The sequence below is a fragment of the Salvelinus sp. IW2-2015 genome, linkage group LG4q.2, assembly GCF_002910315.2.
Source record: "Salvelinus sp. IW2-2015 linkage group LG4q.2, ASM291031v2, whole genome shotgun sequence".
NCBI lineage: Eukaryota > Metazoa > Chordata > Actinopteri > Salmoniformes > Salmonidae > Salvelinus > Salvelinus sp. IW2-2015.
In genome coordinates this window covers 13,906,610-13,978,698 of record NC_036843.1, presented here as the reverse complement: position 1 = coordinate 13,978,698, position 72,089 = coordinate 13,906,610, and the positions used below count along the sequence as shown (strand labels likewise).

Genomic DNA, 72,089 nt, shown 5'->3' with positions numbered 1-72,089 from the left:
GCCTTTCCATGTTTCCTTTTACACTGTAGTCCCGCCCCCCTTCAGTGGACGTCAGCCCTCCTCCAAGCAAAACAGACACGTTTATCAGCGGTCAGCGAAGGGGGATAGCCATAACGAAAAAAGACACGTCCTTTGAACGAAACATTTGTACGATCTTGCCTTCCTCACATTTCAATAAGATGCAGTGAAAACTCAATTGTGTAAATGACGGTCTTCTGAGAGAGCAACGACTCATCGACAATGCGCAGGATATTTTATAAACCGAGGAGTTGGAATCAAATGAAGTAGCTCCATAATACAGGTAGAGTAGCCTATGTGATTTGTATTGGTAGTATTACGAGCATGTTGTGTTTGCGTTTTCTAGATAGTCGTGTCTCAACAGCACTTCATAAATTGTAAATATTATAATGGTAAAAAAATTCGGGATGCATTATTCATCCTGAACTCAAGCTCATATTTATTGCTTTCTTACACATGAAAATATGCATAAATACAGTAGTTAATTCGAGCACTGTCAACAGCGAGTCAGAAGTTGCACTAGCCTAGGCAGCCGATATTGGGCGCTAGAGCTGCATTGTCGTCCAGGATTGATGTGCCCAGCCGGTAATACACTCAAGTGTCCCCATTGGACCGGCTTGTACATAAAGCATCATTCATTAGCGCCCACTATCTGCTGTCTAGGCTAATGTTGCACATGTAGACCTGGCCAATACAGTAACAGCAAGTACACAAGTTGCACATGTAGGCCAATACAGTAGCCTATCAACTCACTGAACAAGAGCCTTACATTACAAACTAGATTTAAAACTATATGAAGACAAGACTCAAATGATGTGTATATTTCACACTCAAATGTTGATCAGTGAAAGTGATCAATGTCTTTCCTGTCTAGATCTATGTTGGGTCGTGGCATGAAGTGGAAACAGTTGTAATGAGGCAGAGGGGCTCAATATCTATTTGCCAGAGAAGGCTGAGGTCCAGGCTCAGGGTGGGTCTTCTTACCTGCCTCATCTGCAGCAGCTGGTGCTCAGCCTATGCCTGGACAAGCTACAGCGCAGTCGAACAGGAGCAGAACTAAGCCTGCACCGCTCAGTGCTGCTGGTGAATACCCTGAGGCAGATTCAACAGGACATGCAGAGGGATTTGCCAGGTAGTCTTGACCTGTCAGCCCACTCACTCTCCCCTCACCCTGATGCACCTACCCACACAACTGACCTCTCAGACTTGCCTTTAAATGCTGTCCACCATGACTCTCTCAGAGATGGTATTTGGGAGGAGGATGGCCCACTCACCTGCCCAGGGTGTGCTGAAGGAAACACACTGGGTGTCTCCTCGCCGCCCCACCCTTTGTTGCCTACATCTTCCTCACAGGACAGCTCCTCTGGGCACCCCAGAGCACAAAGCCCTTCCGCACACCTTCGCTCTTTTGAGGGCGAGATGACAAACTCCCTGGGCTACCTCATGGACCTTGCCCTGGATGACATCTTTGAGGACATTGACACCTCCATGTACGACTCTGATATCCCCTCGGCCTTGGCCGGCTACCCATCCTGGGTGTGCGGGGTGTCGTCCTGGGGGGACAAGGGACTAAAGATGTGCTCTAGTTATACCTCAGCCAGCACGTTACAGCAGTGTCTGACCGACCTCAATAATCTGGACCACATTATGGAGATCCTAGTCAACTCGTGAAACATGTTGTTCACATCAAGGGGTCATGACCTGGTTGTTAAGGATTTGGACATCATCAGTATTTTTGTCATACGATAACAGTTTTATTAAGGTGACAGAGACTTGACGGTGTATCTACTGAGAACACAATGTTCAGTTTTTGAGGGAGTCAGCAGAATGCGAGAAAAAATACTTGTACCTTTAGTGCTTGTGCTATTATATAATGCCTCTTCTTGAAATTGTACATTATCTTTGCATTTAATCAAATTACAGCAGCCACTTTTCCCTTTAAAAAACAGTGCCTTAAAGACTTAAAATAATTCTGTAGAAATGTAGTATTTGAGTTTCAATGAGGAAAGTTAAGAATATATCCAGTGGAGAGCTGAGCAGTGAGTGCCTTCCTCCACATGTGAGTGTCATGTAAAGGCTCAATACAACCCAGGATCATCCTCCCTTCCTCCATGTCCCTTTGTCTCTCTTCAGCCCCTGCACTGCAATGGGATGTAATCTTAATTCACTCTGACATCCCACCAGTGCACTAGCTGGGAGGAGATGAGAGAGATATGGAAATAAGAGGGGGGAGGAAAATGTAGGACTACATATCTTGTCATGTAGGACGGGCCTACTTGTGAAAAGGTGATTGTTTTGCTCTCAGTATTACATTTCTATTCATAGACTCAACCCGCCAGCCAATCAAATGACATGTGGGAGGAGTGTTCTCAATCACCAACCCCTTATTTTCTCTGTCTGGAAAAGCAAATCCTGGTGGTTGAAATGGAAGAGAACTGGCTCAGATGGAGTTGTACACATGTAATAACCTCTCTGTTACGCTGCTTTGTGCTGATTAGCTCCATCATACCCCATTGACCAATCACATGAAAAAATGTCTGTGGTTTAGAGTATTTAGGCAGTTTAACAAAACACAGAGGAACACAATGGGGGAAAGATAGAGATGGAAGACACCAATAATGTGATTCCATAATTAGTTAAAGCACAAACAATCCAGTTTTCCACAACACCTATCCACAGTAAGAAGACACACCCAATCATTACTTATTTTTCTATTTGGACCATGCACTCTAGATGTCAAGCCAGGTTTCTACAGTGAGACTAAGGCTGCGTTTACACAGGCAGCCCAATTCTGATATTTTTTTCACTAACTGGTCTTTTGACTATTCAGATCAAATCTCAGAAAAATATCTGATGTGATTGGTTAAAAGACCAATTAGTGGAAAATAGATTCAAATTGGGCTGCGTGTGTAAACGCAGTCTTAGAGATGGGTATTTTACAAAATATATGGACAAATGGGACAGTCATACATTTTTGTAAGCTTTTATGTTTCTCGAGATCATAATTGTTTTGAGGTGTAGCAAAAATAGAACAATTGGTCATGAGAATGACTCCTCTTATTAGCAAGTTACAGGTCTTCCTCCAGCTCATTCATGTTTTGTTAGGAGGCTGATAGTAACTTTGGCTTGTACATCTGCTGTATCAAATACTACTAGTCAATGTGTTCACTGGCTTTTAAGTGCAATATCAACTTTTTAGATTTGTAAATAATGATGATATGGAATGAATCAACTTGGAAAAGATTCTGCCATTATCCTGGTTCATGTAGTCAGATGTCAGTATTTGTTTTATACGTACATTGAAATTAAATTATGTTTAATAACATTTTAAACTATACAATGCTTTGCGTCAGTGGATGTCTTCCCATTGCAATTTCTGTGTTTAATTCTGTTTTAACATAATCACCTGACCCACAAATAATGAGTAAAAGTAATACAGAGATTTGCCTCTTGTTAATGAATATTAACCCTTGTGTGGTTTTCATGTTTTTGTTATTAACCCAATGTTTGCAAGTCTGATGGACCCACAACATGATTGGGTTTTTAAAACAATACAGCCATAACAATTTACGTAAAAAATACTTAATACTTAGATGTTGACTTATATCAGTTACAATAAATATAGACAGCATACATGGTTAATATTAGCCATTTACCTCTGCTAGATCACATTTATCAATAAAAGCACCATTTGTTTTTTGATAATGTGATTTTTGTAAACAAAAATCAATTACAATCAAGACATGGGTGGAATAAATCAGGTTTATCTTGAAGCTATACAAATGAAACAGGGTTTTCATCACTATTGATGTTTATTTCTTTGAACTGAACAAATTGGAAGGACAAATTGTGTTGCAAATGTATTTCTTGCACTTGATGTGTACTGTGTCTTCCTGTCCTTGGGTCCACACACATTGCAGCATTTCTTCTTGTTGCTACCGGCTGCAATCTAGAATGATGAAAACACTTAGTTCAGGTATTTTTCTAACATCTCATTCACATATATAGTTACAGCAGGCCAAGGTCAGACAAACACATGCAACAACATCACTCACACTTACTTTCAGTATTGGAGTTGGTTCTGTGGGTCAGGCGGATGGGGCAGCAGCATCCTCCTCCTGAATCCTCCTCACGATGGCTGCAGAAGCTGGGGTCCTTGACATATGTTGCCTCCTCTGGATTTGAGGTCTTACTAATGCTTTGACCAGCTCCTCGAGAAATAGCCGTCTCCTCTGGAGCTTCGCTCTGTTCCAATCTGGGTTCAACGCCATCCAGATGACAAACGCGTTGTACGCCGAGATGTCCAAGATGTTGAAGAATATCAGAAGTGGCCAGCATAGGGTTCTTCTTTTGCAGCTGTAGCCAGTCACCAGCTTGTCTAAATTGTCCACCCCTCCTTTTGTGGCATTGTTATCCATTAAGGTTTCTGGTTTTTGATGTTCCTGGCCGCAGATTCTCCCATCCCTATGCAGCATACTCATGAGTACCACATTTTTGCCTTTGGCACATAGGACACGGGACGTGTCGGCCCGTGAACACAAACTTAGAGGAATTGATAGGCCTGTTCCATCTATTCAACAGCTGAGGTGGGAGCTCTTTTTTTATTGAATTTTTTTACCCCTTTTTCGTGGTATTCAATTGGTAGTTAGTCTTGTCCCATCGCTGCAACTCCCGTACGGACTCGGGAGAGGAGAAGGTCGAGAGCCGTGCGTCCTCCGAAACACAACCCAGCCAAGCCACACTGCTTCTTGACAGTGCTTAACTCCAATTCCAGCTGCACCAGGAATCTTAACCTGGAATCCAGCCGCACCAATGTGTCAGAGGAAACACCGTACACCTGGCGACCGTGTCAGCGTGCATTGCTCCCGAACATCCCTGCCGGCCAAACTCTCCCCTAACCTGGACAACACTGGGCCAATTGTGCGCGGCCCCATGGGTCTCCCGGTCGCGGCCAGCTGCGACAGAGCCTGGACTCGAACCAGGATCTCTAGTGACACAGCTAGCACTGTGATGCAGTGCCTTAGACCACCACGCCACTCGGGAGGCCCTGAGTTGGGAGCTCTTGCTTGTTTTTTTAGTACTGTTCCTACAACCGTCAGCTTCGTCTTAAGGAGCTCCTGTCCCAGCTTTTGCGAAGTAAAAGTTATTGCATGTGATGTTGTAGCCACGGAGTCCCTGTGTCACGTCCAGGACAACCCACATCCCTTGGTTCTTCTCAGGGGCTCCTCCATCTGGCTTCCCCATATACACTTGCAAGTTCCACACATATGATGAAACAGCATCACAGGCAGCCCAGATCTTGATTCCATATTTAGCGGGTTTAGAATGTATGTACGAGAGGTTTACCGATTATGATTTTTCGATACAGATACCGATTATTGGAGGACCAAAAAAAGCCGATTAAAAATGTGTAATAATGACAATTACAACAATACTGAATGAACACTTATTTTAACTTAATATAATACATCAATAAAATCAATTTGGCCTCAAATAAATAATGAAACATGTTAAATTTGGTTTAAATAATGCAAAAACAAATTGTTGGAGAAGAAAGTAAAAGTGCAATATGTGCCATGTAAAAAAGCTAACGTTTAAGTTCCTTGGTCAGAACATGAGAACATATGAAAGCTGGTGGTTCCTTTTAACATGAGTCTTCAATATTCCCAGGTAAGAAGTTTTAGGTTGTAGTTATTATAGGACAATTTCTCTCTATACGATTTGTATTTCATATACCTTTGACTATTGGATGTTCTTATAGGCACTTTAGTATTGCCAGTGTAACAGTATAGCTTCCATCCCTCTCCTCGCCGCTACCTGGGCTCGAACCAGAAACACATCGACAACAGCCACCCTCGAAGCAGCGTTACCCATGCAGAGCAAGGGGAACAACTACTCCAAGTCTCAGAGCGAGTGACGTTTGAAACGCTATTAGCGCATACCCCGCTAACTAGCTAGCCATTTCACATCGGTTACACCAGCCTAATCTCAGGAGTTGATAGGCTTGAAATCATAAACAGCGCAATGCTTGAAGCATTGCGAAGAGCTGCTGGCAAAACGCAGGAAAGTGCTCTTTGAATGAATGCTTACGAGCCTGCTGGTGCCTACCATCGCTCAGTCAGACTGCTCTATCAAATCATAACTTAATTATAACATAATAACACAGAGAAATACGACCCTTAGGTCATTAATATGGACGAATCCGGAAACTATCATCTCAAAAACAAAACGTTTATTCTTTCAGTGAAATACGGAACCGTTACGTATTTTATCTAACGGGTGGCATCCATAAGTCTAAATATTCCTGTTACATTGCACAACCTTCAATGTTATGTCATAATTACGTAAAATTCTGGCAAATTAGTTCGCAACGAGCCAGGCGGCCCAAACTGTTGCATATACCCTGACTCTGCGTGCAATGAATGCAAGAGAAGTGACACAATTTCACCTGGTTAATATTGCCTGCTAACCTGGATTTCTTTTAGCTAAATATGCAGGTTTAAAAATATATACTTCTGTGTATTGATTGTAAGAAAGGCATTGATGTTTATGGTTAGGTACACATTGGAGCAACGACAGTCCTTTTTCGCAAATGCGCACCGCATCGATTATATGCAACGCAGGACACGCTAGATAAACTAGTAATATCATCAACCATGTGTAGTTAACTAGTGATTATGATTGATTGATTGTTTTTTATAAGATAGGTTTAATGCTAGCTAGCAACTTACCTTGGCTTCTTACTGCATTTGTGTAACAGGCGGGTTCCTTGTGAGGCAGGTGGTTAGAGCGTTGGACTAGTTAACCGTAAGGTTGCAAGATTGAATCCCTGAGCTGACAAGGTAAAAATCTGTCGTTCAGGGGCAGAACAAGGCAGTTAACCCACCGTTCCTAGGCCGTCACTGAAAATAAGAATGTGTTCTTAACTGACTTGCCTAGTTAAATATAGGTGTAAAAAAAATAACAATCGGAAATCGTTTATTTATTTATGAAAACTTGAAATCGGCCCTAATTAATCGGCCATTCCGATTAATCGGTCGACCTCTAGTATGTACTGCCTGAAGGTGCAGCGGCCCCTAAATGGCATAAGCTGCTCATCAACAGTAACGTTGGGCCCAGGGTTGTAAAACAGGGGAAGGCGGTCCACCCACTTGTCCCACATTGACCTGAATGCAGCTAGCTTGTCTCTCTGCCGCCAAGCTGGTCTGGTGTCTCGGTTATCGAAGCAGATAATCCTGGAAATAATGTGGAAGTTTTCCATAGACATCCCTCCAAATTAGTGCAGTCCAGAATTATTTTCTATATGGTGTCTGGGATGAACGTGAGTTACCGCCATCCGCCCTGGTTGCATCCTTATCACATTGGCAGCCATGCGGGGGTGCCTCATTCCTTGGGCAAGAAGACCCTTCAATTACACCATTTTTTGACATCCATATTTCTCCCCCTGCAGGCTGCTGATGAGCTGGTTGCTGACGGCTGGTCCTGGGGCTGGCTGAGGGTCAATCTCATCCTCCTCCAACTCACTGTCAGACTCTGAATTGACAGAGACACGATCCTCATTTTTGGAAAATTGTTCATCTTCCAAAGTGGAAGACGCTCCTTCCACACTAGCTTCTCTCTCTGCAAAAATGATTTCTAAGGCCCTCATACAGCAGCGATTATTTTTGCCAAACTAATTGATTTTGGTAAGAAGCCACACATGCAAAGTTATTTATTTGTTGGGTCCCTTCCCCAATTTGAACCTGGGTGGAGTAGAGCGTGGGAAAATACTTAATTTTTTACAATGTGTCAAAATAATGTATTGTAATAACATTGTGCAGGTTCCCGCAAGACATTGTGTAGTTTCACACACTCCAAAGGGTAAAGAGTGCAAGAAAAGTAGGAGACAGGCAGGCAGACAGAGAGGTTCTTGGTGCTGTGTTGAAACAACAGGCCCAGGGAGGAGGAAGACAGAGTGAAGGCACACAGCAAACCTTTTGTTTATTTTTTACTTGTTTTCACCTACACACACACTTTTATTACCCTTGGGTACAGTGGACCCGAACACAGCATATGTAATATAAATGTGTAGGGGGGTGCACAGTGTGCACTCAATGAAAATGTGTTATTTTACATGTTTTTCACAGCAAATGGGCCAAGGCCAATGAGTCTCAGGTTGAAAAAGTTATTAATAGTATAATTTTTATTTTAGTAAACATTGAAAATGAGTCCCAAGGACCCACAACACCACACAAAGGTTAAATATCTTCAATAAAATATTGGTTAATGTCAATTTTATGTCTAGCTCACACAGGGCTGACTGTTTGTGAATATTGCCAGCAGACAGTTTTGTTTGTCTGCAAAATGGGGTTCAGGACTTGAGGCCAGTCTGCCCTCTAGTGGAGTGCTGTGACTGACTTCCAAAGTCTTAACCACGGAGTTGCATCATCTCAAGAGGAGCATTGTTCCCTGTGCTCTTGACAATAGTTAAACAGAATAAATCACTCAGTACATTCATAGAAAATGGTATAGTAACACTGTAACTGCACTCTGTATCAAAATATCGACCGAAACAGTTCCGCCTGGTAACTAATACAAAGACAGAAAACATCTACCCACAAATCATAGTGGGAAAACAGTCTCAATCAGAGACAACGATAGACAGCTGCCTCTGATTGAGAACCATACCAGGCCAAACACATAGAAACAGAAAACCTAGACCTACAACATAGAATATAAACACACAGAACAAAACATAGAATGCCCACCCCAACTCACGCCCTGACCAAACTAAAATAGAGACATAAAAAAGGAACAAAGGTCAGGACGTGACAGTGTAGACATTGTTAATGTTGTAAATGACTATTGTAGCTGGAAACGGCTGATTTTTAATGGAATATCTACATAGGCGTACAGAGGCCCATTATTAGGAACCATCACTCCTGTGTTCCAACGGCAATTGTGTGTGCTAATCCAAGTTGATCATTTTAAAAGGCTAATTGATCATTAGAAAACCCTTTTACAATTATGTTAGCACAGCTGAAAACTGTTGCCCTGGTTTAAAGAAGCAATAAAACGGGCCTTCTTTAGACTAGTTGAGTATCTGGAGCATCAGCATTTGTGGGTTCGATTACAGGCTCAAAATGGCCAGAAACAAATAACTTTCTTCTGAAACCCGTCAGTCTATTCTTGTTCTGAGAAATGATGGCTAATCCATGCGAGAAATTGCCAAGAAACTGAGGATCTCGTACAACGCTGTGTACTACTCCCTTCACAGAACATCGCAAACTGGCTCTAACTAGAATAGAAAGAGGAGTGGGAGGCCTCGGTGCACAACTGAGCAAGAGGACAAGAACATTAGAGTTTCTAGTTTGAGAAACAGACGCCTCACAAGTCCTCAACTGGCAGCTTCATTAAATAGTACCCACAAAACACCAGTCTCAACGTCAACAGAGAAGAGGCAGCTCCGGAATGCTGGCCTTCTAGGCAGAGTTGCAAAGAAAAACATATCTCAGACTGGCCAATAAAAGATTCAGATGGGCAAAAAAAACACAGACACTGGGCAGAGGAACTCTGTCTGGAAGGCATCCTGGAGTCGCCTCTTCACTGTTGACCTTTACAATTACAATAGACTTTTACATGTAATAATTTCCTCTTAACTGGGTCAACTTTGAATGAACAAAAACATGGGTGCACTCTCACCTTTATTGAGAGATTAGAGATGTTTATTTTCATGGGTGAAGAACATGGTAAAGACAAAGATGAAGATCTGTCAACTGTATCTGACCTGGCAGAACTCCAGTCCCTAAATGCACTGTCCACCTTGGGGTCATTCTCTTCCCAAGCCGTTTGGACAGACCAGTCTTCAAAATCCCCACAAGCAAAAACGAATGATTCCTCAATTGAACGAATAAGAGTGTTTTTGGACAATGATCAGATAATGGAGGAAATTGAAATGTATCCGTCTGTCCACATCCACAGATGCTCTCAACTTCTGGACAGATCAGGCAATGCTGTGATGATCGGAAGTAGCCTCAGTGACTTCACTCTCTCTATTGTTATGATTCCCTGTACAGCCCATAGACTTATACTCTATATTAGGTTTAACAGAGGATATTACTGAAAGGACAGACACGTCATTAACAGTTAACGATAGCCACAAAAACAGCGATATATGCATATAAAGAGAATTATACACACTGATTAATAAAACAACAAACACGGTCCATAACCTACACATAATGCTAAGCCGTTGCTAGACTGTGACTGAACTAATTTGAAATATCCCTCTTACATTCGTTATTATTACATTAAACCATTGACTGTATGCATTAAACTCACGATACACTGTTAGATCCTACGAAGCTAAATAGGCCAATATTCCTTACCGGTAGCAGGTCTCTATAACAGATTAAGTTTTAAAGAATCTGCAAGATGATAAAATACAGCAGCCTACTTCGTAATGTTTTGGAGCCGTCCCGATGACGAAACTTTACCTGACGCAGGTGCATTGACAGCCGAGAGCTACACCCAACGGAAACCGACTGAGGGCGCCCTAAGTTCTAATATATGTGTTTCAGCCACTGTTGTGGTCAATCAAAACACATGTACTAATATCTGTAGGTGACAGAGTCGATTGTCAAGACATGACTAGGCAGTGCATGTTTTTGTGGCTATCGTTAATTGTAAATGACGTGGCTGTCCTTTCAGTTATATCCTCTGAAGAGCTCTTCCATTCCAGTCAAGCAATCAAGGACTATTACTGTGCGTAAACATATATTTTATTGGGAAATAAATTCACAGCCTGACTCTGACTCTTATGGTTTCACACAATGAGAACAATTACATTGGAGGAAATATTTATATCCATCCACATGGTTAAAATCAAAACCACAGACTCAATTAGTAGTAATAGTACACACTGTTCCTCACAGACAGAATCTGACAAGACTCGTGTGATTAGGCTTTTTTTCCAAGTCTTGTTGACAGACAGTATAACCAAAATCATTTTGGGCATTCCTCAACACCATTTTACTCAAGGCATGCCATGTGAACTCAGAATAGTAATTGTAAAAAAAAGTGCCTGGTGGTAAATACGTGACAGCAAGTTATTGCCAAAGCATTCATGCCAAAACCCACTGGGCACACCAATCATTTCAACGTGGAAGTTTGGGTAATATTTGGTTGAGACGTTGATCAATGAGAGCTCAACCTTTATTCACCCACTCAAAAAGACAGCCAGAAGTTTGTTGAATTCCCAATTTCAACCAAATTCCAATGAAAAACAATGTCCGATTTTTTGTTTAGTTGTCATCTAAATGTGTTATCACTACACTTTCAACCATTTAAAAGCACAACAAAGTTCAGATGGGAATACAATGTCAGATATTTTGTATTTATACACAACTTAATGTATTATCACTGTGCTTCATCTAATTGCACATCCAAATCTCAACATTTAAAGGATACAGTATGCTTAGATATAGTTTAATCTGAACAACTGGCTTAATCCTATTCCTTAATTCCTTATTCCTTTGATTTTTGGTTTAGTTGGAGAAGTGAATCCATCATATCATTTGTCAACAAGTTAATAAGCTATCTTTTACTGTATTGCAAAAGTAATATTGAATTGTGTTTGCTTGTCAACCAATTCGAGTTTGACTCCAAATGAATAATTGATATGTTGTAGTCACATCTCCATCTCAACCAATAATCAAAGTTAAAGAACAGGAGATAATCAAATCAAACTTTATTTAAAGTGCATTTGAAGTTTGATTTGATTTATTTGAGTCCTATTCTTTAACTTAGATTTTTGGTTGAGATGGAGACGTGAATCCAACATATCAGTTATTAATTTGTAGACAAACTGGAATTAAATATATGACTTATAAAGTATGTTTACATTTCATTTAAAACATTTATTTATTTATTTAACTATGGGACTCCCAATCACGGCCGTCTGTTAATAAACCTATGGGACTCCCAATCACGGCTGTCTGTTAAACCTACACTTGGAATGACTTCAATAGCAACAGAGAATATATTTAATTATTAAGAGGTCTCTCAATAATCATTCTCACGATAGCACATTCGTAGTAGTCAGTGACAAATATATAAGCTAAGCACAGCTGGTTAAAAAACCTTGGATGGGAGACCAAATGAATAGCTGTACACCAACTCTCCAGTAGGAGGTGCTGCTCAGCCTATTGTTTTTTAAAATGGTGGATATAACGTTGAAGATCTGGCGTTGTTTCAAAGGTACAAATTAACCGTATTTTATACAAGGTGTGTGTCTATGTTGAAAATTAGTTACAGTGATGACATAATCCAGAAATTTCACCCTCATAACAGTTTATGTTGATGACTTTTTTCAAATCCAATGTATTTTCCACATAGATTCTATCTCACAATACGTTGACAAATTACATTGAAACAAAGTTGTTTTAACCAGTTTGTGCCCAGTGGGAAGTGATGCAAAACAGCAACAATCAAGAGGACACGTTCTCTGAAATTCTGAGTTTTTTAATCCTAAAGTCTTCACTAAATTACCTTGAGGATCCCTGCTATAGTGAGAGCCCACAATATTAAATTAAAATGAGATATCATTTCAAATGAAAAACCAATATAATGTCACAGTACTAATAATGCTGTTCAGTCGTGTGATCAGGTGCCACAAAAAGGGACTTAGGAAAATTACAATTGGCTCAGAACAGGGCAGCACGTCTGGCCCTTGGATGTACACAGAGAGCTAACATTAATAATATGCATGTCAATCTCTACTGGCTCAAAGTGGAGGAGAGATTGACTTCATCACTACTTGTATTTGTGAGAGGTATTGGCATGTTGAATGCACCGAGCTGTCTGTTTGAACTACTGGCGCACAGCTCGGACACCCATGCATACCCCACAAGACATGCCACAAGAGGTCTCTTCACAGTCCCCAAGTCCAGAACAGACTATGGGAGGCACACAGTACTACATAGAGCCATGACTACATGGAACTCATCCACACAAGTAACTGATTTTAAGCAGTAAAATTAGATTTATAAAACGGATCAAAATACACCTTATGAAACAGCGGGGACTGTGAAGCAACACAAACATAGGCACAGACACATGCATACACACGATAACATACGCACTATACACACACGTACACATGGATTTTGTATTGTATATATGTGGTAGTGGTGGAGTAGGAGCCTGAGGGCACACAGTGTGTTTGAAATCTGTGAATGTATTGTTATGTTTGAAAAATGTTATAACTGCCTTCATTGCTGGACTCATTGGTTGCTGCCAAGACAGATCCATAATATAAAAATAAACTTTGTCTGTCACTTGGACTAGAGCACGTCTTCTGCTGTCTTGCAGAACAAGAGCCATGGTATGCCACGGGGTTATGCAAGTTACACTCCTCAATTGAATTAACTCAAAATTAATTATGAAGATGGGTAATTAAAGGCTCTGCACTGTTCTCACGTTACAAAGCCAATGTGGGGATTTTTTTCAAACTCGACTGTTCAACATCAACATTTTACAGGTCTTGTATTGGTGCAGTAGTCTCCATCACGTGGTGATAAAACATGTTTTTCTCTTGTTATAACATGGCCCTCAGTCATATAGAGCAATGGGGAGGGGATTTTGAAGTGATGAAATTTGCCATGTAATGTGCAAATGTTTACTAGGCTAATGTCCACATGTCCATCAGAGCTACGTATGTTACTCAACACAAAAACCATGGTAGGAACTGAACAATCTATATGTTGCCTATTATTTGCACATTTAACCATTATAGGTCTTCACTCATTCATACAGGCAAAATACAGGTAACTGCCAAAATAAAGAAACACTAAACTAAAAAGTGTTCTTCATAGGGCATTGGGTCACCATGATCCCCAGGGTGCCAGAAAAGCTTAATGCGCCTTGGCATAGATTCTACAGTGTCTGGAACTCTACTGGAGGGATGCGACGCCATTCTTCACAAGAAATTTCATAATTTGGTATTTTGTTGATGATGGTGGAAACACTGTCTCAGGCACCACTCCAGAATCTCCCATAGTTTCAATTGGGTTGAGGTCTGGTGAGAGACACACAGCACACACCACACACACACAACACACACACAACACACACACAAACACACACACACACACACACACACACACACACACACACACACACACACACACACACACAACACAACACAACACAGCACACACACACATCTCTTCTTCTAGCCATGGTAGCCAAAATAATGGGCAGCTGGGAATTGTTATACGTGACCCTAAGCATGATGGGATGTTTTAATTCCTTAATTAACTCACCTGTGTGGAAGCACCTGCTTTTAATATACTTTGTATCTTTCATTTTCTCAAGTGTTTCCTTAATTTTGGCAGTTACTGTACCTGTATTTTATCATATCAGAGGGAGTCAACCCAAATCCACATTAGTTGTCCTAATCTGGTTCATGGAAAATCTGTTAAATGTTTAGTATTCATTATACGATTAAGATGTTTTTCATTGCACTAAATCACCATTAACAATGCTTTATTTCTCTTTCATTTGCTAAACAAATTCTACAGTGGATTTATTCATTTCTTAATATTTTCCCTTTTGCAATTCCTTCCTAAGTCACATGACAAGAGCAAATCTCAAATCTGTCTCAGATTGATGTAGAGACAAAGCATGGAAATGGAGGGATGTAACTAATTTGATCTTTCTCTGCCTCAGCTTTCTAGCATTTACAGATGGAAAGTACATTTCCATCTACTGCACCATCAGATATCTCTCCTGTAAAGACATGGGCAGTTATATCACATGGACACAAAAAAAGTACACAGAAACATGTTCTTGATTTTCTGAGTTGACTAGTTTTCCGTTGAGGAATGCATGCAGTATTTCTGGAAAGCACATTTCTTAGACGAACACCATTTTGTGCAGCTCTGTCTTTGTGGGCACAGAGGGAATTATTGTTGACACTGTCCGTGAAGGACTTTCGGATTCATCACATTTCAGGTGGAGACTGGAGATGCTGGAAAGTATACATAACATTGATTTTATACTTAAATGGCAGACGAAAGGGGTCCTGTCCTATTTGATACCGATGGAAAAAGCTAAAATATGCATGACTTAGGATCTCATGATGTTTAGTTTCCAATGGTGTTGTCATGTTTATGGATGGAAGTTGTTTGTACAAGGGTATAGGTATGTGTCTGTGTATATGAGCTGTGTTTGTGTGTTTTGTAGGCTACAGGTGTCATTTGATGTTAAGATGTCTGGGAACCTTAGGTTTGTTGTTTACGGTGTGCTTACTGGAGCCGATGCCTAAATATCACCCCTCGTCCTACTGTGTGACCTTTCTCTGAGCCATGAGCATCTTCTCACAGGATTCTACACACTTCAACTTTTTTAAAGGTGTAACGATCGTCGTCTGAAGATGAGGAATCATCGGACCAAAGCGCGGCGTGGTAAGTGTTCATGTTAATTTATTAAAAACAGAACACTAAACAAAATAACAAAGAGAATGAAACGAAACAGTCCTGTCTGGTACAGACACAAAGACAGAAAACAACTACCCACAAAACATAGGTGGGAAAAGGCTACCTAAGTATGGTTCTCAATCAGAGACAACGACAGATTGTCTGATTGAGAACCACACCCGGCCAAACACACAGAAATAGAAAACATAGAACACAAAACATGGAATGCCCACCCCAACTCACGCCCTGACCAAACCAAAATAGAGACATAAAAAAGATCTCTAAGGTCAGGGCGTGACAAAAGGAGGTTTTCTGGAACTGATCTAGATGACATCGTATGCTGCTGGATGGCGCTAAAGCCACATACACCTTGCATAGCGGCATACAGTATTTCTTCTCCACATACTACATAGTCCTTATCTTCAGCACCAAACCAGTGTCTACATATTTTACCTTTATTTAACTAGGCAAGTCAGTTAAGAACAAATTCTTATTTTCAATCACGGCCTCAGAACTGGGTTAACTGCCTTGTTCAGGGGCAGAACAACAGATTTTTACCTTGTCAGCTCGGGGATTTGATCTTGCAACCTTTCGGTTAATAGTCCAACGCTCTGCGTCCCAGGTAGCCTGGCGTGTTTCTATGATCTGTGGTTAATAAGATAAGAAGAAAGGGCCTAAAAAATGCTTCTCTGTGACATCACACGGTAGAATTAGAAGTAAGAAAAAACGTGATTTTCAAAACCTGCAAGGTGTTTCTAGCCAGAGGGAGGGCATTTTCTTGCTCCCCACTTTGCCGTGAATGTCATAGTGTTTGAAAATCAATGTTTTCTAAATGTTTTAACTTTTGATAAAGTGTCATGGGCTAGAGCTTTTTTGTTTGTGTTTTTAATATTATATATTTTTTTACCCCCCTTTTCTCCCCAATTTGTTCGATCTTGTCTCATCGCTGCAACTCCCTAACGGGCTCGGGAGAGGCGAAGGTTGAGTTATGTGTCCTCCGAAACATGACACGGCTAACTGCGCTCCTTAACACCCGCCAGCTTAAACCATAAGCCAGCCACACCAATGTGTCGCAGGAAACACCGTTCAACTGGCGACCGGGGTCAGCCTGCAGGCACCTGGCCCGACACAAGGAGCCACTAGAGCATGATGAGCCAAGTAAAGCCCCACCGCCAAACCCTCCCCTAACCCGGACGACGCTGGGCCAGTTGTGCGCCGTCCTATGGGACTCCTAGCCATGGCCGGTTGTGGCACAGCTCTGGGTGTAGAACTTTTTAACGTTATATTATTTTCTACAAAATAATGGAAATGCGCCGTTTTCACATATGTAGACACTAGTATGGTGCTGGAGATAATGAATATGAGGTTGGAAAGTGGCGGAGTTGCCCTTTAATGCTGGGTTTCTGATATTATGAAATATTGTATGGTGCTTTTCAGGAGCATGAGATCCACAAAGAAGATTAGGTATAGCCTGATTATTTTGAATGTGTACAGGATGAATGGGGATACAGAATGTTCTTGTTTCTCTTGGCCCAGCATTGATTCTGGTTTGGAGTTGTTGTTTGATCCTGTGCCAAAAGCTAATGCAGTATCATCTAACAGCTCTAAAAAAAGGTCTGAAGAAGACTGGCAGTAATGTATATGCAACTGTCCTGAAGTGACCAAGCCATCGAGTTGGAAATATGGAATTCATTAGAATCTAACCAATACAGTATAATAATTAGGTGGGTGTATATATTTGTTCTATTTCAAACATGTACAAGTGTGTATTACAGTTGAAGTCGGAAGTTTACATACACTTAGGTTGGAGTCATTAAAACTATTTTTTCAACCACTCCATCAATTTCTTGTTAACAAACTATAGTTTTGGCAAGTCGGTTAGGACATCTACTTTGTGCATGACACAAGTTATTTTTCCAACAATTATTTACAGACAGATTATTTCACTTATAATTCATTGTATCACAATTCCAGTGGGTCAGAAGTTTACATACACTAAGTTGACTGTGCCTTTAAACAGCTTGGAAAAATTATGTCATGGCTTTAGAAGCTTCTGATAGGCTAATTGACATCAGGAATTTCCAAACGCCTGAAGGTACCACGTTCATCTGTACAAACAATAATACGCAAGTATAAACACCATGGGTGTCACGCCCTAGCCTTAGTTATCTTTGTTTTCTTTATTATTTTAGTTAGGTCAGGGTGTGACATGGGGGATGTATGTGTTTTGTATTGTCTAGGGGTTTTGTATGTTTATGGGGCAGTGTCTAGTCTAGGTGTATGTATGTCTATGGTTGCCTAGATTGGTTCTCAATTAGAGACAGCTGTCTATCGTTGTCTCTGATTGGGAACCATATTTAGGCAGCCATATTCATTAGGTAGTTCGTGGGTGATTGTCTATGTGTAGTGTTTAGTGTCAGCACTATTTGATTATAGCGTCACGTTCGTTCGTTTGTTGTTTTGTAGTTTTGTTTAAGTGTTCTTCATTACGTTGCTTAAATAAATAGAAAATGTATTCACTTCACGCTGCGCCTTGGTCCTCCTCTCTCCCACCATATAACGATCGTGACAGAATCACCCACCAAACAAGGACCAAGCAGCGTGAAAGGGAGGAACGGAGACGATATAAAGGTAACGGGCAGCAGCGGCAGCAGCAGCAGCAGCAGCGAAGTCAGGATTTATGGACATGGGAACAGAATCTGGACTACACTACTTGGGAGAAGATAGACAGGTGGGCGATCGACCCAGGGAGAGTGCCGGAGCCCGCCTGGGATTCTCTGGAGCAGTGTGAGGAGGGATACCGGCATATGGAGGCAGCACGGCGGCGCGGTAGGAAGTCCGAGAGGCAGCTCCAAAAATTTCTTGGGGGGGGGGGCTCTCGGGGAGTGTGGCAAAGTCAGGTAGGAGACCAACTCCCCGTGCTTACCGTGGAGAGCGAGAGTACGGGCAGACACCGTGTTATGTGGAAGAGCGCACGGTGTCTCCTGTACGTGTGCATAGCCCGGTGCGGTACATCCCAGCTACTCGTATCGGCCGGGCTAGAGTGGGCATCGAGCCAGGTGTCATGAAGCCGGCTCAACGCAGCTGGTCTCCAGTGCGTCTCCTCGGGCCGGTGTACATGGCACAGCCCTTCGCATGGTGTTCCCGGTTCGCCAGCACAGCCCAGTGCGGGCTATTCCACCTCGCCGCACTGGCTGGCTACGGGGAGCATTCAACCATGTAAGGTTGGGCAGGCTCGGTGCTCAAGAGCTCCAGTACGCCTTCACGGTCCGGTCTATCCGGTGCCACCTCCTCGCCCAGCCCAGTACCACCAGTGCCAACACCACGCCACAAGGCTTCCTGTGCGTCTCCAGAGCCCTGTTCCTCCTCCACGCACTCGCCCTGTGGTGCGTGTCTCCACCCCGGTACCACCAGTTCCAGCACCACGCATCAAGCCTACTGTGCGTCTCCAGGGTCCAGTATGCCCTGTTCCTCCTCCCCGCACTAGCCTTGAAGTGCGTGTCTCCACCCGGTACCACCAGTTCCGGCACCACGCACCAGGCCACTGTGCGCCTCCAGGGTCCAGGATGCCCTGTTCCTGCTCCCGTACTAGCTTTGAGGTGCGTGTCCTTAGCCCGGTAACCAAGTTCGGCACCACGCACCAGGCCTACTGTGCGCTCAGCAGGCCAGAGTCTGCGTCTGCCCAGCGCCGCTGTGCTGCCCGTCTGCCCAGCGCCGCCTGCGCTGCCGTCTGCCCAGCGCCGTCTGAGCTGTCCGTCTGCCAGTGCCACATGCGCTGCCCGTCTTCCTGGCCGTCAGGCCGCCCATCTGTCCTGAGCCGCTAGAGCCGCCCGTCAGTCAGGAGCCGCTAGAGCGCCCGTCAGTCCAGGAGCCGCCAGAGCCGCCCGCCAGTCAGAAGCCGCCAGAGCCGCCCGCCAGTCAGGAGCTGCCAGAGCCGCCCGCCAGTCAGGAGCTGCAGAGCGCCCGCCAGTCAGTAGCTGCCAGAGCCGCCTGCCAGTCAGGAGCTGCCAGAGCCGCCCGCCAGTCAGGAAGCTGCCAGAGCCGCCCGCCAGTCAGAAGCTGCCAGAGCCGCGCCCGTCAGGAGCTGCAGAGCGCCTGCCGAGCCGCCCTTCCCCCAGTCCGGAGCCGCCCCTAGTCGGAGCCGCCCTCAGTCCGGAGCCGCCCTCAGTCCGGAGCTGCCCCTCCGTCCAGTGGCGCCCTCTAGGATGGTCTTCAGTCCGGGACTCGCTGTAAGGGTCCCCGTCCAGAGGCCGCCACAAAGCGGGTATTGACTATGGTGGAGTGGGGTCCACGTCCCGCACCCGAGCCGCCGCCAGTGAGAAGGCTCACCCGGACCCTCCCTTCTGTTGTCAGGTTTTGCGCCGGAGGTCCGCACCTTGGGGGGGGGGGGGGGTGGGGTACTGTAACGCCCTGGCCTTAGTTATCTTTGTTTTCTTTATTATTTTAGTTAGGTCAGGGTGTGACATGGGGGATGTATGTGTTTTGTATTGTCTAGGGGTTTTGTATGTTTATGGGGCAGTGTCTAGTCTAGGTGTATGTATGTCTATGGTTGCCTAGATTGGTTCTCAATTAGAGACAGCTGTCTATCGTTGTCTCTGATTGGGAACCATATTTAGGCAGCCATATTCATTAGGTAGTTCGTGGGTGATTGTCTATGTGTAGTTTTTAGTGTCAGCACTATTTGTTTATAGCGTCACGTTCGTTCGTTTGTTGTTTTGTTTAAGTGTTCTTCATTATGTCGCTTAAATAAATAGAAAATGTTGCGCCTTGGTCCTCTCTTCCACCATATAACGATCGTGACAATGGGACCACGCAGCTGTCATACCGCTCAGGAAGGAGACGCGTTCTGTCTCCTAGAGATGAATGTACTTTGGTGCGAAAAGTGCAAATCAATTCCAGAACAACAGCAAAGGACCTTGTGAAGATGCTGGAGGAAACAGGTTCAAAAGTATCTATATCCACAGTAAAACGAGTCCTGTATCGACATAACCTGAAAGGCCACTCAGCAAGGAAGAAGCCACTGCTCCAAAACCGCCATAAAAAGGCCAGACTACGCTTTGCAACTGCAAATGGGGTCAAAGATCGTACTTTTTGGAGAAATGTCCTCTGGTCTGATGAAACAAAAATATAACTTTTTGGCCATATTGACCATCATTATGTTTGGAGGAAAAAGGGGGAGGCTTGCAAGCCAAAGAACACCATCCTAACCGTGAAGCACGGGGTGGCAGCATCATGTTGTGGTGGTGCTTTGCTGCAGGAGGGACTGGTGCACTTCACAAAATAGATGGCATCATGAGGGAGGAAAATTGTGGATATATTGAAGCAATATCTCAAGACATCAGTTTGATGTAAAGCTTGGTCGCAAATGGGTCTTCCAAATGGACAATGACCCCAAGCATACTTCCAAAGTTGTGGCAAAATGGCTAAAAGACAACACAGTCAAGGTATTGGAGTGGCCATCACAAAGCCCTGACCTCAATCCCATAGAAAAATTTGTGGGCAGAACTGAAAAAGGGTGTGCGAGCAAGGAGGCCTACAAACCTGACTCAGTTACACCAGCTCTGTCAGGAGGAATGGGACAAAATTCACCCAACTTATTGTGGGAAGCTTGTGGAAGGCTACCCGAAACGTTTAACCCAAGCGAAACAATTTAAAGGCATTGCTACCAAATACTAATTGAGTGTATGTAAACTTCTGACCCACTGGGAATGTGATGAAAGAAATAAAAGCTGAAATAAATCCTTCTCTCAACTATTATTCTGACATTTCACATTCTTAAAATAAAGTGGTGATCCTACCTGACCTAAGACAGGGAATGTTTACTAGGATTAAATGTCAGGAATTGTGAAAAACTGAGTTTAAATGTATTTGGCTAAGGTGTATGTAAACTTCCGACAACTGCACATTACTGCCCTGCATGTACAGTATACTGCCTTGCATTTGTGTTGTATTGATCGCCCTCTGCCAAAACATCATGTCTAATGTACTACCCACTCTGGGGTAAAACGTCACTTAATGTCGAATACACTTAAAGATGGGATAATAAATCAGTGTTATAGTTTATGGATGACCAGCTATGTTTCATCTTTGTTCTCTCTATATAAATGTATGTTATATAATGTTAAACACAGGTCCACATCTCAGATGTACACCAGCACAGCCATGGAACAGCCCCAGTCAGTTAACCAGACCACAGTAGTCTCTGACCAACAACACACACAAGGATTGCAAGTAGACAAGCTACAAACAAGGTCTCTCATTCTAACGAGTTGACAATCTATTACGCAAAGCTTACCTTTATGATTAGTGCCTGGCTTTTAGTGCCTGATACTGTCTTTTCCCTGTGTGGGTTTGTACATGATGCTTGTCTGGCCTGGGTTACTATGCAGCGGTCCTACTCTCTCTCTCTTGCTGTGAGCTCATACTTTATTTTAGCCCAGGCTCTTAAATCATTTAACAAGAAGCATCCCTTTGAAAACACACCCAGACTCAGACAAGGTGACTAGGCACCACTGCGGCACCTCAAATGTTTCATCATCGTCCCTCTCTCTGATCAAACCCTATATACACACTCTCTAAAGTCTGTGTTTATCTCCTCTTTTGCCTTTCCCTCTTATACACGTTTCCCAACAACTGTAATATGTAGCATCTTGTCCTGTGAGAGATTAGTCTGATCTATACTGCTGGTGAGGGGGGGCTGAACAGAGGGGTGGGGGGTAGCCCCTCCCATAATTGGGTTAGCGTGCTGCTCCGGAGGTCTATTTTACAGGAGAGATTAGAAGAGCCCTGCGTCACTCCAGTGTGGACTGCTCCGACTGTGGATGCTGCAGAAATCCCTCTGTCTCGCCGGCCGCTTGTTCGTTCGCTCACTCCTTCACTCTCCTCTCTCGCTCTCTCTCTGGTCCTGCGACTCATCCCTTCCAGCTGTGACTGACTGAGAGAAGGCAGTTTGAGGCAGAGGCTGCAGTTCCAGTCCGGCCAGGACAGGGAAACTGCCAGAGCTCATCAGCAGCCAGGGCAGGGCCGCTGTGCTGCCGACTGCCAGTCCCAGGACAGGACCCCCTCTCCCTCCCAGGACCCCGGTGGACCGACGATATGTGCGACTGTTTCAACCTGGGCTTCCCCAACTGGCATGGCTCGCTGGGCACAGGTGGGTATCCCTCTCTCTCCTATCTCTGTTTCTATCGTTGTCCTCAACTATTCCTTGATTCAGCGCTAGAGCTCAGCATGTGTGAGTGAGTGTGTTGGGAGGCTGCTGCTGCTAAGAGCAGAGTGCTGAGTCGTGTTGCTGACCTGCTGCTTGTCTGCTTGCCTGCAGTGTGTGGATGGGTGTGTCTGCAGTGTGCTGCCTGGGTGTGCCTGCTGCGTAGGGATGTGCTTGATATGTTTACATGAGTTGATGTACTTTTTTCCAGGTGTATAGTTATTATCCAAGAGCCCAGGCAGAATGTATCAAATGATGAATGCACAGTTCACCATCTGTCATTCACAATGTAAACTTAACTTATTTAAGTTTAATATAGACACAAATTCTGAAGGCTGAACTCATTGAAAGTTTGTAACATAGCCCATGTTTGCTTGAACCATTTAAAATGAATTCAGTTTTTCAAAGCATTTCTGGGAAGGTTAAGAAGTATTTGATCTTTTGTTGAAATTGTGATAATAAAACTTTCCTTTATGATCACTAAGAATATGTTGTGCCTTTCCAATGTTAGCTATGGATTTTTATTTTCTTTAAATGCTAGATTTGTGGACATTGTTATTAGATTTTGATCATTTAAATTATTTTGTCCTTGACATGTTGAAATAATGTTTATTTTTGCATATTATCTTGACTTAAATAATTACATTTTCTTGACTAATGCAGTGCATATCATCTCAATGTTATTCTCTAACATAATCTGTAAGGGTCCATCCCACTGGGCAAAAGCTGATTGAATCAACATGGTTTCCAAGCCAACATGGTTTCCAAGAACATCTTTGTGATGACGTTGAATCAATGTGGAAAACTGATTGGATTTACAAAAAGTCATCAACTTAAGGGAATTGTGTCTTTTTGAACCTATCTTTTAGCCTAAATCCAATGACAGGGTGACATTTTTTGTTGATTTCACTTTGAATTCATGTTAGTTGACAACTCAACCAAATGTTAATCAAAACTAGATGTTGAACTGACGTCTGTGTCCAGTGGGATAATATTACAACATGAACTGCCCTCACAAAAACTGTGTAGATGCGTGAATCCAACTGGGCTCTGACCAAACAACTCTAAGTGACTACTTTCCCAAAGATGGTGGAGAAGATTGCCTGTGTCTGATGAATCTATGTTGACTCAAGGATTTGTTTTACACCTATCTGTTTGTGATTAGAATATCTGGAAGCTTTAGCTACCTTTCACCACTTTGTAATGCACACTGGGTGGACATAACTGTCCTGAAAGAACTTCCGTTATTTATTTGAACAAATGCATTTGTAATCTTTTTACACAACACACTATTGTGAATTTCGCATTGCTTTCTGATTGATTTTGTATGCATTGTGGGGCAGGTAGCCTCGAAGTTAGAGCGTTGGGCCAGTAAACGAAAGGTTGCTGGTTTGAATACCGGAGCCTAGAAGGTAAAAATCTATGTTGCTGTGCCGTTAAACAAGGCACTTAACCCTAATTTCTCCTGTGATGCTGTACAGTGGTGACCCTGGCTGTGACCGCACTCCCTGTGGGTGTCTCAGGGGGAGTTGGGATGTACAAGAAACACATTTCCATTACACACTTGTGTGTAACAGGACAAATATAAGCATTCCATTTACAATGCAGTATTTAGTGTATCATACTTTTGTACAAAAAGTGCTTTACTTGGGCACAGGTTCAAGGTTATGGAGGAAAGTGAATTCCTAGGTCTGGGAGGGACTGAAGCCAAAATGGGGCAGGGATGGGGATGATCTAATGAGATATAAGTGCCCTCTCCCCTGAGCAGAGACCTGTGCCAAATACTGGCCCAGAATTACTGTAATAGATGGTCTACTCAGCATTAGAGCCCATTGAAAGTCCATTTAAGATATCATCAACGATATCATCAATTATACACCATATACATTGGCAATCTCTTACAGACAGTCTGGGGGATGTTGTTGACTTTTATAGACATATTATTGTACTTTGCCCCTCTGTATAGAAGTATTCAGCAGTACAGGTCCCATTAGAGGGTGGGTATTCACTTATTGTTTGCTTCTAAATGTAATATATGCATGGACACGTACTCTCTCCCAGTGGGGCTATTTTTGGTACTAGTATTGGGAGGGCATCATGTGAGAATAGGGGCTAATTCTGATAGTTGAATTCCAAAACCATTATGAAACTCCTGCCACGTTAGGTGAGTATCAATTCATGTTGTGGCCGGCTAGATTGAAAGCATGCGGGATCACAGTCCCATGTCCACATAATCGTGTGGACATGGGACTGTTTTTTTCTCCCTGTCAGAAATCTGATTATACTTTAAATGCAAACAAACCACCCCCCAGAGAAAGGAGCTTGTGTCTCTTATAAAATTGGATAGGAATCATGCCCTGCTTCCCTGTAAACGAGGGACATGTAATTAATTATGCTAATGTATTTGACTAATGAGCAGAGCTCAGGGTCCTCCCAGGGCCTATGAGGATGAAAACAAACTCTAATGGCTGTAATAAGGGTCATGGGTCAGCTGGTTATGTTCAGAGAAGATGTTTGATAAAGTTGTTAGAGGAAAAAATTATGCTGTAGTGCTCCAGGTTTTTATTATTACATTATTTATTTCAGTATATATAATTACAAAATAGTTATGTAGCCACTGTTGATACATATCAAGGTGCAATCCCATTTATTAACAGGAAATTGCACATCAACCAAATTTCAATCAATCAAATGTATTTATAAAGCCCTTCTTACATCAGCTGATGTCACAAAGTGCTGTACAGAAACCCAGCCTAAAACCCCAAACAGCAAGCAATGCCGGTGTAGAAGCACAAGGTGTAGAAGCATGACTATTTATTATTTGATGTTGGCTCTGTTTAAGACTGAGAGTAACAATTAGTTTTACAGCCTAACACGTTGTTCAGGGAGGAGACTGAGGCCCATTCCCTAGCACATTAGCTAGCTAGACGCAGTCTTGACGGTGACCACACCCAAAGACAATGGTGCAGTTGCACCCGACGTGAGTCATGCTAGATTAACTCAATGAAATGTTCCAACATATTCCCTGTACGGTTTTGTCAAATCTTTACAATGTAAAATCTTTTGCTATTATAAAGTAATAGTCATATAGATTAATGTGTTTTGGGTCCTGCACAGCAGAGGACAAACAGAGCAGAAATGTGCAGACAGTATGTGTCTGTGAGTTGTGCCCTGTCCTTGAATGGCCATTGATTTATGGTATTACCTGATGGAATGCAGAATTCATTATTTGGTCCCACTTTATATGTGTCACTAAAACAATGTGTTTTACACAGTAATTACATTGTCATGTACGATGTGGTTAGACATTATTACAGATTACTTACCCAACTGCTATAATTGTTTGTGACTTGCACAATTTTAGAGATGTGCAAATACATTTGAACATTGAGGGGACCTTTTAAATTGTACAGTAACGGAGAGTTTGCTGACAAATCTAAGGCCTGCAAAAGGAATCATTTAAATGTGTAATCACATAAAACTCAATGTACAATCACACACCAACAATAAAACTGGTTACCTAACTACACCTGCCTACAGTATGCAATTACTATGTCAACACAGTTTGTAGGGACAACTTATATAAAGTACGGCAGACAGTGAATTAACTTAGATTCTTTTAGTGTGTCACCTTTCTGCTGCACCCATATGACAAATATTTGAGTAGGGAGTTTCTCCACGCTAAGTGCCAGTCTTGGTATGAGGAATATATGCCAGCCCCTGCCAACAAAATATAATATAACATGAACATCAGCAATTCTGGCTATTTTTTTATTGCGATATCAATTTGGAATTGTTCAGGATTATTTCAAGTATGCCCTTCCATTCAGCCCACACAGGGAGAGTTCCCTTGTTCCTCAGAGAACACAGAGTCCACTGTCTCTCTCCACAGTCATGACCCACTCCATTATTACCCTTCTCTCTGAACATGTATACAGTGTTTGCTGAAAATCAGTCAATCTGGAGAAAAAAGTGTGTAAAGAAGTCTCTGTGAGATGAGTGGAAATGACTAAATACTGTAAAGTTGACATAATATTTCTATATTTATAGCTGCGGTGTACATCCCTTGTAGGAGTGGAAAGGGTTATATACAGATATGTATTTTGGAGAACATCCACACCTTCATGAGAAGTATTTAAAATATGATTTGCAACTCCAATCCTAGGATTTGGCAGACTGTCCCCTGCTGTGTGCTACTCATACTGTTACAAGATTGATCTAGAAGGCTGAGCTGCAACTGAACCGGGACCCAAAAAGTGGGCAGTATCCACCCTTCATCAGAGGCTGGTTGCTCTTACTCTCTTGGGAGCAAAAACATAGCAGCTATGTTGGGAGTTTCATTCAGTCTGTTGGTTGGAATGGTTGAGTGGAATCTGTCTGAGGCGGTATTAAATGGATAAAGCAGGTTGCTACTTTAGCTTTAAGGGTGAGATATTTCCTTCAGGTAAGCCCTCTTGATATAAGAATTTCTCCATGAAAGTGTTCTTATGTGGTTGAATTAGCCTTGGCTGAACCTTGTTGGACAAGCAAACATAGTAGTAGTAGTAGTTATTTAACTAGGCAAGTCAATTAAGAACAAATTCTTATTTACGATGACGGCCTTCATAGGGTGGAAAAAGTGCACGATGATGAGCCGGCCAAATCCGGGCCGGTTGTGATACAGCCTGGATTCAAACCAGAGTGTCTGTAGTGATGCCTCTAGCACTGAGATGCAGTGCCATAGACCGCTGCGCCACTCGGGAGCAGACACTTTGATGGCTTCTTTTATTGTCTTGACTGCTGGTGTTGACATCATGATTATTATGGACTAATGATGATTTTTACATTTCACAACACTAGCTATGTTTCCATCTAATTGGCAACCGATTTTCATGCGAATATTCTAAAATCTGCATGAAGAAAATATGTGCATTTTCCCACTAGTGTTGTGTTTCCACCAAACGGGCTTGTTGCGAATGAAAATCAGTGTGTGATGACGTGGTGCACAAAATATTGACTTTTTTTGCTTACTTTTTAATTTACCTAAATAAAAATTGAAAGTTCAGTGTGTTTCCATCCTATATTTAACTCTACTGATTTTTGTCACAATAGTTTTGTCACAAAAACTATTGCGTTAAATAGCAAATGTGCCTACTCTAGTCTTAGCATATGTGCTCTAGCCAACAGCTAGCAGATACCCTACAGTGAGGGTAGGCTGTGTGGGTAGGCTAGTCTATATGATGAGATTATTATGGATTAGAGTGAGAATATTTTTATTTGTCAAACGGCAGTCAAGCATCGATCATCATGTCACCAGAATAAGACCCTCGATATTTATTGAAAAGGAGCATCAAGCTCATCATCGTGCACTTTCTCCACCCTATGAAGTTTATCATAATTTATTTCATCTGTAGCCTAATAAACTGCATGGTTTTACGAGTCGTAGTGGGAGGACCACACACCATATCATTGCGTGACTCAAAGTTGACTTCAACATGATGGTTATTATATCATTATTTGCTCATGAAGGGATTTCCACTACCATTTCTCGCATATTTAATTTTACAAACATAAAAATATCCCACCATGTCGAACAAACAAATTATCTATCTGCATTTATAAAATTGTACCGAAACTTCCTGTTTCTATCACAGTGGTCGTGAGTTTTTTTTTATATGGTATGACTTTACTCGCATAAAAACTGTGGATGGAAATGTGGTTAATGTCTAGGCCGGACTCTAGGCTATGGAATGTCAGAGGCAAACATAGTAAATCTCTTTTCAGTGTGGCAATCTTGCTAAATGCTTAAATTGTTTTTCAAATACCATCAGGTACTTATAATTTAGTTACATGTATAGTGCCTTCAGAAAGTATTCACACCTCTTGACTTTTTCCACATTTTGTTGTGTTACAGCCTGAATTTAAAATGGATTAAATTTAGATTTAGTTGTCACTGGCCTACACACAATACCCAATAATGTCAAAGTGTAATTATGTTTTTCAAATTAATAAAAAATGAAAATCTGAAATGTCTTGAGTCAATAAGAATTCAACCCCTTTGTTATGGCAAGCTAAATAAGTTCAAGAGTAAAAATGTGATTAACAAGTAACATAGTAAGTTGCATGGACTCTCTATGTGCAATAATAGTGTTTAACGTGATTTTTGAATGACTACCTCATCTCTGTACCCCACACATACAATTATCTGTAAGGTCCCTCAGTCGAGCAGTGAATTTCAAACCAGATTCAACCACAAAGACCAAGGAGATTTTCCAATGTCTCGTAAAGAAAGGCACCTATTGGTAGATCTGTAAAAAACAACAACAGTCAAATCCCTTTCAGCGTGTTGAAGTTATTTATTACACTTTGGATGGTGTATCAATACACCCAGTCACTACAAAGATACAATTGTCCTTCCTAACTCATTTACCGGAGAGGAAGGAAACAGCTCAGGGATTTCCCCATGAGGCCAATGGTGACTTTTAAACAGTTATAGAGTTTAATGTGTGTGATAGGATAAAACTGAGGATGGATCAGCAACATTGTAGTTACTTCACAAAACTAACCTACAGTAATTGACAGAGTGAAAATAAGGAAGTATCAACACTACCGGTCAAAAGTTTTAGAACACCTACTCATTCAAGGGTTTTTCTTTATTTTTACTATTTTCTACATTGTAGAATAAGTGAATTCATCAAAACTATAAAATAACACATATTAATAATGTAGTAACCAAAACAGTGTTAAAATCAAAATATATTTTATGTTTTAGATTCTTCTTGGCATTCTCTCGACCAGCGTCACCTGTAATGCTTTTCCAACAGTCTTGAAGGAGTTCCCACATATGCTGAGCACTTGTTGGCTGCTTTTCCTTCACTCTGCGGTCCGACTCGTCCCAAACCATCTCAATTTGGTTGAGGTCGGGGGATTGTGGAGGCCAGGTAAAATAGCCCTTACACAGCACGGAGGGGTTTTGGGTCATTCTCCTGTTGAAAAACAACTGAGCCCAAACCAGATGGGATGGCGTATCGCTGCAGGAAGCTGTGGTAGTCATGCTGGTTAAGTGTGCCTTGAATTCTAAATAAATCACAGACAGTGTCATCAGCAAAGCACCGCCACACCATGCATGACACCTCCTCCTCCATGCTTTATGGAGGGAAATACACATGCAGAGATCATCCGTTCACCCACACTGCGTCTCACAAAGACACGGCGGGTGGAACCAAAAATCTCCAGTTTGGACTCCAGACCAAAGGACAAATTTCCACCGGTCTAATGTCCATTGCTCGTGTTTCTGGACCCAACTAAGTCTATTCTTCTTATTGATATCTTTAAGTAGTGGTTTCTTTGCAGCAATTCGACCATGGAGGCCTGATTCACACAGTCTCCTCTGAACAGTTGATGTTGAGATGTGTCTGCTATTTGAACCCTGTGAAGCATTTATTTGGGCTGCAATTTATGAGGCTGGTAACTCGACATTTTCCATATTGACTGACCTTCATGTCTTAAAGTAATGATGGACTGTTGTTTCTCTTTGCTCATTTGAGCTGTTCTTGGCATAATATGGACTTGGTCTTTTACCAATTAGGGCTATCTTCTGTATGCCCCCCTCCCCCCTACCTTGTCACAACACAACTGATTGGCTCAAACACATTAAGAAGGAAAGAAATTCCACAAATTAACTTTTAACAAGGCACACCTGTTAATTGAAATGCATTCCAGGTGACTACCTCATGAAGTTGGTTGAGAGCTTGCCAAGCTGCCATCAAGGCAAAGGGTGGCAATTTGAAGAATCTCAAATATAAAATATATTTTTATTTGCTTAACACTTTTTTGGTTACTACATTATTCCATATGTGTTATTTCATAGTTTTGACGTCTTCACTATTATTCTACAATGTAGAAAATAGTAAAAATAAAGAAAAACCCTTGAATGAGTTGGTGTTCTAAAACTTTCGACCAGTTGTGTACATAATACAAATATTCCAAAACATGCATCCTGTTTGCAACAAGGCACTAAAGTAATACTGCAAAAAATGTGGCAAAGCAATTAACTTTTTGTCCTGAATACAAAGTATTATGTTTGGGGCAAATCCAATACAACATATTCTCAGTTACCACTCTCCATATTTTCAAGCATAGTGGCTGCATCATGTTATGGGTATGTTTGTAATTGTTAAGGAATGGGGAGTTTTTCAGGACAAAACAGAAACGGAATGGAGCTAAGCACAGGCAAATTCCTAGACGAAAACTGGTTCAGTCTGCTTTCCATCAGACACTGGGAGATGTATTCACCTTTCAGCAGGACAAATCTCCAGCTAACCTAAAATACAAGGCCAAATCTACACTGGAGTTGCTTACCAAGAAGACATTGAATGTTCTGAGTGGCCGAGTTACAGTTTGACTTAAATCTACTTGAAAATTATGGCAAGACCTGAAATCAATCAATCAATTTTATTTATATACCCTTCGTACATCAGCTAATATCTCGAAGTGCTGTACAGACACCCAGCCTAAAACCCCAAACAGCTAGTATGCAGGTGTAGAAGCACGGTGGCTAGGAAAAACTCCCTAGAAAGGCCAAAACCTAGGAAGAAACCTAGAGAGGAACCAGGCTATGAGGGGTGGCCAGTCCTCTTCTGGCTGTGCCGGTGGAGATTATAAACGAACTATGCAAGATGTTCAAAAATGTTCATAAGTGACAAGCATGGTCAAATAATAATCATGAATAATTTTCAGTTGGCTTTTCATAGCCGATCATCAAGAGTTGAAAACAAAGTGTCTGGGACAGGTGGCGGTTCCATAACCGCAGGCAGAACAGCTGAAACTGGAATAGCAGCAAGGCCAGGCGGACTGGGGACAGCAAGGAGTCACCACGGGCGGCAGTCCGACGCATGGTCCTAGGGCCCAGGTCCTCCGAGAGAAAGAAAGAGAGAAGGAGAAAATTAGAGAGAGCCAAGAATTTCCATAAATGCAAGCATGGTCAAATAATAATCAGGAATAAATCTCAGTTGGCTTTTCATAGCCGATCATTAAGAGTTGAAAACAGCAGGCTGGGACAGGTAGGGGTTCCATAACGCAGGCAGAACAGTTGAAACTGGAATGCAGCCAGGCAGGCGGACTGGGGACAGCAAGGAGTCACCACGGCCGGTAGTCCGACTATGGTCCTAGGGCTCAGGTCCTCCGAGAGAAAGAAAGAGAGAGGAGAAAATTAGAGAGAGCCAAGATTTTCAAATGTTCCATAAATGAAAGCATGGTCAAATAATAATCAGGAATAAATCTCAGTTGGCTTTTCATAGCCGATCATTAAGAGTTGAAAAACAGCAGGTCTGGGACAGGTAGGGGTTCCGTAACCACGGCAGAACAGTTGAAACTGGAATAGCAGCAAGGCCAGGCGGACTGGGAAAGCAAGGTGTCACATGCCGGTAGTCCTGACGTATGGTCCTAGGCTCAGGTTCTCAGAGAGAAAGAGAGAAGAGAGAATTAGAGAGAGCATACTTAATTCACACAGGACACTGGATAAGACAGGAGAAGTACTCCAGGTAACCAACTGACCCCTAGCCCCCCGACACAAAACTACTGCAGCATAAATACTGGAGGCTGAGACAGGAGCGGTCAGGAGACACTGTGGCCCCATCCGAAGAAACCCGGACAGGGCCAAATAGGAAGGTATAACCACCCACTTTGCCAAAGCACAGCCCCCGCACCACTAGAGGGAAATCTCAACCACCAACTTACAATCCTGAGACAAGGCCGAGTATAGCCCACAAAGGTCTCCACCACAGCACAAACCAAGGGGGGGCGCCAACCCAGACAGGAAGATCACGTCAGTAACTCAACCCACTCAAGTGACGCACCCCTCCTAGGGACGGCATGAAAGAGCACCAGCAAGCCAGTGACTCAATGGTTGTCTAGCAATGATGGTTGTCTAGCAATGATCCACAACCAATATGACAGCGCTTGAAGAATTTTGTAAAAAATGATGGGCAAATGTTGCACAATCCAGGTGTGGAAAGCTCTCTCAGACTTACCCAGAAAGACTCACCTCTGTAATCTCTGCCGAAGGTGCTTCTACAAAGTAGACGTATTGGCTAATTGGGGTCTGAATACTTATGTAAAACATATATTTCTGTATTTAATTTTCAATACATTTGCAAACATTAAAAACACGTTTTCACTTTGTCATTATGGGGTATAGTGTGTAGATGGGTGAGGATTTTTATTTATTTAATCCAATTTAAAATCTTGGAAGAAGTCAAGGGGTATGGATACTTTCTGAAGGCACTGTATGTGCAGTTTAATACTGACACACTGACACAGCACTGACACATGGTCATGTTGAAAAAGTTGTTCTACTGCATAGTGTGACTCCCTTTGAACCACCTGAGCCTTGATCCTCATAAGGTACTTGCTAAGGGAATGACACACCCTTTCAATAGGAAGTTCCCACACATAGTGTATGTCACGCCTGCTCCCGCTCCCCCTTCCTGGCGCTCAAGGGCGCCAGGCTGCCCATCATTACGCACATCTGTCACCATTGTTACACGCACCAGCGCTTCTTTGGACTCACCTGGACTCCATTACTTTGTTGATTGCTCCTCCTATATCTGTCTGTTCCTCGGTTTGATCCCCGTGTCAGCATTATTGTCGTTATGTTTCCCCTGTCCAGACGCTGTCCTTGTTCGTTTCATGTCAGTTATTTATTTAATGTTCACTCCCTGTACTTGCTTCTCGTCTGTCAGTGTCTGTCCTTACACTGTATACACACAAACTCACAAGCAAACAAAGAATTGTATACACAGCAATTCCCTATTACTTATCGCTCAAACTAACCAGCATGTTTTCAAGTGTGGCATACAACGTCAATTCATTTTACGATTCAAAAATATTGTGAATGTTTTCATACATGTTTTGGGCTCTCTACACTTTATTGCTTGCAATGTTTCGACCAGAACACATCAAACATGTTTACTTGTCTAAGTCAATCAATATCACATACAACATCTCAGAATGTAAACTCAGCATTGGATAATACTGAGCGGGGAACTTGTCTCACCTGTAACAAAGCATTTTTGATAGACAATCTTGATTTTCACGTCAACATGAAAAGAGTTTATTCAACCCCACTGCATCTTCTGATTTTATGAGACACCACTGCTTTTCACCGCTGCAATGATCTGACCAGTGACTTACAGTAGGCCTATTGTGAAGCTTCAGTCCAACCATGAGGTACTCAGCAGCTAATATGATAACATTGATAGCATTATTTGTTCTTGAATATTTGTTTTATTTCTCAGAAATGGATACTCAAGTGGCATCAGGGCAGGGGTAACTTGACAATGGAAAATATGATCACAGTATGATTGTCTATCAAAGATGATAATAATAACAATCACATTGATCCGGATGATACATTTTGAAAACGACACTCCCTTACCTACTGTACACTTCAAGGCAAATTTTGAGTTAAATCTCAAGATCAATAGAGTGGATCACTTAACAGGCAGCTGTGGAAGCTGGGTCCTTTGGGAATTCTTGCCAGGAAGAACTTCCAATAATCTCCTCCTGGGCTTTAGTATCTCTAAAGAACTCTGATACCCTGGTCAGACAGGGAGGGAGGGACGATCATCTGAAATATTTTGATAATGTTATATCCCGATAATATTCACAATAGATGTGAACAAAACATGGAAATCTTCTCCAATACCTGGTTACCTAATGAGAGATATTCTGAGGCTTTATTTTTTATTTTATGTTACTTAACATTTATTTAAATCGGCAAGTCAGTTAAAAACAAATTATTATTTACAATGACTGTCACGTTCGTCGTATGAATCGGACCAAGGCGCAGCGTGGTATGCGTACATTCTTCTTTATTTAAGAATGAACACTGAACAAACGAACAAAATAACAAACTGAACCGTGAAGCTAATATGAGTAGTGTAGACAGGCAACTAAACATAGAACAAGAACCCACGAACACCAAAGGAGAAATGGCTACCTAAATATGATCCCCAATCAGAGACAACGATAAACAGCTGCCTCTGATTGGGAACCATATCAGGCCACCATAGACATACAAATCACCTAGACCTACAAAAACCCTAGACATACAAAAAACCCTAGACAATAGAAAAACTAACGTACCCACCCTAGTCACACCCTGACCTAACCAAAATATAAAGAAAACCGAGATATCTCAGGTCAGGGCGTGACAATGGCCTACCAAAAGGCAAAAGGCCTCCTGCGGGGACGGGGGCTGGGATAAAAAAAATAATAAAACAATATATATAAATGTAGGACAAAACACACATCACGACAAGAGAGACAACACAACACTACAAAAAGAGAGACCTAAGACAACAACATAGCAAGGCAGCAACACATGACGACACAGCATGGTAGCAACATAACAACAACATGGTAGCAACACAACATGGTAGTAGCACAAAACATGGTACAAACATTATTGGACACAGACAACAGCACAAAAGGCAAGAAGGTAGAGACAACAATACATCACACAAAGCAGCCACAACTGTCAGTAAGAGTGTCCATGATTGAGTCTTTGAATGAAGAGACTGAGATAAAACTGTCCAGTTTGAGTGTTTGTTGCAGCTCGTTCCAGTCGCTAGCTGCAACAAACTGAAAAGAGGAGCGACCCAGGGATGTGTGTGCTTTGGGGACCTTTAACAGAATGTGACTGGCAGAACGAGTGTTGTATGTGGAGGATGAGGGCTGCAGCAGATATCTCAGATAGGGGGGAGTGAGGCCTAAGAGGATTTTATAAATAAGCACCAACCAGTGGGTTGCAACCATTTGAGAACTGTGGTGGTTTACCTTGAACTAAATATGCTCTTATTATTTTTCTCTTTTTATTCTTTATTTTGAGTAGGGTCCGGACGAAGGCTGAAGGGACCAGAGCCTGACACGGTGGATGATTCAGTGAGTGGCTCTACTGATATGGCAAACCTATTGTTTGCATTGGTGGACATCATGTGAATACTAAAGACTATGGGAAAGACACCCAACTCATTTGAATTAATCTCCATATAGTAACAAAAAGAACTTACTTTTAACATTTTTGTTGTAGATATGTGAAGAGCCATCTGAGTTTATAGAGGGGGAGAGACCTCGCCCTCAAGGATCCTCCCCTGTAGATGAATACCCTGAGACTGACAAATACAAGGACAGTGATAAACAGGTACACAATGCTGTATATTTCATCCAACCATCATGTTGACTTGCAGTGTGGATTTTTGTCAGACCGTCTGATTTCTTTAACATTCATTTTAGGGTGGAGGTGGGAGTGGCAAAAAAGGAAAGAGAGGTTTTGGGTCCCTGTTTGAAAAGCGCTCCCCTGCCAAGATGAGTCAACTGGAGGTCAGACAAGTCTGCATTATCTTTAACTCATGGAGAAGCATGGCTTCAGGTTTTCATTTGTGGTACATAACATGTTGGTATTTCAACATTTCTCATGTTTTTCTTTCATTATTTTTTTTTGTGTAAACTCAGAGCCCAGAGTCAGGAGTGATTGTGAAAATGGCAAAAGAGACATGTGCCGAGGGCCTTGTTGTAAGTGGAGGGAAGGAGGGAATCTTCATCAAGGAAGTGAGGCCAGAGTCACCAGCCTCAAAGCTTCTTAGTGTACATGAGGGTAAGCAGACAAACAGCTCCATGTTCTTTCAGACGCTGAACCAAAAAAGTAGCCTATAGACCAAAAGCTGAAAGCAAAGGACATATCGGTGAAATGTGGAGTGAAATGGGTTAAATGTGAAGTAACAGAGCCAAGGTTGTTTTTGCTATCCAGGGTAAGAGACTCCCACATTTTTGGCTTTGAATGATCGTATATGTTAGAGTTCTACAGTTCAAATGTTGATTTATTGGTATTTCTATGTCTTCCTTTTGTTCATTCAGGTGATCAGATACTCAGTGCCACTGTGTATTTTGACGATGTTACATATGAAGATGCTCTACAGATATTGGAACATGCCCAGCCTTACAAGATGGAGTTACTTCTGAAACGCAAACCAATAAAGACATCCACCCTTGAGAGTGAACCAGCCCTTGAAATCATCCAAGTAACTATCACTATGTTCTTTTTCTGGATATGTAGATTAGTGTTATGTCTTTGGCTCTTTTTCTCATTCAGCAATCAATCAGCTATTCACTTTTGTTATCCTACAGGTGGAAGAAGGTTCCTCTCCGGAAATGAGGGGACATTCAAAGACAAAAAAGCATGGTGACCGAATCTCTTGGCCCAAGTTCCCCTCCTTCAGCAAAAGTCAAAAGTCCCATTTTAAGAGGTCTCACAGTACTTCAGAGGCAGATGATAAGAGGAAGCTGGAGCTTAGCCCTACAACAAGTGACACAGAGTCGCCAATAAAATCTCAGGAGGCTGTTATAGGAAAGACAAAGAAGCATAAGATAAAGATATCAAGCATGAAGATGAAGGGCCGCAAGAGCATGTCTGTTGAGCAGCCGGACCAGAACATACACATACTAACTGTAGAACGTGTAGAGGGTATGGAAAACCAACAGAGTCAAGATGACATACACTCACCGGATGGTCTAGAGAGCGCATCAGTAGATACATCTCAAGTATATGTATTAGAATCAGAATCTGAAAAAATTGAATCCACCAAGATAAGAAATGAATGCATTCTTCCAAACCTGGCAGGCTCTGAAACTAAACAACACAAGGTAGAACTCATTAGTCTGGACAAAACTTTGAAAACCACAGACAGAACAGTTGCTCTTGCTGATCAAGAAAGTCCCTCAACCAAGAAATCTCCAGAGGGAAAGAAAAAGAAGAAAGAGAATAAAGAGAGGTCAGAACTAAAGTTTACATTCAAGGGAAATGAGAAAAAAGACAAACACAAGCAAAACATACCAGTAAAATTATCACTAAAAAGCCTGAAGACACCAAGAGCAGATATGATAACATCTGATCTGTCTGCACATGACAATTCATTGCTGAGCCCAACAGTAGTATCACATACGGAGCTGGAGGAGTGTCAACTCCCAATTGATATCAACACTCAAGTAATCATCAATGAGAGTTCAGGGAAAACCCTACCCTCCACTGATATGGAAATGAGCATGCCAAAAGTAGACATCTGCCTTGACATGTCAGATATAGGACTTATCAGGAAATCCCCTCAGATTGGACAAGAACAACACTTGAAAGAAACATATGTTAAAACTGATGTGAATGCACAGGAAATTAGCATACATGCTAAGGTCATCAGTATTACAATGGAACCTGACTCGCAGATGGAAATACAAGCTTCAAAGTTACCTACAGAGAGAAGCATTGATGATGTTTTAGCACAAATTGGTACAAGATCTGCTCCCAAATTTAAACTGCAGAGGGTGGATCCTGCTGACTTTGTTACTGACAAACCCATAAAAATGACAGACGTGAAGATTGTAGAAATGGACGTGAAAGGACTTACAGTTGAGGATAAGGGTTTAAAGATACTTCCAAGCCGTGAGGATATTGAGATCCCAGGCATAGAAGATGCATCATTAACTAGCATCAAGGCCCCAGTGATAAAACAGCCTAAAACAGCATTCACTCTTCCTGTTGAAGAAATCCAGGCGCAGACTGTACAGATGGTTATAGACGTTGATAGAGTTAAAGAGGCTGTCTCCAAATTGCCAGGGTTCAAGCTGCCGAAGGGTGACATTGCAGGCCTGCCTGCTCATCAACAAATCACAATGACAGACGTGAATACAGAAAGAGTAGATGCCACCCTATCTAAAATCACAGACATAAAGGCACAGTTGGACACATATGTCAAAAAGAGTGACATAAATGCTTTACCAGAAAAGTTGAGCAGGAGCTCAGTTACCACATTCAAATTGCCAAAGACCCAACTTTTTGATCTAGGTGCTCATGAACCTATTACTATGACAGAAATAGACGATACAAAAACAAAACAGGAAGCTGGAAAGACCAATGAGGATGAAATCCAAATTGAACTCCATAAACGAGAGAACGTAGAGAAAGCTGGAATGGAAACTATACAACAAAAAGGAACTCCCAACAAAGTGGAAAAGGAAAAAGAGACTGGTGAAATTCTGGAGCCTAAGTTGGCAGTACCAGTACCTGAGGGGCCAACCATCACATCTGAGGAGAGAAATCGTATACCTGCCACTTACACTAAAGGATTAGATAAGAAGTCAAAGAAAGCAAATATTTCAATGCCTAGGTTTGGAATAACACAAACGGATATTAGATTCCCAGACATTGGGATTGGACTACCAAAAAGAGACACCTCGGTGGAAAAGAAGGATGAGGTCAAAGATGAAAGCAATGCATTGCACCTTGAAATGAAAATGTCAGAGGCTGAAATTAAACTCAGCAAAGTACCAGATTCGGAATATTCCACTATCAAAACTCATGTGACAGACCATCAAACACCTACAATACGAACTTTATGCTCAGAAACAATGCCAGAGGTACCTTCATCTGACATTAAAGGAGCAGTTATGGGCATTGATGTCCAATCTGTTGATGTCGGGAGAGCAGACATCCAAATACCGGATGTTGAAGTCGAAGTACCCTCCGTTGAAGTTGAAATACCAGAAACAGTTTATAAAGATATTGATGTGAAAATGAATAAACGACAGATATCATTCCCCAAAATTGGAGTTAAAGCCCCAGAGATTGATGTTAGTGTGCTAAAACCAGACATCTCTCTTCCCGAGGGAAACATGGAGGTCAAATTGCCTGAGGTGGAAATTGAAGTTCCAGAGCTTCAAGTGGAAGTGAAAGATACTGTAGGGTCCCCCTCAAGATTTAAAATCCCAACTTTAAAATTCCCTCAATTTGGAACAGTTGCTCCAATCGTCACAGTAGAGTTACCTGATGTGGACAAGGATATCAAACTTCATGGAACTGAAAGACCAGAACCCAAGCTGTCAATATCAGGAAAAGTTCATGCAGTTGACTTTGAGAAACAGAGTGACTTTAAAAAATCTAGTGTTAAGATCGCATCTATAGATGTGGATGTGAAGACTAAAGGACTTGAACTGGAGGGACAAGGAAGCAAGTTTAAACTGCCAAATCAGGGAATTTCATTACCAAAAGTAAAAGGTCCTGAGATCGATTTAGGTGTATCGAAGAAAGACATAGATGTCACTTTACCAGAGACCAACGTGGAGATCCAACCACCTGATGTTGAACTCAAAGTGTCTTCTGGTGAAGTTGAAATGCCTGAGCGAGCTGCTACAGAGATTGATGTGAAAGTGAAAAAGCCACGGATTTCATTTCCAGGGCTTGGATTTTCAAAACCTGAAGTATGTGAGGTTGATGTCAGTCTTCCAAAGGTGGATATTTCTCTTCAAGAAGGAAATGTGGGAGTCAAAAAGTCAGAGGTGGAAATGACAGCTCCAGAGATTCAAGATGAAGTGAAACATGATATTGAGCTTGAGGGACAAGGAAGTAAGTTCAAACTACCCAAATTTGGAATCTCAATGCCAAAGGTAAAAGGTCCTGAGATTGATTTAAGTTTATCAAAGAAAGTCATAGATGTCACTTTACCAGAGGACAAAGTGGAGGTCCAACCACCTGATGTTGAAATCGAAGTGCATTCTGGTCAAGTTCAAATGCCAGAGGGAGCTGCTACAGAGATTGATGTGAAAATGAAGAAGCCCCGAATGTCATTTGGATGGTTTTCAAAACCAGAAGTGAAAGCACCTGAGGTTGATGTCAGTCTTCCAGAGGTGGATATTTCTTTTCCAGAGGAAAAGTGGAAGGTCAAAGAGCCTGAGAGAAATGAAACTCCAGAGATTCAAGCTGAGTGAAAGATTACGTAGGCTCCCCCTCAAGATTCAAAATGCCAACTTTAAAATTCCCTCAAATTTGGAGCAGCTCTCCAAAACATCACAGAGAGGTAATCCTGATGTGGACCAAGACATCAAGGTTTATGAATACTGAAATTCCAGAAACCAAGCTGACAATGCAGCCATTAACATGAAAAAGCCAAGTATGTGACCCTTAAAGGCCCATCTATAGATCTGGATGTGAAGAGCAAAAGACTTGAACATTGTCACTTTACCAGAGGCCAGCGTGGACGTCCAACCACATAGCACGAACTCAAAGTGCCTTCTAGTAAAAGATGAAATCCTGAAGGTTGCTACAGAAATGGAGTTAAAAATGAAAAAGCCACGGATGTCATTTGGATGGTTTTCAAAATCAGAAGTGAAAGCACCGGAGGATGATGCCAGTCTTTCCAAAGGGATATTTCCTTCCAGAGGTAAAGGTGGAGGTCAAAGAGCAGAGGTGGAAATTAAAAGCTCCAAGAAAAATCAAAGTTGAAATGAAACATGGATTGAGCTTGAGGGACAAGGAAGTAAGTTTCAAACTACCAAAATTTGGAATCTCATTCCGAAGGTTAAAGTCCTGAAATTGACTTAAGTATCTCAAAGACAGATGTAGATGTCAACTTACCAGAGAGAAGAGCAGACCTCCAACTACCTGATGTTGGAAGTCGGAGTCCCTCTGTTGAAGTTGAAAATACCAAAGCAGTTTCTAAAGATATTGATGTGAAAATGAAAAGCCCGAATGTCATTCCCCAAATTTGGATTTCAAACCAGAAGTGAAAGCACCTGAGGTGATGTCAGTCTTCCAGAGGGGATATTCTTTTCCAGAGGAAAAGTGGAGGTCAAAGAGCCTGAAGTAAGAAATTGAAGCTCCAGAGATTCAAGCTGAGGTGAAAGATACTGTAGGCTCCCCCTCAAGATTCAAAATGCCAACTTTAAAATTCCCTCAATTTGGAGCAGCTGCTCCAAACATCACAGTAGAGGTACCTGATGTGGACAAGACATCAAGGTTCATGAATATGAAATTCCAGAAACCAAGCTGACAATGTCAGCCATTAACATTGAAAAGCCAAGTATTGACCTTAAAGGCCATCTATAGATCTGGATTTGAAGAGCAAAAGACTTAACATTGTCACTTTACCAGAGGCCACGTGGAGGTCCAACCACATAGCACTGAACTCAAAGTGCCTTCTGGTAAAATGAAATTCCTGAAGGAGTGCTACAGAAATGGATGTAAAAATAAAAAAGCCACGGATGTCATTTGGATGGTTTTCAAAATCAGAAGTGAAAGCACCGGAGGATGATGCAGTCTTCCAAAGGGGATATTTCTCTTCCAGAGTAAAGGTGGAGGTCAAAGAGTCAGAGGTGGAAATTAAAGCTCCAGAAAATCAAGTTGAAATGAAACATGGAATTGAGCTTGAGGGACAAGGAAGAAGTTCAAACTACCAAAATTTGGAATCTCATTGCCGAAGGTTAAAGGTCCTGAATTTGACTTAAGTATCTCAAAGACAGATGTAGATGTCAACTACCAGAGAGAAGAGCAGACCCCAACTACCTGATGTTGAAGTCGGAGTGCCCTCTGTTGAAGTTGAAATACCAAAAGCAGTTTCTAAAGATATTGATGTGAAAATGAAAAAAGCCCCGAATGTCATTCCCCAAATTTGGATTTTCAAAACCAGAAGTGAAAGCACCTGAGGTTGATGTCAGTCTTCCAGAGGTGGATATTTCTTTTCCAGAGGAAAAGGTGGAGGTCAAAGAGCCTGAGGTAGAAATTGAAGCTCCAGAGATTCAAGCTGAGGTGAAAGATACTGTAGGCTCCCCCTCAAGATTCAAAATGCCAACTTTAAAATTCCCTCAATTTGGAGCAGCTGCTCCAAACAATCACAGTAGAGGTACCTGATGTGGACAAGGACATCAAGGTTCATGAATATGAAATTCCAGAAACCAAGCTGACAATGTCAGCAAAACATTGAAAAGCCAAGTATTGACCTTAAAGGCCCATCTATAGATCTGGATGTGAAGAGCAAAAACTTAACATTGTCACTTTACCAGAGGCCAGCAGAGGTCCAACCACTAGCACTGAACTCAAAGTGCCTTCTGGTAAGATGAAATTCCTGAAGGAGTTGCTACAGAAATGGATGTAAAAATGAAAAAGCCACGGATGTCATTTTGGATGGTTTTCAAAATCAAGAAGTGAAAGCACCGGAGATGATGCCAGTCTTTCCAAAGGGGGATATTTCTCTTCCAGAGGTAAAGGTGGAGGTCAAAGAGTCAGAGTGGAAATAAAGCTCCAGAAAATCAAGTTTGAAATGAAACATGAATTGAGCTTGAGGGACAAGAAGTAAGTTCAAACTACCAAAATTTGGAATCTCATTGCCGAAGGTTAAAAGTCCTGAATTTGACTTAAGTTCTCAAAGACAGATGTAGATGTCAACTTACCAGAGAGAAGAGAGACCTCCAACTACCTGATGTTGAAGTCGGAGTGCCCTCTGTTGAAGTTGAAATACCAAAAGCAGTTTCTAAAGATATTGATGTGAAAATGAAAAAGCCCCGAATGTCATTCCCCAAATTTGGATTTTCAAAACCAGAAGTGAAAGCACCTGAGGTTGATGTCAGTCTTCCAGAGTGGATATTTTTCTTTTCCAGAGGAAAAGTGGAGGTCAAAGAGCCTGAGGTAGAAATAACTCCAGAGATTCAAGTGAGGTGAAAGATACTGTAGGCTCCCCCTCAAGATTCAAAATGCCAACTTTAAAATTCCCTCAATTTTGAGCAGCTGCTCCAAACATCACATAGAGGTACCTGATGTGGACAAGGACATCAAGGTTCAGAAATGAAAAATTCCAGAACCAAGCTGACAATGTCAGCAATTAACATTGAAAAGCCAAGTTATTGACCTTAAAGGCCATCTATAGATCTGGATGTGAAGAGAAAAAATTAAAATTGTCACTTACCAGAGGCCAGTGGAGTCCAACCACATAGCATTGAACTCAAAGTGCCTTCGGTAAAGTGAAATTCCTGAAGGAGTGCTACAGAAATGGAAGTAAAAATGAAAAAGCCACGATGTCATTTGGATGGTTTTCAAAACAGAAGTGAAAGCACCGGAGGATTGATCAGTCTTCCAAACGGGATATTTCTCTTCCAGAGGAAAGGTGGAGTCAAAGAGTCAGAGTGGAAATTAATAGCTCCAGAAAAATCAATTGAAATGAAACATGGATATTGAGCTTGAGGGACAAGAAGTAAGTTAAATACCAAAATTTGGAATCTCATTTGCCGAGTTAAAGGTCCTGAATTGCTTAAGTTGCTCAAAGACAGATGTAGATGTCACTTACCAGAGGAAGAGCAGACCTCCAACTACCTGAGTTGAAGTCGGAGTGCCCTCCTGTTGAAGTTGAAATACCAGAAGCAGTTCTAAAGATATTGATGTGAAAATGAAAAAAGCCCCGAATTTCATTCCCCAAATTTGGATTTTCAAAACCAGAAGTGAAAGCACCTGAGGTTGAATGTCAGTCTTCCAGAGGTGGATATTTCTTTCCAGAGGAAAAGGTGGAGGTCAAAGAGCCTGAGGTAAGGAAATTGAAGCTCCAGAGATCAACTGAGGTGAAAGATACTGTAGGCTCCCCCTCAAGATTCAAAATGCCAACTTTAAAATTCCCTCAATTTGGAGCAGCTGCTCCAAACATCACAGTAGAGGTACCTGATGTGGACAAGGACATCAAGGTTCATGAATCTGAAATTCCAGAAAGCAAGCTGACAATGTCAGCCATTAACATTGAAAAGCCAAGTGTTGACCTTAAAGGCCCATCTATAGATGTGGATATGAAGAGTAAAACACTTGAAATTGTCACTTTACCAGAGGCCAGCGCGGATGGCCAACCACCTAGAATTGAACTCAAATTGTCTTCTGGTGAAGTTGAAATGCCTGAAGGAGCTGCTACAGAGATTGATGTGAAAATGAAAAAGCCACGGATGTCATTTGGATGGTTTTCAAAACCAGAAGTGAAATCACCGGTGGTTAATGTCAGTCTTCCAAAGGGGGATATTTCTCTTCCAGGGGGAAAGGTGGAAGTCAAAGAGCCAGCCGTGGAAATTAAAGCTCCAGAAATTCAAGTTGAAATGAAACATGGAATTGAGCTTGAGGGACAAAGAAGTAAGTTCAAACTACCACAATTTGGAATCTTATTGCCGAAGGTTAAAGGTCCTGAAATTGGCTTAAGTGTCTCAAAGACAGATGTAGATGTCGACTTACCAGAGAGAAGAGCAGACCAACTACCTGATGTTGAAGTCGGAGTGCCCTCTGTTGAAGTTGAAATACCAGAAGCAGTTTCTAAAGATATTGATGTGAAAATGAAAAAGTCCCGAATGTCATTCCCCACATTTGGATTTTCAAAACCAGAAGTTAAAGCACCTGAGGTTGATGTCAGTCTTCCAAAGGTGGATATTTCTCTTCCAGAGGGAAAGGTGGAGGTCAAAGAGCCTGAGGTGGAAATTGAAGCTCCAGAGATTCAAGTTGAAATTAAACATGATGTTGAACATGAGGGACAAGGAAGTATATTCAAACTATCAACGTTTGGAATGTCATTGCCAAAGGTAAAAGGTCCTGAGATGGATTTAAGTTTATCAAAGAAAGTCATAGAAGTCACCTTACCAGAGGCCAGCGTGGAGGTCCAACCACCTAGCGTTGAACTCAAAGTGCCTTCTGGTGAAATTAAAATGCCCGATGGAGCTGCTACAGGAATTGATGTGAAAATGAACATACCACAGATGTCATTTGGATGGTTTTCCAAACCAGAAGTGAAATCACCTGAGGTTGATGTCAGTCTTCCAAAGGTGAACATTTCACTTCCAGAGGGAAATGTGGAGGTCAAAGAGCCTGAGGTGGAAATGAAAGCTCTGGAGAGTCAAGTTGAAATGAAACATGAAGGTTTATCAGTTGATGGAAAACTACAAACATCAGAGATGGCATTCAAAATGGCAACATTCAAATTCCCTACATTTGGTGCAACGTCAAAGGTTGTAGTCGATGTCTCTGATAAAGAGAAGGATATTAATGTGCCTGGGGTAGAAATTATAGATCAACTACTTGGAGCTTCATTACAAATTGATTTACCGGAACACGGGGACACAGTTGACATTAAAGGATCTAGAGAAGTACAGCTACATGATGCTGGATCTGAAAGGCCCTCAGTTAAAGGTGGAATGGCAATAGCCGAAGTGGATGTTCCTGAAGTTGAAGTTTCAAAACTGACAATTGATGATAAAGGCAATGGCTCCCCCAGCAAAGGTCAAGGCTCACCCAGTAAAGGTCAAGGCTCGCCTAGTAAATTCAAACTTCCAAGCTTCAAAATGCCCAGATTGAGCATTTCAAAATCCAAACCTGAGAATGAACATGATGATATAAATCCAAATGTTATTTTGGAGAATTATGAGATTCAAGTGAAACCACAAGAACCAGAGAAATCACCAAAGTTGACTTTGACAACATTTGGGGAGGTATTAAGAAGCATTGATGTTGAATTTGATGTTCCCAAATTAGAGGAAGTGGAAGAGAAGCTCACAGGCTCAAGGGAAGATATAACAGCCTCAGGGAAAACCGAACTAAATGCTCAAACCAGTGTTGAAACCCAGTCTAAGCATAAAGAGGAAGAAGCCAAAGAAAAATCTAAATTTGGGTGGTTTAAGTTTCCCACAGTTGGACTATCTTCTTCAGAATCTGCCAAGACTTTAGAAAAATACACTTCTGAGAAAGAAGGAAGTGAGAAAAGCCCTGACTCTGTGGAACAGGACGTCAGCTTGACCTTTTCAGTACACTCATCGGATGCTTTTGCAGATATTAGTTCAACAGTCACAAGCGAACAATTTGGTCCATCATTGGCCTCTCCAACCAAAGTCACAGTGAAATACTCCGACCCTATTGCCACTGAGGTACAGGGTGATGTCATCACCTCCACAGCAAGGACAAAATTGATCGCCTTTGAACCCTACTTGGCAGAGAAAGTCACCACTCCAATGTCCTCCGGAGTTTCCTCCTCATCAGTGGACACCCTAAAATTGGAGTCTGGTACACATGTCAGCACATCCAATATACAAGCAATACCAGACACACAGAAGGCCACGCTCTTAACAGATTTTGGATTGCAGACAGGGACCACTGGAGTTTCTTCTGCATCTTGGTCAGTGGACGACACCAACAAAACACAGAGTGAAGGGCAAACAGTTATTGAGAGGCATGTAGTTATGGAAATGTCAGGCACTGACAGGGAAACGGTTTTCATAACCCAAAAAGCTACACATGTGTTTGGGGCTGAGCACATCTCAGATGAAACAGCCTCATCTATCAAACAGATGAAAGACACTATGCAGTCTGAGAAAATGACATTTTTTGATGGGGCTGAATTGGAGTGACTGGGAGGAATACAGTATGATAAATCCCTCCATTGAGGAGTAATATCAGTCAGATTATTATTGTGCTCTTATTAATTGTGCTTTAATTTATGACCAAGTTTTAATATATACAGTTCAATGTTTTGAGTGTTTACTGAGTACACTATATAAGTTCACAAATTGGCATACAAGCCCATGATACAGGTAGCGATGTAAAAGCCAACTTTGTCACTTCAATGTAATTACTACCACTGAGACCAGGTCAATTCTACAGTAACAGAGTGACAGCAGCTAGGTTTCCATCCAATTGGCGACAGATTTTCATGCGAATATTCAAAAATCTGCATAAAGAAAATATGTAATTTTCAAAATACATAAATCATCCCCGTATGATGCAATCTGCAGCATACAGGGATGATTTCTATATTTTGAAAGTTACATATTTTGAAAATTTGATTGCTGATAAGCAAAACATTTTGGGACTATGTCAACAATGAACTAATGAAACAAATACCAAAAGATCGTTTCTGGGTGGAATTTTTCTTTAAGTTTATGCATTAACTCAGAATTATTAAAGTTAGGCATTAACTCCAAATGGTTAAGGTAAAGGTTAAGGATTGTGACAGACATAAAACAAAAATATCAAAAAAACTTTATTTCGCTGGATTCGAATACGCAGCCTTTGGTAGATGCTTTACACATCGTCTCCCAACTTCCTCAGACATGAATGGTCATCCAATACTGACATCTATCGGGTGACTTGCCTCTTCCAAAGTCATAGTGGGTGGACCACACAATAGCATTCAGCCTGGTCTCATAGACTAGACGTAACATAGTAAACGCAATTACGGCATACAAATTAGTTTGGTATGGTTACATAAGACAGAAGGTTACATAAAGCAAAAACAAATGTAAGGTGGCTGGTTGGGGTGGGTGTATAACAGGAAAGTCTAGCAACCGAAAGGTTGTCTGCTTGAATCTTATCATGGACAACGTTTGCATTTTAGCTAATTATCAACTTTGTAACTACTTGCTACTTTGCTACTACTTAGCATGTTAATTAACCCTTCCCTAACCTTAACCTTAACCCTTTAACCTAACTCCTAACCATAACCCTTAATCCCTAACCCCTAGTCTAGCTAACATTAGCCACCTAGCAAACATTAGCGCTAACCACCTAGCCACCTAGTTAACGTTAGCCACAACAAATTGGAATTCTTAACATATCATACCTTTTGCAAATTCGTAACATATTGTATGATATGCATCGGATATGCATTTACTATGTTAGGTCTACCCCTGAGTTCAGGTTGCAGCATCATGTGACTCCAATTGACTTCAATATGATGTTTTTTATATACAGTAAATATTTGCACATAAAAGCGTTTCCATCACCATTTCTCGCATAATTAATTTTACTGACACAAAAAGATCCCACCTTGTCTAGCTTATTTAGTTTTGTCAAAAAAAATAAGTTAACTGACAAATTTGCTGTTTCCATCAGGCCTGTTGTGAAAAAATATTATCTGACGTAGGCTACTTTCTTCGCATAAAATCAGAACATTTTACAAAAATAAATTTACTTGAAGAACAGTGCAAATGCAAAGTTTTATAACAGAATGAGAGTTTGTGCCTCATTCTGTTACCAGCATTTTTAGTGGTTGTTTCCTGGTTTGCAGAAATTGTAATAGTTTGCCTAATTTCAGTTTGTGACAAAACAAGCATGTACAGTGTAGAGAATCATTGTACCATCTAAACCGCTGTGAAATATATTTCCATAACTAAAAATAGAGCATTTTCAGCTGTTTGAAGCTGGTGTACAAAACTGGAAGTATAAGACGCAAAAACGAAACGTAAGAACTGGAAGCATAGAAATAGCGCACATAGAACAGATCTACCACTTCTTGCTTTCAAAGAAAAGGACAGATCTATAACTCACATTTATATGTGAATTTGGTCCCGTTGCCCAAACAGTTACGTAATGCAGCTTTAAAAGTAGTCGTTGTGCATAGAGTTGTATGGTTTGTTTAACTTTGCAATCATTGATTTTGGTTTGACATACATTTTAAAGTAAAATATCTGAGTCTCAGTGTCACTCTGTTACCATGGAATTGCACACCACTGAGACCATTGCTGTTTTTAGACATCTCTGCAAATTGTTATGCTGTACATATAATGAAGAGGAACTTGTTAATCCACTGCCATATGCATTTATGAATGACCTCTGATGTCTGCTCTTCATTCGACTTCTGGGCAGCCATATATAGATATAAGGTATAAATGATTATGAGTCTGAAAAAATGAATACGTAATGATATACATACAAACCATGCAACATTAATAGAACAAAAACAGAACACATTTAAGGAACTATTCAAATCTGTACACTTAATACCATGTAATACATTATGCTAAAATTGAATGCTTGTAATCACAGTAAAAAGCAGAAAATATATATTGATGCAACTATATTTTGATTATAATGATGCCTAGATTTGATTTGCAAAGTAGTTTTTGTGCAAAGTAGAAACATTTTAAAGCCTATGTAAATAGTTGATTTATTCATTTATATTGTAGAGGTTGTATTTGTTACTCATAAGGTACTGTATTAGGAAAGGAGAGGGGATTCTAAGGCAAACTGTCCTGGCTGTCAGTTACTTTGATTGTTGCTCTTATTCTGCACTGATGTAGTCAATGTACTTGCAAAACTATACATAATAAATATTCTAAAATATTAAGAAGTGCATGTCCTTACTGCAACATGTATCTACATTAAATATCACTCAGATTTCTGTTTTCTTCTTTACAGACATGCCATATCCAGCAATGTAGAATTGAGCTAGTTTCTATAGCAGGCCCGTATATATATATATACGGGCCATTGTTGTGGATTATGTAGGCTGGCTAGCTACAGACTATGAGTTATTCAACATCATTTAATTGGTAGGCCCACTCTTGGTGGTATGTGTGCACATTTGACAGTGTGGCTTTAACTACCATAAGACCGCTGCTCAGGCAGGCTTAGTTAGATGTCTAGGAGAGGAGAGGTTTGCAACTATTAGTGAATAAACATGACTAAATGCCTGCCATTTAATGTGGATGGTAGGAACATTTGCAAAGCTGTATGTTTGCTTGAGGAAGTGCGTTGAAGTGTTTCAATCATGTTGCATGCAGCAATGGAATGAACTGATGCAGTAGTACCTGAATGCTGTCACTAGAGGTTAGTAGTGTTCTAATCATACAGCTCAGAATGAATTTGGCACTCAGCTGTGTAAGAGCAGTGTCAGTAAAGTTGTCCGCGCCTGAGAGGATGGCAGCAGGGATGACAGTGATATCTCGAAGCTACATCGGCAGCTCCACAATGAATCAGTCAGACAGACCACTGACTGTTAACCAGTTCTCCAATTGCCTTATCTACACACAACATAAACACAACCCTATATTCAAGTGTTGTAACTGTAGTTCTACAGTAGCCTACTGTGTCCTACTCTTTCCATATTGCATAAAAATAGGGAGGTAGATAGCCAGTTATCTGTTCACCTGCTCTGAGGGAAAATGAGTGAGCTTCATAATGTAATACAAATATAAATGGTACAACACACAGTGTAGGCTGCTATGTATGTGATGTCCAATAATGTCATGGCATCTCCATTTGTGGGATCTGTTTCAATTGGAAGTGACTTAAGGGCAATTCCATGGCAACAGAATTACTCAAGAGACTTTTCACTTTAAAATGTATACCAAACAAAAACATTGATTTCAACGTTTAACAAACCATACAATGTTATGCACAAGGACTACTTTTCACAATTTTCATTGAAAATTGTACAAAAACAAATTTAAAGGAATAACTGTGCAGATACAACATTTGTTAACAGAATAAAACTAAGGGAGATTTTACTGTAAATCTGTTGCCAAACTTTACATCTGCACAGTTTTTCCAGTAACTGTTTAATTTAATTTGATTGACTGTGTAAATTGTTTAAAGTAGTCATTGTGCATAGAGTTGTATGGTTTGTTAAATTTTGAAATCAATGGTTTTTGTTTGGCACACATTTTCAAGTAAAAAAACGGAATCTCAGCATAAATCCGTTATCGTGGAATTTCCCATGATCAAATTTGAATTGAAAACATGGAAAAGATAGGGAAATTACACAAGCTCCAGATGTGTGGTGTTACAACTGAAGAATGCCTGGCCTTTGAATTGCAATTGAGATGATGTGAAACTTGACATATTAGACACTGGCAATGGTGTTTAGTCATGGAGGCTATGAATGGTAGACAGTTGCCCTTATCATGACTCCAATTGCATTACATTGGAGTCATTCCACATCCCTTTTGATTAGCTAAGGGGATTATTTAAGTGTGAAATGCTCTATCTAGAAACAAATTGATCCTTGATTATAATACGGTTTTGGAAACCTTGAATACTCAACTTAATTATCAGCCCAAAATTACTTATTATTAGCTGTTTTACAGATCTACACAGAGTTTTTTTGTGTAACACAGCTACATGAGCCAATGTATTTTTTTTCTTCCCTCCCGAGTTTCCATTATCTCAGTTGTTGTTTTAGGCTAGTTCAGGTAAATGTGCAATGCAAAACACCTCCGTGGGATTCCATTAAAATGGTGCATAGTAAGTTTATCTTTTGTGTTTCAAAAATTATTTTTTCTACGAAAGTTAAGTTAGAAACATTTCCAAAAACCATAGCGCAAGCAGGGATTATAAACATTTCTAAATGTTAAAACAGAGCGTCGGGATTGTAGTTCATAAAAAATAAAATAAATCATAAACAACAGGTGTAGATGAACAGTGAAATGCTTACGCACGGGCCTGTCCCAACAATGCAGAAACAAGAGAAATAATAGAAAATTAAAACACGTAATAATATTAGATACACAATGAGTAACGATAACTTAGCTAAATACTGTACAAGGGGTACCAGTATCAAGTCGATGTGCAGGGTTACGAGGTAATTGAGGTAGATATGTACATATAATTAGGAATTAAGTGACATATAGTAAACAGTAGCAGCAGAGTATGTGATGAGTCAAAAAAGTTAGTGCAAAAAGGGTCTATGCATACATACAGTGTATTCGGAAAGTATTCAGACCCCTTCCCTTTTTTCATATTCTGTTACGTTATAGCCTTAATCTAAAATGTATTGAATATATATATATTCCTCATCAATTTACACACAATACACCATAATGACAATGCAAATACAGGTTTTTAGACATTTTTGCAAGTTTATTAAAAATGAAAACAGAAATACCTTATTTACACAAGTATTCAGACCCTTTGCTTTGAGACTCGAAATTGAGCTCAGGTACATCCTGTTTCCATTGATCATCGTTGAGATGTTTCTACAACTTGATTGGCGTCCACCTGTGGTAAATTCCATTGATTGGACATGATTTGGAATGGCACACACCAGTCTATATAAGGTCCCACAGTTGACAGTGCATGTCAGAGCAAAAACCAAGCCATGAGGTCGAAGGAATTGTCCGTAGAGCTCCAAGACAAGATTGTGTCGAGGCACAGATCTGGGGAAGAGTAACAAAACATTTCTGCAGCATTGAAGGTCCCCAAGAAAAGTTTGGAACCACCAACACTCTTTCTAGAGCTGGCCGTCTGGCCAAACTGAGCAGTCAGGGGAGAAGGGCCTTGGTCAGGGAGGTGGCCAAGAACCCGATGGTCACTCTGACAGAGTGTAACAGTGTTGCTTCCGTCCCTCTCCTCGCCCCAACCTGGGCTCAAACCAGGGACCCTCTGCACACATCAACAACTACCTCCCACAAAGCATCGTTACCTATCACTCCACAAAAGCTGCGGCCCTTGCAGAGCAAGGGAAACAACTACTTCAAGGTCTCAGAGCGAGTGACGTCACAGATTGAAACGCTATTAGCGTGCACCCTGCTAACTAGCTACCGATTTCACACTGGTTACACTCACACCCCTTTGACCTCCTCCTTTTAGGCAGCAACCAGTGATCCGGTTCAACAGCATCAATGTAACAGTGTTGCTTCCGTCCCTCTCCTCGCCCCAACCTGGGCTCGGACCAGGGATCCTCTGAATACATCAACAACTGCCTCCCACGAAGCATCGTTACCTATCGCACCACAAAAGCCACGGCCCTTTCAGAGCAAGGGAAACAACTACTTCAAGGTCTCAGAGCGAGTGACGTCACCGATTGAACCGCCATTAGCGCGCACACCGCTAACTAGCTAGCCATTTCACACCGGTTTCAAGAGCTCCAGAGGTACTCTGTGTTGTTGTCGTGTTGTGTTGCTACCATGCTGTGTTGCCATGTGTTTCTGCCATGCTATGTTGTTGTCTTAGGTCTCTCTTTATGTAGTGTTGTGGTGTCTCTCTCGTGATGTGTGTTTTGCCCTATATATACAGTATATATATTTTTAAATCCCAGACCTCGTCCCCGCAGGAGGCCTTTTGCCTTTTGGTAGGCCATCATTGTAAATAACAATTTGTTCTTAACTGACTTGCCTAGTTAAATAAAGGTTCAATTCAATTAAATAAAAATAAAAAGATGGGAGAACCTTCCAGAAGGACAACCATCTCTGCAGCACTCCACCAATCAGGCCTTTATGATAAAGAGGCCAGACAGAAGCCACTCCTCAGTAAAGGCACATGACAACCCACTTGGAGTTTGCCAAAAGGAACCTAAAGAACTCTCAGACCATGAGAAACAAGACTCTCTGATCTGATGAAAGCAAGATTGAACTCTTTGGACTGAATGCCAAGCGTCACGTCTGGAAGAAACCTGACACCATACCTACGGTGAAGCATGGTGGTGGCAGCATCATGCTGTGGAGATGTTTTTCAGCGGCAGGGACTGGGAGACTAGTCAGGATCGAGGGAAAGACGAACGGAGCAAAGTACTTGAGCGATCCTTGAGCTCCAGAGCGCTCAGGACCTCAGACTGGGGGCAAAGCTTCAACTTCCAACAGGACAATGACCCTAAGCACACAGCCAAGACAACGCAGGAGTGGCTTCGGGACAAGTCTTTGAATATCCTTGAGTGGCCCAGCCAGAGACCGGACTTGAACCCGATCAAACATCTCTGGAGAGACCTGAAAATAGCTGTGCAGCGATGCTCCCCATCCAACCTGATTGAGCGTGAGAGGATCTTCAGAGAAGAATGGGAGAAACTCCCCAAATACAGGTGTGCCAAGCTTGTAGCATCATACCCAAGAAGACTCAAGGCTGTAATCGCTGCCAAAGGTGCTTCAACAAAGTACTGAGTAAAGGGTCTGAATGTGATATTTCAGCTTTGTATTTTTGTAAATTTGAAAACTTTTCTAAAAACCAATATTTGCTTTGTCATTATGAGGTATTGTAGATTGATGAGGGAAAAAAACAATGTAATACATTTTAGAATAAGGCTGTAACGTAACAAAATGTGGAAAAAGTTAAGGGTCCTGAATACTATCCGAATGCACTGTATATATTCCGGGTAGCAATTTGGTTAACTATTTAACAAACTATTAAACAGTCTTTTTTTTTTTTTATTATTATTTTTTATTATACCCATTTTTCTCCCAAATTTTGTGTTATCCAATTTATAGTGTGGTAGTAGAGAGAATTTTGTCTATGACTTGGGTGACTGGAGACTTTGACAATTTTTAGGGCCTTCCTCTGACACCGCCTGGTATAGAGGTCCTGGATGTTAGGGAGCTTGGCCACAGTGATGTACTGGGCCTTCTGCGCTACCCTCTGAAGCGCCTTTCTGGTCGGATGCCAAGCAGTTGACATACCAAGCGGTGATGCAGCCAGTTTGCCACATTGCCAGGTCTCTGAACTCCTCCCTATAGGCTGTCTCATTGTCGTCGGTGATCAGGCCTACCACCGTCGTGTCGGCTGCAAACTTAATGATGGTTTTGGAGTTGTGTGCGGCCACTCAGTTGTGGGTGAACAGGGAGTAGAGGTCTTCACTGGTCCAAAAAGTTGGACCCTTTCCAAAATGGACTTGGAGCTTTCCCACCCGATATGCATAGCTTATTTTTTTAAATATAGAGACCCATTCCGAACTGACCCGAGGACAACTAGACCCGTTCCGTATAGGCCTGGTTGGATCCAGACCCAGAGTGAGGGAAGCAGCAGAGCATTTATTTTTTAAGCTACTTCCTTAACCAGAGCTGATAAAGCACGAGAGGAGGGAGACTGAGGTGCAGCTCTAGCATTCGGGGGCGGGGCTGTACTGTGAGCGTGTAACGCACGTCGTCGGGAGAAGGAGAAGAGGACCAAGGTGCAGCGTGGTAAGTGTTTATATTATTTAATAAAATACGCAACACTTGACAAAACAACAAATACGACAAACGAACAGTCCTGAAAGGTYAAACAAACACTAAACAGGAAACAACCACCCACAAACAGGTCTGTGAAGACCTCTAACAAGGAGTACAGGATGGGACTAAGCACACACTCCTGAGGGGCTCTAGTGTTGAGAGTCAGCATGGTGAATGTGTTGTTGCCTATCCCTCAACACCTGGTGACTTCCTGTTAGGAAGTCCAGGATCCAGTTGCAGAAGGGAAGTGTTCAGTTCCAGGGTCCTTAGTTTAGTGATGAGCTTGGAGGGCACTATGGTGTTGAACGCTGCAGTCAATGAACAGCATTCTCACGTAGGTGTTCCTTTTGTCCAAGTAGGAAAGGGCATCTGTGGATCCGTTCGGTGGAGATGTGATGGTGTGGGGGTGCTTTGCTGGTGACACTGTCAGTGATTTATTTAGAATTCAAGGCACACTTAACCAGCATGGCTACCACAGCATTCTGAAGCAATACGCCATCCCATCTGGTTTGTGCTTATTGGGACTATCATTTGTTTTTCAACAGGACAATGACCCAACACACCTCCATGCTGTGTAAGGGCTATTTGACCAAGAAGGAGAGTGATGGAGTGCTGCATCAGATGACCTGGCCTGCAAAATCACCCGACCTCAACCCAAATAAGATGGTTTGGGATAAATTGGACCGCAGAGTGAATGAAAAGCAGACAACAAGTGTGGGAACTCCTTCAAGACTGCATTCCATGTGAAGCTGGTTGAGAGAATGCCAAGAGTGTGCAAAGCTGTCATCAAGGCAAAGGGAGGCTACTTTGAAGAATCTCAAATATTAAATATATTTAGATTTGTTTAACACTTTATTGGTTACTACATGATTCCATATTTGTTATTTCATAGTTTTGATGTCTTCACTATTATTCTACAATGTAGAAAATAGTAAAAATAAAGAAAAACCCAAACTTTTGACTGGGACTGTATATACAGTTGAAATCAGAAGTTTACATACACCTTAGCCAAATACATTTAAACTTCGTTTTTCACAATTCCTGACATTTATTCCTAGTAAAAATTCCCTGTCTTAGGTCAGTTAGGATCATCACTTTATTTTAAGTATGTGAAATGTCAGAATAGTAGTAGAGAGAATAATTTATTTCAGCTTTTATTTCTTTCATCACATTCCCAGTGGGTCAGAAGTTTACATACACTCAATTAGTATTTGGAGCATTGCCTTTAAATTGTTTAACTTAACTTAATAAGTTGGGTGAATTTTGGCCCATTCCTCCTGACAGAGCTGGTGTAACTGAGTCAGGTTTGTAGGCCTCCTTGCTCGCACACGCTTTTTCAGTTCTGCCCACATAGTTTCTATAGGATTGAGGTCAGGGCTTTGTGATGGCCACTGCAATACCTTTGTTGTCCTTAAGCCATTTTGCCACAACTTTGGAAGTATGCTTGGGGTCATTGTCCATTTGGAAGACCCATTTGCGACCAAGCTTTAACTTCGCTACTGATGTCTTGAAATGTTGCTTCAATATATCCACATAATATTCCTCCCTCATGATGCCATCTATTTTGTGAAGTGCACCAGTCCCTCCTGCAACATGATGCTGCCACCCCCATGCTTCACTGTTGGGATGGTGTTCTTCGGCTTGCAAGCGTCCCCATTTTTCCTCCAAACATTATGGCCAAACAGTTCTATTTTTCAGTTCTATTTTTGGTTCATCAGACCAGAGGACATTTCTCCAAAAAGTACGATCTTTGTCCCCATGTGCAGTTGCAAACCGTAGTCTGGCTCTTTATGGCAATCCTTGTCATATGAAGATAAATTATAGATAAAACTTATCGGTGCTCATTGGCCATTGGACATAAACATTACACAACAAGTTGGAAATCGCAAATTCAACAATGAGTGATTTTGAAGGAATCAATGGCTAACTACAAGCGTTGCAAAGCAGACTTCAGTGAGTTCAAGACAACTGGGAACTATGAAAAAAACGAGCTCCGACTGGGAAAATGCGTTTTGAACAGTCATCCAACTCGACTCGGAATTCCAAGTCAGGAACTCGGGCCTCTTTCTAGAGCTCTGACCTGATGATCACTGATGTCAGGATTCAACCTTGTTTTTTCCCGAGTTTACAGTTGTCTTGAAAGCACCATAAATACAGAAAGCCAGATTTTGATGACAAAGTTTGATGACAAAATTTGCCCACAAGAAGGACTGCCACCTTCCTGTTCAAGTGAGCACAGCACAACAATGTGAGTCCAAAAATGTATTGTATGCTGCTTCATAAATTATGTAATATGCCAGGGAGGTATGTATACTGTAGCTTAGAAAGAAATACTAAGTGTATGTTGTGTAGTAAGCTGTTAGTAGCCCATGTGCCTCACCCTAATAATTTGGTCCCTTTCCCCCTCATAACTTAGCCTACTGTTCTGACTTGGTTGTGCACATGTAGCCTATAGCCTGTTTTAGAGAAACGTAATCCTTGACTATTGTAAGAGCTTTCGTTGTCTGCTTATATGCCCCCTTTACTTATCCTATGGTTCTGACTTGGTGTACATAGAGAATACTGTAAGAATGGCCCATGTTCTGAATTCTGTCACTGTACATTTCAAAAGTGCTGAACAAATAGTTATAAACTCAGCAAAAAAAGAAACGTCCTCTCACTGTCAACTGCGTTTATTTTCAGCAAACTTAACATGTGTAAATATTTCTATGAACATAACAAGATTCAACAACGGCGACATAAACTGAACAAGTTCCACAGACATGGGACTAACAAAAATGGAATAATGTGTCCCTGAACAAAGGGGGTGGGGCAAAATCAAAAGCAACAGTCAGTATCTGGTGTGGCCACCAGCTGCATTAAGTACTGCAGTGCATCTTCTCCTCATGGACTGCACCAGATTTGCCAGTTCTTGCTGTGAGATGTTACCCCACTCTTCCACCAAGGCACCTGCAATTTCCCAGACATTCCTGGGGGGAATGGCCCTAGCCCTCACCCTCCGATCCAACAGGTCCCAGACGTGCTCAATGGGATTGAGATCGGCCATGGCCATGGCAGAACACTGACATTCCTGTCTTGCAGGATATCACGCACAGAACGAGCAGTATGGCTGGTGGCATTGGCTTGCTGGAGGGTCATGTCAGGATGAGCCTGCGGGAAGGGTACCACATGAGGGAGGAGGATGTCTTCCCTGTAACGCACAACGTTGAGATTGCCTGCAATAACAACAAGCTCAGTCTGATGATGCTGTCATACACCGCCCCAGACCATGACGGACCCTCCACCTCCAAATAGATCCCGCTCCAGAGTACAGGCCTCGGTGTAACGCTCATTCCTTCGATGATAAACGCAAATCCGACCATCACCCCTGGTGAGACAAAACCGCGACTCGTCAGTGAAGAGCACTTTTTGCCAGTCCTGTCTGGTCCAGCGACGGTGGGTTTGTGCCCATAGCCGATGTTGTTGCCGGTGATGTCTGGTGAGGACCTACCTTATAACAGGCCTACAAGCTCTCAGTCCAGCCTTTCTCAGCCTATTGCGGACAGTCTGAGCACTGATGGAGGGATTGTGCGTTCCTGGTGTAACTCGGGCAGTTGTTGTTGCCATCCTGTACCTGTTCCGCAGGTGTGATGTTCGGATGTACCGATCCTGTACATGTGTTGTTACACGTGGTCTGCCACTGCAAGGACGATCAGCTGTCTGTCCTGTCTCCTTGTAGCACTGTCTTAGGCGTCTCACAGTACGGACATTGCAATTTATTGCCCTGGTCACATCTGCAGTCCTCATGCCTCCTTGCAGCATGCCTAAGGCACGTTCATGCAGATGAGCAGGGACCCTGGGCATCTTTCTTTTGGTGTTTTTCACAGTCAGTAGAAAGGCCTCTTTGGTGTCCTATGTTTTCGTAACTGTGACCTTAATTGTCTACCGTCTGTAAGCTGTTAGTGTCTTAATGACCGTTCCACAGGTGCAATGTCATTAACTGTTTATGGTTCTTTGAACAAGCATGGGAAACAGTGTTTAAACCCTTTACAATGAAGATCTGTGAAGTTATTTGGATTTTTACAAATTATCTTTGAAAGACTGTAACGCTTGTCGTGGTTGGAAGAAGAGGAGGACCAATGCGCAGCGTGCTAAGTGTCCATAATGATATATTTATGCCATAGTTTGTTCATCTCAATTGTCAGTTGAAACCACATTTGGTGGCGGCAAGTCAGCCATATCAGCTATGTTTTTTAAACGGCAGTAAATGAGGCTGAATGAACTGTTTCACTACCAGACAAGGCTCTGTTGATAGCCAGGTGTAGCAGCGGTAAGGATTCACTCCATGGTGCTGAAAAAAAAGCTCTGCTGTAGGGACAGCTTTATGTAGTCCCAACCAGTTTGTGGGTACCTTTTGTCGCCGTTATAGTCCAAGTAATGTATTGTTTAGTGTTGTGTTGTGTAGTGGCTTTACTGGCATGCGTTAATATTTGTTAGATTTTTTTGCCCCACCAAGATTTACATGTTAAAATCGCAACTGTCCTAGTGTACACTCTTGGGTAATAGTTTTGGCAGAATAATCAATTATTCTCTTGTCTCTATACTACCTGTGGTCTCTCAGTAGGCAATGGTGTCAGTCGAGTCACCCGACTGCGCAAGTGCGCATACTCCAGTACTCGCGTGCTGGGGAAACTTCATTCGGAACATTACTGTGTATAAGGACACTTGTCTCTCGGATTTCTCTCTCTCTTGAAAAAAAAAGATTCTGAAAAAACACCTTCCTCAACTCCGCTTTGAAGGACGTAAACACTCCAAACAGGTAGACATTCATGATTAAGGTGCGCACAGTTAGAGTTAGTAGCCTATAAACAGTTTGAGTTTATCAACAAATGGCTTAGGACAAACACAAATATCCTATAATAATAGAGAATAGAGTGTTCAAATGTAGTGTTTTACAGTTTAGCACTGAGTCTCTGTGTCTGCATTTCGGACAGAGCTGGACAATTGCAACTACATTGTGTCACGGTATGACATGGGTGCGTCTTAATACGAGGAGCTGCCTCCTTTCCTATGTCATATTTCTTAGTCCTTACTAATATGAAAGGATTGGATATAGGTGAGTGCATTTTAGCAGTTACTCCAGCTCAACAATATTGCTTGGCTCTGAAATAGGACAATAGTAAAGATTACACTTGTATTTGAACCTGTGTCTCTGACAAGAGAAACACTTTATTGGGTTGGAATGTATGCAGACTTTGCTTTTGAATAGTTGGATGCACCTTGATGACATTCTTTCCATCTGCATCCATCTTATCACTCACACACCTTTCCTCCTAGTCACATCATGCTGTGGTATATTATTTTAACCTGATGTCTGTTGGTGTCATGCCATCATTACAGTAGGTTAGGTGTCTTTGTTTTTTTATTTTTTTTATTTCACCTTTATTTAACCAGGTAGTCAAGTTGAGAACACGTTCTCATTTACAATTGCGACCTGGCCAAGATAAAGCAAAGCAGTTCGACACATACAACAACACAGAGTTACACATGGAGCAAGTGAGGTGAGATAAGGGTAACAAAATATATATATATAAATAAATAAAAATATAATAAAAATATAAAAAAGGCCATGGTGGCGAAGTAAATACAATAACACTGGAATGGTTGGTTTGCAGTGGAAGAATGTGCAAAGTAGAGATAGAAATAATGGGGTGCAAAGGAGCAAAATGAATAAATAAATACAGTAGGTAAAGAGGTAGTTGTTTGGGCTAAATTATAGATGGGCTATGTACAGGTGCAGTAATCTATGAGCTGCTCTGACAGCTGGTGCTTAAAGCTAGTGAGGGAGATAAGTGTTTCCAGTTTCAGAGATTTTTGTAGTTCGTTCCAGTCATTGGCAGCAGAGAACTGGAAGGAGAGGCGACCAAAGGAGGAATTGGTTTTGGGGGTGACCAGAGAGATATACCTGCTGGAGCGCGTGCTACAGGTGGGTGCTGCTATGGTGACCAGCGAGCTGAGATAAGGGGGGACTTTACCTAGCAGGGTCTTGTAGATGACCTGGAGCCAGTGGGTTTGGCGACGAGTATGAAGCGAGGGCCAGCCAACGAGAGTGTACAGGTCGCAGTGGTGAGTAGTATATGGGGCTTTGGTGACAAAACGGATGGCACTGTGATAGACTGCATCCAATTTATTGAGTAGGGTATTGGAGGCTATTTTGTAAATGACATCACCGAAGTCGAGGATTGGTAGGATGGTCAGTTTTACAAGGGTATGTTTGGCAGCATGAGTGAAGGATGCTTTGTTGCGGAATAGGAAGCCAATTCTAGATTTAACTTTGGATTGGAGATGTTTGATGTGAGTCTGGAAGGAGAGTTTACAGTCTAACCAGACACCTAGGTATTTGTAGTTGTCCACATATTCTAAGTCAGAGCCGTCCAGAGTAGTGATGTTGGACAGGCGGGCAGGTGCAGGCAGCGATCGGTTGAAGAGCATGCATTTAGTTTTACTTGTATTTAAGAGCAATTGGAGGCCACGGAAGGAGAGTTGTATGGCATTGAAGCTCGCCTGGAGGGTTGTTAACACAGTGTCCAAAGAAGGGCCAGAAGTATACAGAATAGTGTCGTATGTTGTATGGAGTAACACTACATACCAAACTCTTAACCCACAGCAATGTGTACCCAAGCTTTCGCAATTACATTGAACCATGCTAAGTATGACTTCACAACTGATATTGAATAAGAGAAGCCTTTCCCTTGGAGCGAGGACGGCCGAGGGGTCAAGACACACAGTGACCACAGGAATTCCATCTAGGGACAATATGTGCTTTTGAGTAGGAATAAAGGAGCAATTAGCTTGAAAATATACCATAGTAATATGACACAAGGAAGAAAAAACAAAACACATCCAGGTTTAAAGGACAGAATTCAGACTTTCATATCATCAGTAATTACTACATAGTACACGCTTGAAAACACCCAAAACAGCTGTCTTTTTCCAAACTTTGCCAACTGCTATACTCAGAAAATCACACAGACTGTCATTCCCATTTCATACGCTGCTTACGTCCATATCAATACGAAACAAAAGAAACAAAAGAAGCCTTCTTCAGACAAGTTTCTGCTACACAGTCTGAATATTTTCTGAGTTTAGGTTGTTCTTGAAGTGCCAGGTTTCTGTATGCTTATTTGCATGTGAGACTGGAAGTACAGGACCCTGTAAAGTGACTATGATTTCTGTGTCAAAACACTTTCAACTTTAGGGCTGTCTCGTTGGACCACAGAGGCTGGCTTGGCACTACTGTACTCTCTAGTCAAAGTTGTCATCAAATAAGCAACAGCTGAGCGAGCGAGGGAAGCAAGAATGACCAAGAAGGGAGATTAAAAAAGCATCACAATTGACTTGAGTAGCTCTGAGTAGAACTGCGATTCAGATGTAGGATCTTCATTTGAGACAGTTTTCTACAGCAGGAAAATAATCCTGCAGCAACAGGAAATGTGAATTATTATGTGGATTATAATGAATGGACATTTTTGTTGGGGTTTATACATTTTTTGTAAGGGAAAATCAAGTCTGAAATTTCTAAGTGGAAATTACAAACTTCAGAAGCCTTTTTAAACCTCAAATACACTACAAGTGTATTGCAAGAATGTTCTCCTGCAACAGGGTGATCAAATTAAGATCCTACATCTGTATGAATTTATTATAGAAATAAACCACATCCGTTTCTTTGCATAAAAGGGTATACAACAGCAGTATTGCCTTGGTCCCCTTGTTGTTCATAGGATGACTGAGGTGATGAACACACAGGAACCTGTGATAAAGGACTTCAATGTAGCTGGAGCAGTATCAGGGGATCAGGGCATATCCTTTCAGGTGAGTCTACTGTTGCCTCAATCCGTCCGTCCATCCATCCATCCATCCATCCATCCATCCATCCATCCATCCATCCATCCATCCATCCATCCATCCATCCAACAGTCACTCAACCAAGAGATTAATTGACAGCCTACCAATTACGAATGTGCCTTTAATTTTGGATCTTTCTTGTAAAATGTTGTATGAGCTCTCATTGCAAGGATCTCAGATTTGAACTTCAAATCCCTATAAGAAAGAGTAAAACACCCTAATAAAGAGTCAATCGACCCTACTTCTTGTGTCCAGATTTTCCCAGATACCCATGAGCGGAATCCCAAGCTATCCAAGAGACTTCCCTCTATTGTGGTGGAGCCCTCTGATGGGGGCAATGTGGAAAGCGGGGAGCTCCGCTGGCCCCCTATGGATCCCAACTCTGTAGAGGCCCCAGGCGGGATGCAGCCCCACAAACACACTCCTCTTCAGACCACACAGGACCAGACCGCAGGTAGGATAACCTGGCATGATATTCTGATTACCTCAATGTAAAGTGTGTGTGTGTGAGAGAGACTCTTTCCCTATCTGATTGTGACACCTCTCTCCATGTGTCTCCCAGATGAAGATCTGAATCTCGGGGTGCAGGACAGCAGTGAAGTGGTGTATGGGGCCGTAGTGGAGGAATCTAACTGAGAAGATCTTCCATCCACCTCCACAGCTGCTATCACTGTAAATGTGTCCAGAGTAACAAAGATAGACAGGTGGGCAGGGGCACTAAGGAGAGTGGAGGAGGGACTTGGAGGGTCGTTACCTTCACACCCTGCGCACTGCAAGAAAACCAATGAGTTCATTCTGATGTTTCAGGCTATACAGCGGTCTGTAAAAGCTGTCTTCAATAGCGTGCTTGTGCAGTTTCATATACATGCAGACTAGATCACAGCTACGCAGCACTGAATAATTTTGTTGTCCTCTCATTGTAGATATTTTGATACCTTGTGTAAAAATGTGGAGTACTTTGTAAGAACTGAGGTGTTTTTGAACAGCAGTATTCAAAGTTGTGTCCAGCATGTATACTCCAAGTAAAATGTAAGCTAGATAAAGTGGTGACAACTGTGGGTATTCCTGTCTAGTGAAAAACTATGATTCTGAATGTGTAAGTGAGTTCTTTCAACTTGTTCTACCATAAAAAGCAGCAGCTAACATCCAGAGATAGTCCTAGTTGTTACAATCAATGGGAGTAAAAATGCTGTGTATGTACCGCAACTGCATTTTTCTCCTCTGCAGTTTATATAAACAATCAAAAAAAATCAAAAAGTGAGTGCTGAGATTGAAGCCTCAGTTATTGCACAAACAATAAAGTCTTTAGGCTTGCCAAACCTTTTTTGTTGATTTTGTCAGCCTGTGCCTTTATACTTTTCTCCCCCTCTCTCTCTCACCCTCTTCATGTCGATCCACTCCCCACCATCCACAATCTCCATGTCTGATGGCTCTCTTGGATCTGGTTTCCTGGTATAGGTCAGATTCAGTGTCTTCATCTAGACACAGACATGAGTGGCAGGGACTCAATCTTATTTTTCTATCTCTCTTTCCTTTTTGGATGTGACCTTTCAGCTGACAGCCTTGTTAAGAGCCCTTCGGCACAGCAAACATGCTCACCTCTGGAAAAACAAAAGGGCAGCATTGGAGAGCAAAGGAGTGAAAGAGAAAAAATAAATATGGTGTAGAATATTTTATCAAATGTCTATTTTAATGGAATGTCAATACTGTGCACTATTTAGAGGCTCACTGGGTCTTCAAATTTGATGAAGACTCACAATGATGTATCAAAATATTAGACAAGGTACCAAACTACTGCAGCAGGACTCCTTGATTTAGTATGTTACTCCTTGATTCTTTTTATAACTATTTCAACATAAACACCAGACATCATTTTTCTCTTTGGTCACAATAGCATATTGTGCCCTCAAGTAGAAATAGTTGTGCTTTTACATACAGCTACAGCCATGTCAAAAGGTAACAGCCATTTGACATGGCTGCAGCATCACCATGGCAAGCAGATTTCCATATCATTTCTGAAGCTATATTTGACCCAGTTGTATAAAACCTGCCTGTTGATTCTCTCTCTGCATGTTGATACAATCACCATCACCAGTGTCCCCTTTTATCATGGTGATTATCATCACAAGTACATTTACAACCTTCTGTCTGTGTTTTTTCCATCCTCTTTGATTTTTATTTTGTTCCATTTTGTAGGACAAAGAGTGAGCCACGTCAGACAGCCACTTCCCTCCCTGTTGATGTAAAAGTGCCTTTTGATAGAATAGCATTAAGGTGAGGTGCATCAGGTGTTTTTTTTTCAGCTTTTAAAAGGGATCTTTGTTCTTGTGGTGCCCACGCTGTGTTCCCACTTTCATCTTCCTCTTCTGCTGGCTTCAAACAGGTCCTTCAAAGCGGGTCGTGATGGGTCAAGTTAGATTCCCCACCACACACCACACCTAACCTATCTCTGCTCAGTCTCACCACCCACCCAGCATCCTCAGCCTTTAACATCACTTTCAGCCTCCTCTCGCCCAGCAGGAACTGGATGGGGATGTTGTCTCCCCATCATCAGGGCAGCAGGGCAGAGAACTCTCATGGCAGGGTCATTAAGCTTAAATGAGGCCAAGGTCAGGAAAACTAGGACATGCCTGTCCATTTGCGTCCGACTGTCTTTTCCCACCCAGACCAAGGACTGAAATTAAGGCTTTGTCTTTTGGCAGTTATTCACTCACTGTAAATGATGTGAAGGTGAGAGAGAACCTTTAGAGGCAGAGCTTCTCCAATGAGGCCATAAAGATTCACAGCATAATCTCCCAACAGTGATTCTCTGCCTCTTGTTTACTGTCCATATGGTCATTTATCCTGCAAAGGCTCTTAACCACACCAACTTAAACTACTATACATTCAGTTCATGTAATCAGGGAGATAGAACAACAGCCTCACTACAGAATTACAAGCAAAAATGCACTTTCTGAATGCTTGTTTTATAGAATAACATTAATCAGTGTAACATGGCCACTATCATTTCAGTGAAGAACTCAAGGCTACTTCTCTCTGTTAGTGATGCAGTCCACATATGTACCACATCAGAAGGTCACACCTGTAACCTTTCCAACACGCATTAAATGTCATTTTAATCAATTGTAGATAAGAGGCACTACAAATGGCAGAGCCGAGGAGAACTTCAGTTGGCAGCATAAAATGGCACATTAACAGTTTCTTTGTCACAATCATCTGAACTGTCGCAGTGTGAATCCTTTCATGAGACAGATTTGTTTCTAGTATGTTTCTCTAAGATAAAGTTATAATTATGCAGTGCATTCGGAAAATATTCAGATCCCTTGATTTTTTCCACATTTTGTTACGTTACAGCCTTATTCTAAAATTGAGGAGGTCGTTTTTTCCCCTCATCAATCTACTCACAATACCCCATAATGACAAAACAGGGTTTAAAAATGTGTTGCAAATTTATAAAAAAATAAATAAATGACATAATACATTTACATAAGTATTCAAATCAAATCAAATTGTATTAGTCACATATGCCGAATACAACAGGTGTAGACCTTACAGTGAAATGCTTACTTACAAGCCCTTAACCAACAATGTAGTTAAAAAAATTACGAACAAGAATAAGAAAATACAAGGAACAAGTAATGAAAGAGCAGCAGTAAAATAACAATAGCGAGACTACATACAGGGGGTACCGGTACAGAGTCAATGTACGGGGGCACCGGCTGTTTGAAGTAATTGAGGCAATATGTACATGTAGGTAGCGTTATTAAAGTGACTATACATAGATAATAACAGAGAGTAGCAGCGGAGAAAAAGAGGAGGCGGGGGGGGGGGGCAATGCAAATAGTCTGGGTAGCCATTTGATAAGAGTCTTATGGCTTCGGGGTAGAAGCTGTTTATTAACCTCTTGGACCTAGACTTAGCGCTCCGGTACCGCTTGTTGTGTGGTAGCAGAGAGAACAGTCTATGACTAGGGTGGCTGGAGTCTTTGACAATTTTTAGGGCCTTCCTCTGACACCGTCTGGTATAGAGGTCCTGGATGGCAGGAAGCTTGGCCCCATTGATGTACTGGGCCGTATGCACTACCCTCTGTAGTGCCTTGCGGTCAGAGGCCGAGCAGTTGCCATACCAGGCAYTGATGCAACCAGTCAGGATGCGCTCGATGGTGCAGCTGTAGAACCTTTTGAGGATCTGAGGACCCATGCCAAACCTTTTCAGTCTCCTGCGGGGGGAATAGGTTTTGTCGTGCCCTCTTCACGACTGTCTAGGTGTGCTTGGACCATGTTAATTTGTTGGTGATGTGGACACCAAGGAACTTGAAGCTCTCAACCTGCTCCACTACAGGCCCCGTCGATGAGAATGGGGTGTGCTCGGTCCTCTTTTTCCTGTAGTCCACAATCATCTCCTTAGTCTTGATCACGTTGAGGGAGAGGTTGTTGTCCTGGCACCACCCAGCCAGGTCTCTGACCTCCTCCCTATAGGCTGTCTCATCATTGTCGGTGATCAGGCCTACCACTGTTGTGTCATCGGCAAACTTAATGATGGTGTTGGAGTCATGCCTGACCGTGCAGTCATGAGTGAAAAGGGAGTACAGGAGGGGACTGAGCACGCACCCCTGAGGGGCCCTCGTGTTGAGGATCAGCGTGGCGGATGTGTTGTTACCTACCCTTACTGCCTAGGAGCGGCCCGTCAGGAAGTCCAGGATCCAGCTGCAGAGGGAGGTGTTTAGTCCCAGGGTCCTTAGCTTATTTATGAGCTTTGAGGGCACTATGGTGTTGAACGCTGAGCTACTGTATAGTCAATGAATAGCATTCTCACATAGGTGTTCCTTTTGTCCAGTTGGGAAAGGGAAGTGTGGAGTGCAATAGAGATTGAATCATCTGTGGATCTGTTAGGGCGGTATGCAAATTGGAGTTCAGACCCTTTATTCAGTACTTTTTTGAAGCACCTGTCATGACGTGGCCCTTTCTGGGTATAGAGCGTGGCATCCCACTCTCTCTCCTACACCCAGGTTCTGTTATCTCAGGTCGTAAATTCCTGGAGGAGACTCTCTACTTCTGGCCATGTAGTATAGAGAGAGAGAGTTTCGCAGTAGAAAAAAGGAACTTCTTCTACATCACAGAACTTGAAAACTGAACAATATCCATGTTTTGGAGAATGTGTAAACGGTCGGTGGAGAAGCCAGCTACGACCCGGTCTGTTTTGTTTCATGTTTGTGACCTCATGAAAGACAATACAGCCACATTACCATAGCTCTGTTTATACAGGTTCCTCTGTTAAGAGGTTTGCATCTAATTATTGTATAAAATGAATGAGTAAATATTCAACTATTTGTGAAATTATGTAAGGTGATGTTGAACCGTTAATGTGAGAGAATTAGATTCCCTGTAAAGTTTAACTAAGTCATTGGCCCGCCCCCATGAGCACAGACATGATCTGGCTCATGGGACAGCCCTTTTCTACTGTTACGAATAAAACCCCCACCTGAAGAAATCCTCTTCAGACCACACGTACCTCGGTCAGCTGAGGGGCGAAGGTTGAGTAGAGACCACAAAAACCTCAGTCTAAGCTAAGGTTGTAATGGTTGTTGAATCCCTAACCATACCACATGGAGCATTGGCTACATGGGCGGAAATGGTTTAACTCTGAGACTATTGATCCCGACAGAATAAGAGCAAATCTTCGATACTAATTACTAGTCTGCAGCTAGAAATTATGTGAACCTGAGATACGAAGACCGACAACCGCCGAAACATCTATTCTATAAGAACATTTCTGAATGGTACTCTGAGGTATCCATTCAAACCACGAAAGACTCCAGGGAAGCAGAGAGACGTTTGGATGAACTTTCCAACAGAGAGACGGACGATTCCAACAGAGATCACGACGACACACTGAGCGTAAATATATATTGATTGCAATTATTCCCGAATGAATGAGCGTTCATGTGCAAAGGATTAGCATTTCAATTAATATAATTATCAACTGTGTAGTGTCTCTTTTGTCTTTCCCGCCATTCTCAGTCCACACCCACTTCCCTTGGTCCACCAAGCCGTCATATCGGCTTAGCCCATTAGGGAACCTCCCCTATCATTTCCTAGTAACCATATCTACTGTTTATTTGTTTATGCATTTCTGTGATTATTTAGTTAGTAAATAAATTATTAAGACAATTGGTGTATGGATGATTCATAGTAAAGGCTGGGTTCGTGCAGATAACCAACAATTTACGACGTTTGGAATGAGACTAACGTGAGGTAAATAATAATTCATTAATTAGAAGAGTTATATTAGGAAAATTATAACTTTGTAATCTGAAGATTTTCCTTGGTGCCCCGACTTCCTAGTTAATTACATTTACATGATTCGTTTAATCACGTAATAATAATTACAGAGAATTGATTTGATAAAATAACAGTCTTCAATTTAATGATGCCAAAGACACGACACACCTTTGGCAGAGATTACAGCCTCGGGTCTTCTAGGGTATAACGCTACAGGCTTGGCACATCTGTATTTGTGGAGTTTCTCCCATTCTTCACTGCAGATCCTCTCAAGCTCTGTCAGGTTGGATGGGGAGCGTCGGTGCACAATTATTTTCAGGTCTCTCCAGAGATGTTCGATTGGGTTCAAGTCCGGGCTCTGGCTGGGCCACTCAAGGATATTCAGAGACTTGTTCCAAGCCACTCCTGCATTGTCTTGGCTCTGTGCTGAGGGTTGCTGGCCTTTTGGAAGGTGAACTTTCGCCCTAGAACTTTCGTCCTGAGCGCTCTAGAGCAGGTTTTCATCAAGGATCTCTTTGTACTTTGCTCCGTTCATCTTTCCCTCGATCCTAACTAGTCTCCCAGTCCTTCCCGCTGAAAAACATCCCCACAGCATGATGCTGCCACCACGATGCTTCACCGCAGGGATGGTGCCAGGTCTCCTCCAGACGTGACGCTTGGCATTCAAGCTAAAGAGTTCAATCTTGTTTTCATCAGACCAGAGAATCTTGTTTCTGAGAGTCTTTAGGCACCTTTTGGCAAACTCCAAGCGTGCTGTAATGTGCATTTTACTGAGGAGTGGCTTCTGTCTGGCCACTCTACCATAAAGGCCTGATTGGTGGAGTGCTACAGAGATGGTTGTCCTTCTGGAAGGTTCTCCCATCTCCACAGAGGAACTCTGACGCTCTGTCAGAGTGACCATCGGGTTCTTGGTCACCTCCCTGACCAAGGACCTTCTCCCCTGATTGCTCAGTTTGGCAGAGCGGCCAGCTCTAGGAAGAGTCTTGGATGTACCAAATTTATTCCATTTAAGAATGATGGAAGCCACTGTGTTCTTGGGGACCTTCAATGCTGCAGACATTTGTTGGTACCCTTCCCCAGATCTGTGTGTAATGTGTGTCGTCGGAAGGAGACCAAGGTGCAGCGTTGTAGGCGTACATTCTTTTAATTAAATGTTCCACCAAGAAAAACAATAAAAAATACAACGAACGAAAAGCTTCGTCGTGCAAACTACATGCACTCAAACAAAGACAAGATCCCACACTGAAGGAGGGAAAAAGGGCTGCATAAGTATGATCCCCAATCAGAGACAATGAAAGACAGCTGCCTCTGATTGGGAACCACACTGGCCAAAACACAAAGAAATAGAGAACATAGAATGCCCACCCAAATCACACCCTGACCTAACCAAACATAGAGAATAACAAGGATCTCTAAGGTTAGGGCGTGACACTGTGCCTCGACACAATCCTGTCTCGGAGCTCTATGAACAATTCCTTCGACCTCATGGCTTGGTTTTTGCTCTGACATGCACTGTCAACTGTGGGACCTTATATAGACAGAGTCTGTGCCTTTCCAAATCATGTCCAATCAATTGACTTTACCACAGGTGGTCTACAATCAAGTTGTAGAAACATCTCATTGATGATCAATGGAAACAGAATGCACCTGAGCTCAATTTCGAGTCTCATAGCGAAGGGTCTTAGTACTTATTTAAATAAGATATTTCTGTTTTCGCTTTGATGTTATGGGGTATTGTGTGTAGATTGAAGAGATTTTTTTTATTTAACACATTTTTTAATAAGGCTGTAACGTACAAAATGTGGAAAAAGTCCAAGGGTATGAATACTTTCCGAATGCACTGTATTACAAATCAGAATAAATCATCCAAATCATATAATTTGAGTATATATTACAAATATTCAAATTACTGTGCATAGATCTTGCAACTGTACCAACTGTACACTTAGAAACGGGTCAGTTCCTCCTCACAGGCGTGCACACACGCACCCACCCACTCACCCACCACCCACCCACCCACCCACCCACACACACACCACACACACACACACACACACACACACAACACACACACACACACACACACCACACACACAACACACACACACACCACACACACACAACACACACACACACACACACACACACACACACACACTTTCTCACTCAGAGTGATTCATTATTGGCAAACAGCCAATCCCAATGGGTAGGAGTGCTATATTTACCATTGCACTCCATGATGAAGCAGGAGGGAATGATAAAACAGCCCCTTACAGACAAATCTCTCGACATGAACGATGAAGAGAAAGAAAGGTTGTAGATATTTGATAGAATTTATCTTTCCAGACACAAACCAGTGACTGAATTGGGTTCCAAAAACAAACAAACAAGCAATCAGCATCTCTAGAGAAAAACCTCTCTGACCTCTGGATGTAGGTAGTTGAGTTCCCCTTCGTTGGGTTGCACAATGGGAGTATGAGGCATCTCCAGGTAGTGTTTGAAAAACATTTTTGTTGCTGATGTGATGCCTGTGTTTCCAGTGGTATTACTGGTGGTTTTTCTAACATTCCCCAGTTTCATGGGCAAACCCTGGGCATCTCTGGTACTCACACACTAAACGGAGCCAATGTTACAGTATAGCTTTATGCATCATTAATGAGCCCCCATCCTCCTGCCCCCAGACGCTCAAAGCCCCCGTGGTTGGCTCATATTACCACCCTTTCCCTGGCACTACAACGGTGAGAG

General features: G+C 41.9%; 3 protein-coding genes across 3 annotated transcripts; all 3 read left to right on the top strand.

The window, feature by feature from the left end:
• Positions 1-22,571: 22,571 nt before the first annotated feature.
• On the top strand, positions 22,572-40,473 carry LOC111962980 (protein AHNAK2-like). The gene is made up of 7 exons (XM_070443273.1): positions 22,572-22,626; positions 35,555-35,604; positions 35,753-35,897; positions 35,963-36,051; positions 36,175-36,316; positions 36,577-36,740; positions 36,847-40,473. Exons 1-7 carry the CDS (start codon positions 22,572-22,574, stop codon positions 40,471-40,473), a joined length of 4,272 nt encoding a protein of 1,423 aa, XP_070299374.1.
• A 3,621-nt stretch (positions 40,474-44,094) lies between these two features.
• On the top strand, positions 44,095-49,580 carry LOC139027668 (neuroblast differentiation-associated protein AHNAK-like). The gene has a single exon (XM_070443381.1). The coding sequence runs from the start codon at positions 44,125-44,127 to the stop codon at positions 46,891-46,893; it is 2,769 nt and encodes a 922-aa protein (XP_070299482.1). The 5' UTR covers positions 44,095-44,124; the 3' UTR covers positions 46,894-49,580.
• A 10,294-nt stretch (positions 49,581-59,874) lies between these two features.
• LOC111963039 (protein LBH) lies at positions 59,875-63,802 on the top strand. The gene is made up of 4 exons (XM_023986260.2): positions 59,875-59,977; positions 62,940-63,030; positions 63,319-63,517; positions 63,626-63,802. The coding sequence occupies exons 2-4, from the start codon at positions 62,941-62,943 to the stop codon at positions 63,697-63,699; spliced, it is 363 nt and encodes a 120-aa protein (XP_023842028.1). The 5' UTR covers positions 59,875-59,977; position 62,940; the 3' UTR covers positions 63,700-63,802.
• Positions 63,803-72,089: the final 8,287 nt, after the last annotated feature.

Coding starts and splice junctions, on each gene's coding strand:
- LOC111963039 (XM_023986260.2), top strand. CDS start 62,941: ATGACTGAGGTGATGAACACACAGGAACCTGTGATAAAGGACTTCAAT. Junction 63,031..63,318: donor ATCAGGGCATATCCTTTCAG/GTGAGTCTACTG, acceptor TCTTGTGTCCAG/ATTTTCCCAGATACCCATGA. Junction 63,518..63,625: donor CACACAGGACCAGACCGCAG/GTAGGATAACCT, acceptor TGTGTCTCCCAG/ATGAAGATCTGAATCTCGGG.
- LOC111962980 (XM_070443273.1), top strand. CDS start 22,572: ATGTGCGACTGTTTCAACCTGGGCTTCCCCAACTGGCATGGCTCGCTG. Junction 22,627..35,554: donor GCATGGCTCGCTGGGCACAG/GTGGGTATCCCT, acceptor TATTTTGAGTAG/GGTCCGGACGAAGGCTGAAG. Junction 36,052..36,174: donor GTCAACTGGAGGTCAGACAA/GTCTGCATTATC, acceptor GTGTAAACTCAG/AGCCCAGAGTCAGGAGTGAT.
- LOC139027668 (XM_070443381.1), top strand. CDS start 44,125: ATGCCAACTTTAAAATTCCCTCAATTTGGAGCAGCTGCTCCAAACATC.